We start from the raw sequence: 72089 nt of genomic DNA, 5'->3' as shown, positions 1-72089 counted from the left end.
TCCGCAAATTGATGGAATTTGGTTTGGTACTAGCATCAACCTCAACCCACCTTCATAACTTTGTTTTTGAATATAGAATTTGAATAATTGAACTTACTTTTGGAATACTACATTGCATTAAAGGATAAAGGATAATTAAAATGGGTTTGGAATGCCCTTGGTGGCCATGTTTTTTGAATTTAAATGGAATTTGGAAGTCTAATGGTTAATTGGATTGGTATGAAATAATCATATAAGCCTGCAAGCATATATGGTATTATAATACCATGTCGGTAAATGCCCTAATGAACAACTCTAAGGTTAACGGTTGGGTTTATGTATAAACTATTTTAATTTAGGCTAAAAAAGAGTAGTGTAGCTCACTGTGAAGGAGGAGGCACCGAGGGGACCAATATTGGAAACCATCTTTGATTGTATGGGAGTCTATATGATCGTGGCATGGTACACACCGTACATATATTTTGGAATAGCTATCGCCCTTTAGCCTTTCCTTTGAGTTTCCTCGGTTTATGTGGCTAACATGTAGTGGGACCTTTAGCAAAGGGAGATAAACCCATATACCCTATCATGGATATTACGTAGGGGAGAGCTACGTAATTTAGGTTAATTGTTTTTAACTCTCACGTTCATGACCCTTTACCCTATCCCAACATCCTATTGATATTGGGTGTATTTATGCATTCTAGCATTACTATTCTAAGATTTTTAGCCTTGTTTTAAGGATAATTCTTATGCTATATGTGTTGATAATAATATAAATGAGCATTCATGTGCCCAAGCATGTGCTTACAATGTTTAATGGTGTTTTCACATGAGTTTTGATTCAATTTGAGCATTTAAAGTTTAACCAAGAAAACTAGTGTGACTAGCTTGAGCTAGGTGTTTGTCCAGTCTATTGTGTTGGGTTCTAATGTGTTTTAATGAGTTGATAAGATTATTATTATATATTTATATGTGAAACAACTTATTTATAATGTTCAAAGGTCAATTGGATCAAGAAAACATTCAAAACAAAGAGCTGAAAATCAAAGTGAAATTAGCCTATGCTTAGCTCGTGTTTTGAGTTCACCGGCTTGGATGCTGTGTTGTTTTGAGCTCTAATTTGTGGTTTTTAATGATTTAGGATGCTTTTTTAATGTATCATTATGATATATGAAGGATATACAAGCTTCAAATCAAGTTGAAACAGCTCAATAAGGCTCAGAATGGCTCAATGAAACTGAAATGCAGAAATTGACTCCATTTGGAGTCCTGAAATATATTGAACCACGGAAGGCACGTGAGAAGTCCAGTGGACACATATAAAACATATATAGATTATTAAAAAGATGTATTTAAATACCCATTGGCGCGTCTAGAAATTTATGGAGTGTACGGAGGCTCCATGATGCGGTGAAATCGCAGTGAAATTCTGGAAATTAACTCACCGGTGGTCAAATTGGTGGACCACCAGTCTTACGATAGACCACCAGTTCGACCACCAAGTTAAAATAGAACTCAGGATTTCATGAAACTCAGTGAAGGTCCAAATGGTGAACCACCAGCTTCGCGACTAACCACCAAACTGACCACCAGATTCAAGATTTCAGAAAACTCACTGGTGGCCAAAATGGTGGACCACGGTCTTGCGACTAACCACCAAACTAACAACTAGACCTAAAACAAAAGTCCAAATTTCAACACGTCTAGTGAAGGTCAAAATGGTGGACCACCAGTTTTGCGGTGGACCACCAGCTTGACCACCAACTTGGACGAAATTTTTCTGAATGCAAATTTTAATTCTTTTTTACTTGGGAACATATAAATACTAGTTTTAGGTTTTATTAGATTATCATTATCATTATCATTATCTTTGTTTCATCTTTTATCATAGCCTCCATACTTGAAACTCTTTTTAAGGTAGTATTTTTTTGGAATTAAGCAAATCTTGTGGATCTAATTATTCTATCTCTATTGAAGATTCAAGAAAAAAATTCTTGCAACCTTTGTAAATAAATATTGAATTTATTTATGAAAAATACAAAGATGCTTTCTATTTCTTCTATGGATATGTGTTGCTAAGCTCCCATAACTAGCGTTATGGGAGCCTTGATGTGAAAAATAGATTTTGGATTGTGAATCCAATTGAGTTCTATGAGTAATAGACATTGTATAAATCTTTCTTCACTTCAATGACTTTTCTTGGTTCCAAACTTGAAGAGTGAGCACTTAAACATCACTTTTCCGAAAAGGAAAGTGTGTGTTGGCAAAAGAAAAGGTTTACATGAATTCTCAAGGCTCTAAACCTTAGATTAATGATGAATGCCTTAGTAGGACTGATCTACATGAGAAAATATTTGAATAAATAATATATCCTTTGAGTTTGAAAGAATTGAGGGATAAATTACACAATCAAGTTGAGAAACTAAAGGGTGAATAATAGGAATCAACTACTCTTACAATAGAAATTATTAATTGAAACTCATAAGTGATTCACAACCCTAATTGTTTAAGCATCTTGGTAACCATAACTCTAGATTGTTCAATATCATTGAATTACTACTTCCAAAATGAATCATTAGATGGAGTAACTCTATTACAATTAATTAGGACATAATTTACAAATTAAAAGCCCCTATTTAATCTTTTCGTATCATTTATTTGAATTCAAGTTGTAGCTATAGTTTCAAATTAGTTTAATCACCTCTCACATTGTTCCCTGTGGATTTAACCTAACCCCAAAGTTGGGAAAATATATTGACGATGATCGCCTTGCACTAAATTGACGTGTAAGTTGAGCGTTACCATAAAATGGCGCCGTTGCCGGGTAACAATTTGGCGTATTGAGTTGGTTTTGAATTTTATCTTACTTGATTGAATTCAAACTTGTAAATATTTGTTTACTTTAATTTCTTATTTTATTTTCTTTTATTTTTATTGTTCTTACACTTTTTTGAGATGTCAACCAAGATAGATGGTTTTTAGAGTGATGACGATTCGCGTAATAATGCTTGTAATTATTGTGGGCGACCACATTAGGAGGCTTACTATCCATATTTAGATGGAACTATAACTTGGTATTTTACTTGTGGTCAAAGTGATCATTCTAAATATCTGTGTGCTGCCACGATTCAAGCGGACAAATTGATAAAAAAAAATTTAGAGAATCAAGCATAGTCGTGGGAAGAGCTAAAGGAGTTACCACTCCCACCATGTTTATAGTGGATAAACAAAGAAGAATATGATGAGGACATTAGCCAATTTGAGGAGAAAACTCAAGAATCACAGTCACTCGATTGCCATCTTCATCTAGAGACTGACATTAAGAAGGTGAATAAAAGTTAGAATGTAGTAGATGATGTAAATTTTGAAGTAGAATTAGTTGGACCTCACTTGAAGCATTTTTCCACATTATGTATAGATAGTATCTTGTTTGTGGAATCATCTAAAATAGTGGAAGAATGAGAAGATGAGGAACAAGAATCCTATATTCTTTATTTTACACTTGATAAGTAATATAAAAATGCACCTCACTTTAAGACCTAGTTGTTTACCATGCATCATCCATTACTCGGCTTCTTAATCTTTGTACACACCCTTATAAGCGACGGAAGAAGATGGATGATAAGTTGGGGGTGAAATTTATATCCTCACGACGGAGGAAAAATTTGATTTGGGTCGAGCCGCGACACTAAATTAGGTTCTTTTTGGGAGGCAACCCAAGCTAAGGTATGCTTTTTTTTTCTGTTTTGTGTTAGTTTTTATTTCACATAGTTTTTGTTGTTGGTTGAGTCACAGGTTAATGGGAAGTCTGAGTGCCACAAACTTAAGCTAAGGAGCATGGCATCAAATAAGTGTGGAGTCACAAGGATCTTCTTGATGTGAAAATGCATCTAGATAGGCCTAGAGGCCTCAGGGAGTATTCCTATCGCTTCATTTAATAATTTACTTTGGGGACAAAGTAGGTTTTTAAGTGTGGGATGGGAAAATTCCTAAATTTTTGCTTAACTTACAAATTTTAGGTTAGGAATAAGTAAGATATTCTTGTTGGTGCTATTTTTGATTACATGTTGCAAGTGATTTTTTTTTGTAAAAACATGTTGAATTGTGTGAATTGCTATTTTTGAGACTCTTAAGCTCGTGATGTGACTCTTGTATTTGTTTGCTTAAAAATTGAATTCATGTTGTTGTTTGGTTGAGAGTCTATGATGATCCTATTGAGTTGAACATGTACCATGTGCGTGTAAGTTTTTTGTATATTTCTTGTTGCATATGAAGTCTAGAACTTTCCTGGTGTGTGTGTTAAGCGAAATAAAGAATGTGAGTTTAGGAGATGATTTAAGCAATTCTTTGATAGCCTTGTTGTGTACCTTCTTTTGCCTACACTCGTGTATTATCATAGTTAACCCCATTGAGACATTAGGCTTTTCTTTGGAAAATTTATATGTAGCCTAATCTCTTCTTTGATAGACCATAATTTGATCCAAAAAAAAGCTCCTAAGTGCATTAATTAAAAAAAAATAAAATTAGCAAGGAGTTTGTGAAATTAAAGAAGGAGGAAGGTGAAAGAGAAATTCTAAAGAAGTGTTCATTGTGTGTCCAAATTGTTATGGGTAGGACCTATAGAAAACATAAAGGCAATTTCAGTTTTTGGTTGCCCAATTTTTGCTGGAATGAACCTGTTTTGGCCCTAGTCCATTTAGGACAAACTACACCTCAACCAATGCAAATAGCTTTAGTTGAGGGCGGCTGCTATAGGGTTATGTAACAACAATTGGTGTGTGAAGAAGAGCTGGAAATTGATTTATGATATAAAAGGAATGTACTCCTACCATAGTTTTTGTTAATGCATTGAACAAAATTGAGGTGAAATGATTGATTTGTGAAAGTAATGAGTTGGGTTGATAAAAGGTGATTTTGAGAGGTTTGTCATGTATTAAAGTGCTTGGGAAAGTTAGTCACTATTCTTGGCCAAAATAGTTCCTTCTCATTCCATATCCTACATTACAACCCAAAAAAGACCTAATTGATCATAATCTTTACATTCGACTATTAGTAGAGCATTACACTAAGGTAAAGCCTAGGGTTTATTATGTGTAACTTGTGAATTTTTAGCGAAAGTGAGCATAATTTGATTCTTATACCCATTGTTATAAAATGCATTATTGTGGGTGTTTATAGGTACCTCTCTTTCTGTGAGGGGCACATGTTTGATGAATATGGGTGATTTGTAAGATATATTTGACTGAAAAATGAGCATGAGTTTGCCAATAAGGAGAGTAAATTCTTGAGGCTACGATGTTTTGAAAATAGGATTCATGAGCTTTCCATTATGTTTGTAACTTACGTAGTGTAGACACTTGCATTTTGTGTAGTTATTGTAGTACTAGCTAAATGTCTTGTATATAGTATAAGAGCATATTTCCCAGATTGTGATACTTAGAGTGAAGAGTTGTTCGAGGATGAACAAGGTTTTAACTGTAGGGTGTTGATTTTGGGTGTATTTATGCATTCTAGCATTACTATTCTAGCGTTTTTAGCTTTGTTTTAAGGATTATTTTTATGTTATATGTGTTGATAATAATATAAATGAGCAATCATTGTGTCCAAGTATGTGCTTACAATGTTTAGTGGTGTTTTCACATGAGTTTTAATTCAATTTTAGCATTTAGAGTTTAATCAAGAAAACTAGTGTGACTAGCTTGAGTTAGGTGTTTGTCTAGTCTATTGTATTGGGTTCTAATATGTTTTAATGAGTTAATAATTTTTTTATTATATATTTAAATGTTAAACAACTTATTTATAATGTTCAAGGGTCAATTGGATCAAGAAAACATTCAAAACAAAGAGCTGAAAATCAAAGTGAAATTAGCCTATGCTTAGCTCGTGTTTTGCGTTCACTGTTTTGGATATTATGTTGTTTTGAGATCTAATTTGTGGTTTTTAATGATTTAGGATGTTTTTTAATGGATCATTATGATATATTAAGGATATATAAGCTTTAAATCAAGTAGAAACAACTCAATAAGGCTCAGAATGGCTCAACGAAACCAAAATGCACAAATTGACTCCATTTGGATTCCTGAAATGTATTGGATCATGAAGGGCATGTGAGAAGTCCAATGGACTCATTTTAAACATCAATGGATTTGTAAAAGGATATAATTTAATACCCATTGGCATCTGTAGAAATTTATGGAGTGTACGAAGGCTGTATGATGCGGTGAAATAGTAGTGAAATTATGGATATTGACTCAATGGTGGTCAAAATAGTGGACCACTAGTCTTGTGACTAACCACCAGTTCGAGCACCAATTTAAAATAGAACTCAAGATTTCAAGAAACTCAGTAAAGTTCAAAATGGTGAACCACCGGCTTTGCGACTGACCACCGAACTGACCACCAGATTCAAGATTTCAGAAAACTCACTGGTGGCCAATATAGTGGACCACCAGTCTTGCGACTAACCACCAAACTAACCACCAGACCTAAAATAAAATTCCAGATTTCAGCACATCCTGTGAAGGTCAAAATGGTGGACTACCAGTTTTGCGGTGGATCACCAACTTGACCACCAACTTGGATGAAATTTTTCTGAATGCAAATTTTAATTCTTTTTTACTTGGGAACATATAAATACTAGTTTTAGTTTAATTAGATTATCATTATCATTATCATTATTATTATCTTTGCTTCATCTTTTATCATAGCCTCTATACTTGAAACTCTCTATAAGGTAGTATTTTTTGGAATTAAGAAAATCTTATGGATCAAATCATTCCATCTCTATTGAAGATTCAAGAACAAATTCTTGTAACCTTTGTAAGTAAATATTGAATTTATTTATTAATAATACCAAGATTCTTTATATTTCTTCTATGGATATGTGTGGCTAAGCTCCCATAACTAGGGTTATGGGAGCCTTGATGTGAAAAATGGATTTTGGGATGTGAATCCAATTGATTTCTATGAGTAATGGACATTTTATACACCTTTCTTCACTTTAATGACTTTTCTTAGTTGCAAACTTAAAGAGTGAGCCCTTAAACATCACTTATCCAAAAAGGAAAGTATGTGTTTGCAAAAGAAAAGGTTTACATGAATTCTCAAGGCTCTAAACCATAGATTAACGATGAATGCCTTAGCAGGATTGAGGGATAATATATCCTAGGCTATAAACCTTAGATTAACGATGAGAAAATAGTGGAATAAATAATATATCTTTTGAGTTGGAGAGAATTGAGGGATAAATTACCCAATAAAGTTGAGAAACTAATGGATAAATAATAGGAATCAACTACTCTTACAATGGAAATTGTAAATTAGAACTCATAAGTGATTCACAACCCTAATTGTTTCGGCATCTTGGGAACTATAACACTGGTTTGTTCAATATCATTGAATTACTACTTATAAAATCATTCATTAGATGGAATAACTCTGTTACAATTAATTAGCACATAATTCACAAATTTAAAATCCCCATTTAATCTTTTCTTATGATTTATTTGAATTCAACTTGTAGCTATAGTTTTAAATTAGTTTAATTGCCACTCACATTGTTCCCTGTGGATTCGACCCCGACTTCATAGTTGGGGAAATATATTGACGCCGACTGCCTAGCACTAAATTGATGTGTAAGTTGAGTGTTATCACCTATCTATATGTATATGTGAATGTGTGGATGTGGTTTTGACTAATTTTGGACTTGGCATTATTTTATCACTTTCCCTGAGTTACATGCCAGTGCTTATCCCACTGACTATCTCTGAATGCTACATCATATCATGATATAAGGTTCGAAGGGTTTTCTATTTCTTCTATGTAGAATTAAGTGACTTGGTATCCCTGTGGATCTACTGTGAAATGATAAGCCTTCATTCTTTTGGAAGGCCCTATCATTTCTTTGGATTCTTTATTCGCTTAGCATTTCCTTTTGGATTCTTCTTCTCATAGTCAGTGGCATGAGAGTTTATATTTGATTATATATCCTTCTTATGACTATTTTGTTGGCTTTTGTTGTATTATTTTATTGTCTTCTAGATGTTAGGCTAAGGGGGTGGTCCCCGGCTCATGGTGGGCTTGAGATACCCAGCACGACTAGGCCCTGATCGAATGGGAGGCCATCCCAAAATGGCTCTCTTCTTAAAAATAAAGAAGCTGATGTGGAATTATCGATCTCTAGGGGGTCCATAATGATTCAATTTGTGAATGAGACAATACGTCTCTACTCTAAGAATATGGTGTTGTTAAGAAAGACTAAAAATCAAGAAAGCATGATGCAAAGAGTGCAGAGACAATTGAATAGGCCATATGTAATTATTATGGACCCAATTGGACTAGCAGGAGGGCTATTCTTATTTTGGATTGATGAAATTCAGATATTTTAATCTTAATCTACTCTTTTTTACATTGAAACATATGTACACGATATAATTATGAATAGCAATTATTTGTATGTGTTTGTATACTTATGTACTAATAAAGCTATTTGCAGAAATCAATTAAAAGAACTTTGTGTCAAATGAAATAGTTAGGGACCAATGTTGGTTATTGTTGGCAATTTTAATGACATTAGGGATAAATCTAAAAAATCAAGATGTAGAGTTTGAGAGGATTCTTTCTTTACATACTTTAAAAATTTCTTATGGGAGATCGGAGCTATAGACTTAGGATTTAATGGGAAACCCTAGACTTGGTGGTGTTTTAGAGAAAATAATGGGATAATTCAAGAAAGACTTGATAGAGCTTTAAGTTTCCCTAACTTGAGACTTGGATTTAACCAAGCTAACATCACCCATTACGGAGGCCTTTGACCACTCGACATTGATTTTAAACCCTAAACCTAGCCCTACAAAAAATAAAATATTCTTTTATAAAAAAAGGTGGTGAAAAAAAAGTGAAGTGAGTATGAGTATAGCACAAATATGGAATAGAAATGTAGAAGGTACTGAATAATCTATAGTGAGCTTCAATTTTAAAAAATGTAGAATCACACTACTAGTTTGTCTTTGAGATGGTAAAGGAAACTCTAGGAAAAAAATTCAAGGGATGAAGGATAGAGTAGCTAAGCTTAAGAACGACACTAGACTTATTGATATAAATAAACTTATGGTGCTTAAGAGGGAATTAGGTCAGGCATATAACGATGAAGAAGTCTATTAGAAGAAAAAGTATGGAGCGTTATGGCTATTAGAGGGCGATAAAAATTCATGTTTTTTCCATATAAAATCTATCCAAAGATGTAAGTGTAATAATATTAACGGTTTTCAACTAAATGATGGCTAATGGATCTCCGAACAAAAAGAAATTGTGAAAGAAATAGAATGATTTTATAAGAACCTCTTTACTACCTTTAGACCTTTCAATTTTGATCCCATTTTGAGCTTAATTCATCCTTTAGTTGGTAACTCTATTGAATGATAGTCTTATTAGGGATGTTAGTAATGAGGAGATTAAGAATGTGACATTTGATATGAATCTCTTAAAATCACCAGGAGTTAATGGTATGACTTGATTTTTGTTTCAAAAGTATTGGAATACTTTATTAAGTGATATTTTTGAAGCGGTTAAAAGTTTCTTTCTTTCAGGCCATTTGACTTATTCATGGAACCAAACTATTATTAATTTGATACCAAAAATATAAAATCCAAGCGATATTAGTCAGTACAGACCCATTAGCTTATGCTCAATGGTTAATAAAATTATTGCCAATATTATAGCTGCAAGACTCAGAAGATTCCTTCCTACTATTATATCCCCTAATTAGTCAGCTTTTATTTGTAAAAGGCAAATTATAGATAATATTTTTCTTGCACATGAGTTCATTCATATGTTAAAAAATAAATACGAGGTAAGTAAAAGTATATGTCATTAAAGCTAGATATGGCCAAAGTGTATGATCGAGTAGAATCGATTTATATAAAAATAAAACAATTGATCAAAATGGGTATTCATGAAACATTTTTTAGCTGAATAATGTAATGTGTCACTACCCCTACTATCGTTAATATTAATGAAGAGGTAGTCGGGGAAGTAACACCTGCTAGGGGCTTAAGACAAGGAGATCCTTTATCACCATATTTATTCTTTATATGTGCAGAAGATTTTTCTAGAATATTAAATCAAGTGGAAGTTACTGAAAATATTCAAGGGTTAAATTTGGTAAAAAGTTGACCCACAGTTACCCATTTGTTTTTTCTGATGATTTCCTTATATTTTTTAATGATAATATTTAAAATTCCACTAATATTTCTGATATTCTTAAAATTTATGAAGAATGTTCGGGTCAAAAGGTAAATTTTTCTAAATAAGCTATATTCTTCACTAAAAATACTTTTGAAATTGATAAGGATGGGATCATTGAAACGATAGGACAACTAAAACCAAATAAGCTTGGGCTTGATTTAGGTTTATTGGCAGTAATGGGAAAATTATAAAAAGAATGTTGAAATTTATAAAAGGATAGAGTAAAAGCAAAGATCAAATGTTGGTAAAATAATTTCTTAAGTCCTTCTAAAAAATAAGTAATTCCTAAATCCATTATGTCTGCTATACTGCCATATGTTTTATCATATTTTTAATTCCCTGATAATTTATGTAAGGAGATCACTGCTATTTTTTTGAACTTTTGGTTAGGACAAGATGATAGTAGGATAAAAATACGTCTAAAAGATGAAAAAACCCTTGTATTTCAAAATCTAATGGTAGTATAGAATTTAGAGAGATAAAAACCTTCAATCAAGCTCTTTTTGGCGAAACTAGCTTGGAGGATTTTGACTCAAGAAGATGATCCTTTTCTCTTTAGAAAGCTTAAAAGTAAATATTTTCATAATACCTCTTTCCTTAAAGCAACTTCTTCTTCCACTAGTTCTTCAATATCGAAATACATCATTTGGGGTAGAAACCTCTTACAAAAAGGATTTAGATGGAGGGTGAGATCCGAAGAAAGTATAAAAGTGTGGAGTGACCCTTGGATCTCCAACTCATGGGAGTTCAAACCCAGGTATTATTAGTCTCAAATGGATATAGAACTATAAGTGAACAACTTTATTGATCATGGTAACCACACTTGGAAATTTCAAGAGCGTCAAAAGTTGTTTTCTATAGAGGATATCAGTGCTATTTTATCTATTCCAATCTCTAGCACCAGATCTCCATATAGGATTATTTGGCATCATACTAAGTCAGGAATTTATGAGGTGAAAATTAGGATATTATATGGTGAGGTAAATGGTGGAAAGTAGTGTATCCAATAGTGATAGACCTCAGTCAAGTTACCTGTCTTTCCCTAAAATGTTTTGAGATTAATTTTATGGTCTATGGATATTTAAAATAAGTATAACAATTTATTTTTTGCATAAACATAAAAAAAATTATTTTTTCGTAAATATGTCCTGAATGTGCTAGCTGTTAATGATATTATTACAAAAAGACTAAAAAATAGTAGTGATGTTTGTAAGATTTGTGATGTAGAAAGTGAAACCTTTGAACATATGATTTTTAGATGTCCGAAGGCTCAAATACTATGGAAAATTTGCCCCATAAAGTGTTTCAACATTGAGAATATTGGAGACTTTGCTAGATCGTGGAAAGAGCTCTTCGATAATATTAATCAATATCCTATTTCTATTGAGCTTATTAAATTAAGTATTTCTATATTGTGACAAATTTGGAAGGCAAGAAATGCTAGATACTTTAATGTTGTTATCTCTATAGCTACATTTATTGTAAACAAGGAATTATTTGACTTTCAAGAATATAAGAGTAATTCACTTACTATGTCTTCTCCCACATTGGTACCTACCTAATCAAACTACTAATAGTACAATTTTTGTAGCACAAGAAGTTGTGATTATGTTTGTAGATGCTAGATTACAAAGGGAGAAGAATATTAAAAGCATTGGAAAGGTATCTATGAATAGCTTTGGGAATTTACTTCAAGACGTTGGTACCCCAATTCATTTTATTTGAAAGGCGGCCATCATTGCAGAAGCACTAGCAATTTAGATTGCTTTGGAAAATGCTCAAAAAAATGGATGGACAAAGGTGCAACTCTTATCAGATGCAAAAAATGTACGGGATATGATTCTAAAGAAGAGTATAGCTTCATGGGAGATAGAAACCACATGTGAAGATATCAGGAAGCTTATGAGCTTGTTTGAAGAAGTTCAAATTACACATATTCCTAGATCTTGAAATATGATAGCACACAATATCACAAAAATTTCTCTTGCATTGTTAGATAAATTAGTGTGGATTTCCTATTTTTCTAGTTGGTTGTCAAACATGATTCTGCATCTTTTAACTCCTTAAATTCATTTTTGCATTAATAAAGTAAAGTTGTTGGTTGAAAAAAAAAGATATTATGGTTCTTCTTTTAATGTTGCTTTATTTTATAGCTTCAGTATTTAATTCAATTATTTGAATTTGATAATTATCTAATTTTTGTATTTAATATCTACTTTCTTTTAGGAGGATTAGAAGATAAATTTATAGACATTTAGATATTTTAATTTCTCTAATATTTTTTAAAATTTATTTCTTACAAATTTATATTTATGTATACATTTTTACAGAAATTTTCGGCATCCTTTACTTCTATAGTATAAAGGAATAAATAATACAAATCCAAATTTTGAATATAATAACTTAGAAAAATTAAAATACCATAGAAACAAATGTACAAATATAAGTTGCGGGACTGAAGTATAAGTTGAGAGAGAGAGGTTTTGTTTGTGTGTGTTTTGTCATGGTAGGTCGGTGAGTGGGTGTGGAGGGGGGGTAAAAAAAATTATGGAGGTTTGGGCTAGGGTGGGGTGAGGGTTCCGCACATCATTGAAAAATAATAATATGGTTGTTGAACTTCTTTTTAGGGTAATAAGATTTAACATGCTTGAATAAGACACATAAATAAGATAAATTAAAAATAATATTTTAGTATAGTCCGTGCATTGCACGATACACACATTAGTTATATATACCTAGGAAAAATTAACTTGAAAGATATTTTAACTGGACAGGAAATATTGTTGTTAATTTTATTATCCTTAATATTAGGATATCTAACATAAAATTTTAAATATGACACGAAAAATATTAATGAAAATTAAGAATTATAATTCTTAAAATATGGAAGAAAAACCTAATCAAAAGTATTACACTAATTCTCACTTAAACGGATTCTAATCGTTAAAATATGAAAGAAAAATAAAAAATACTAATCATTAACTGTGGAAGGAATATAAATTTCATTGACCTAATAAAGTTATATAATATATTTTAAAGAAAATAGTACAAGGATGATTTTATACATTGTAGAGTCTTTCTACTTCTTTAGAGGTAGAGGTATGGACTGCGTACATCTTACCCTCCCCAGACCTCATTATGTGGGAATACACTGGGTTTGTTATTGTTGTTGTTGTAGAGTCTTTTAATGAATGATAAAAGCTAAAATAAATTCAAACAACATTTATAATGCCCTTCATACTTTAATATAACATATAGATATAGATATAGATATATGTCAAAACTTAAATCATAATGTGATAAATAGGAATTTTTTTTGAAAGGGGACCAAATTACTTATCTATCACCTTCATCATGCAACCTATTATTTTTTTCAATAAGATAATCCATCTAACATCTTTTAATCATTAGCTCCGATAATAAGTAATCCATTATATCTTTTCACTAGTCCACATTGATTCTGCTACACACAATCTTGCGAAAATTCCAACATAACCAAATAGGAGTTGCAAAAATTGCAGCAAAAGAACTATGCTACCCTATTAAATTTGATGCTTCATACTCAATGGCGACATCAAATTTTCAATAAAACATCTTTTTCATTAAATTGACCCCAAAAACCCAATTTCATGACTTTTTAAACTAAGGGTCGAAATGAGATATAAAACCTGTAAAACCACACCAACCATGTTACCACCTTAAAATCAACATTTTGAATCTACTAGCATAGTTTATTTTTCCATACGATGCATAGATCAATAAATGTGGATCAAAGTCAACCATGAAGCCTTTTTAACCACCAAAAACCACAAACTCGCACAAACCATACCAAAATACATTAAAAACCTTTCCAATCATCCAAACACCCCAGAAATACCGCATAACTACCACATACCAACAACAGGGAGGGGATGATCAAATCATATAGAAATGAGTAATTCACAAAATTCATCAAAAATAAGGTCATTACATCATCCACCATTAAGAATCTAGATCATCCTCGAACTAAAGGCAAGGGAAATACCCGAGTAAGCAAAAAACTAGGGATAACTACCACACATATCGTACTCAACCTCCTAAGTAAACTTACCTATAGGTAGGTGTCTCAAATAGACCTTAACCACTGTCAGAGTAACATTCTTAGCTAGAATAGAGATGGGCTCCTTTACAAAAGATAAACTCTCATCTAACTGGATTGAATCCAAACGAATGATATGAGACTCGTTTGTAATGTAACAAAAAAACATGTAAACATGAAAAACTCGATGGAAAACTGACAAATTTGGGAGAAATGCTAACTCATAAGACACATCCCTAATAGTTTGAAGAATCTCAAAAGGTCTAATATACCTAGGGCTAAGATTTCCCCTCTTCCAAAACCTCATTATGCCCTTTATAGGCGACACATGAAGGAAGTCTTGATCACCAACATTAAATGTTAAGGCACAAAGCATACAATTTGTATAGCACTTCTGCCTACTCTAGGCGACTCTAAGTCAATCCTGAATGATCCAAACTCTATTTAAAGACTTGCAAAGCAAGTCCGTATGTCGAGATCTAATCTTAGCAACTTCAAACGAACTGATTGGAGAGCGACAATGCCTACCATAAAAAGCCTCAAAGAAATCCATCTCAATACTAGAATGGTAGCTATTATGATACCAAACTTTGCCAAAGCAAGATGCTACCTCCAAAGTTTATGACATAAGTGCAGAGCATATCCTCTTAAACCTGAATAGTCCTATCTGACTGACCATCAAAATAGGGGTGAAAATATATACTAAGATCAACTTGGATACCCAAATCCTCTTGAAGAGTTTTCCAAAAGTGAGATGTGATCACTGAACCTCGATCTGACATGATAGAAAATGGCATACTATAAAGATGACCTATCTTATAAATATTGGTACGGGCCAACCTCTCAGCACAGAAAGAAACCAAAATTAGGATGACATGAGAGGATTTGTTCAGTTGATCCATGATAACCCAAACATTATCAGAACCATGAAAAGTATGAGATAACCCAATTATAAAGTCCATAGTGATCTATTCCAATCTTCACTCGAGAGTGGGTAACCTCTGAAGCAAACCACTAGGCCTTAAATGCTTGGCCTTTATCTGCTAGAAACATAGGAAACAAGTATAAAATCCACTATATGATTCCTCATACAACCCTACCAGTAATGCTATTTTAAGTCATGATATATCTTGGTCAATTATGGAAGGAAATAATATCTAGAACAATGAGCTTCATCCAAAATTAATCTAATTCAATAACGCACTCTCGACCCACAAACTCAGCCTCTAATCATTAATACACCATCTAGATCAAGCGAGGCTTCCTTAGTCTCGCTACTAAGTACTATATCCTAAATCACAACCAACCCAACATCATCAATTTGATGAGCCTGAACCTACTCCATAAAGGAAGACCTAGCTTCTACGAATACCAAAATACATTTAGGTGTTAAAATATCAAGCCTAACCATCCGGTTAACCAAAACCTGAATCTCTAAAGACAAGGGCCACTCTTGGGTCAAAAGATGTGTCAAGATACTTATGTTATTCCACTTTTAGCTTAAGGCATCTGCAACCATATTAGCCTTTCCCGAATGATAAAGAATAGTCAAATCATAATCCTTAAGCAACCCAAGCCAATGGCACTGGGTTATATTAAGATCTCACTGGGTGAAGAAACACTAAAGGCTATGATGATCCGAGAAAATCTCAAAAAAGACAGCATACAAGTAGTTCCTTAAGAAATTCAAAGAAAAACAACCACGTACAACTCTAAATTATTGTTAGGGTAATTTCTCTCATACACCTTCAACTAACGAGAAACAGACGCAATCACCTTTCCTTCCTACATCAACAGAATACCTAACCCAACACCTGAAGCATTACAAAATATCAAAAAACCCATGCCCTCTTTGGACAATGTCAAAATAGGAGTTGATGACAATGAATCCTTGAGCTTTTAAAAGCACGCCTCACAAGAATCATACCACTGAAAGGAAATCTTTGTCTCAGTAAAATGGGTCAGTAGAGCTGCAATTGATGAAAACCCTTAACAGAATGCCGATAGTAACCTGCTAAACAAAAAAAACTTCAAATCTTAATAAGATAGGTTAGGCCTTGTCCAATCACGCACCACTATAATCATAGCTAGATTTACCATAATACCATCCTTTGTCACAACATGACCAATGAAAGAAATAGACTCCAACGAAAACTCAAACTTGGAGAACTTAGTTGTAATGCCCGAAAATCTGATTCTCAGGATGCCACATAGTGCTTCAAACTATAAGTAGTCCTGAGCTAACTCTGGCTGCCTCCTACTAAATTTGAATCTCAAAATAATGGGATATGAATCGAAAATCATAATAAATGCAGAAAAATTATCTGAATTATCTAAGTATATCTAAAAATACTAATCTCATTAGTCTGACAAGTCAAATACTGAAAATCTAAAAACTGCAAGTAAAATCTAAAACTGAATCTAGTAGTCTGACAAGACTCTACTAACTGAGTATAGAGAGTAGTCATTAGTATAAGCCCCAACTGACTCAAACTGTCTGAAATGAATACTGAATCATCTACTAATAAACTGGAAATCTGAATAGCTAAGTCCCCAAACTATGAGGACTCAACAACTGTAGATATATAGATGAGATGCTCAAAAATCACTCATACTACTGAGACTAAGAACCAGTACCTACATTATGAAACAATGTAGCACATAAAGGTATATGTGGACCAGTACCTTGGGAATGTACTAAGTATATGGGGGTGAATTCAATAAGTAAGCAATATCATCACAATTTATAAAATCATGCATGCTAAAGGTAAATGACTTATAAAAACTGGAGTAATCTAATAATTGAAGATCATAAATCATGAACAATAAAGCATATAGTATAAATCTTATGAGACATTACAGTTAGTTCTAAAATCTCTATTTCGTTCTTATTCTCAAATCATACAAGCTAAGTGAAATTTGTAAGTCTATATCTAAAGGCTTATGTAAAGCAATATTTTAAACTCAAGAACTTTAAGGGTATAGAAAAAACACTTTATCTAAAGGGTTTAGAAATATGAAAAATTATTCTGCATGGGAGATTTTTCTAACCAACATAAACGATGTAAGGATTCATGGAGTCGAATGTTCTTTTCCTCCAAAGGAAGAATCCTCACGTGGGGAGAGGAGTCATAGTCTTGGCAAGGAGTATAACCTATCTAAGTGATCACATAACTATCATCCATGTAGAACTGGGTACAATCTAAATTCTAAGTTGGAACGTACTTCTGGGGTATGGAACCATAGTAACGTACCCATCTCGGTGCTAAATACAACTCCAATTAAATCTGTATGCTCATTCTAATGGAAATGAACTTCTAAAAGAATATAATAGTTTATAATGAAAACCAACTGTATATCTGTAAAGTTAAATTTGTAATCTGAATATGTAAAGTGGATTTCATATCTATTCTTGAGACAAAAAGGTCAAATCTTTATCAATAATCTGAAAAGAAACTAATCATAAAGTGCTCATAGTAGAATCACCCTTGAAATAACAATCTTTAATTAGGGCTTAATGACCCATGCATCAAACTCATGTTAAAACATCATAATATTCATGCTTGGTAATGTAAACATTTGTATATAAACTTAAAATCTAGAAATTTCTACAAAACGAATGAAAATATGAACAGACATGCAATTCAACTTCTAAATCCCTTAAAATCTCATAATATCATAATTAGCCATATTGGGTGTATAATATCATAATTAGCCATATTGGGTGTAAATGCTAACTTTAATTTCATGGGAAATCACATAAAATTCAATAAATTTGTAATTAAAACAACTTTTCGCCACAAGAATGGAAGGATTATCCTTGTTAAGAAACCCCACATACCTCAATTAATGAACTAGATGCTAAGGCTTGAATCTTGGATCCCTATTAATTCTTTCAAAGTTGAATTTCTTTGAAGTTCTTGAGTTGGAAATTCTTAATCATGAATTGTCTTGGAGAATTAATGGGGGAATTAGATTTCTTGGGGAGTAAGCGTTGATGATCTACGGTTTTGTTTTAGAGTATTTTGGGGAAAAGTGGGTATAATATGCTTAGGATGAGTTAAATGATCTGTTATTCATGACTTAGGGATAGAGAAAAAGACCAAAGAAACTCTTCTATGATTTTACTCGAACTGGGAAAATTCCAAAAATTGGCCAACAATGCGACGCGCCATTATTGCGGTGGCCTATTGGAAACTTCTATCTGGGGTGTGGAAAATTTTTGCGATGCGGAGCTATCGCGGTACACTTCTGAATTACCATTTTGGACCTCTCCACGACATGGTACAATTGCGGAGTCTTGCTGGGAATTGACATTTGGGATTTAAACTGTCTCTAAGATGCACTAGTGACCAAAAATGACGGTTTTTTACGACTGGAACCTAAAATTGCCATAACTTCTCATCCGGTTATCGGATTAAGGAAAATTTTATATCGTTGGAAAGCTTATTCAATTTCCTAAACATTGGAGGGTTTAAATTTGGAAAATTCTATTGTATGGAAAGTCATTCTTTCTTGAAGCTAACGCTTGACATTCTAGATATCAAATTAAGCTAGGAATAGTATGAGGTGTTACAATATCTCCCTCGTAGAAACATTTGTCCCCAAATATGGCTAGTTAGACTAAGGACACAGAAGAATCTGAGGCTAGATGATAGGATACACAACTAAAGTAAATTGTATAACAGATTCTAAATTATACTGAGCTTCTGAAATGATCTGTGAGTACATGAGCTTTATTCCCCAACAGACTAATTTCGCCAAAGAACTTTGACCAAGGGAACTTCTTTGTTCCTCAGTCTATGATATGATGATCTAAAATCTCAACTAGAATCTCTTTGTATGAAAGGTTGTTCTGAATATCTGATCTTTCTAAAGAAACTACAACAGCGGAGTCACCGATGCACTTCTTGAGCATAGAGACGTGGAATATAGGATGAACGGACGACAAGTCTGCGGAAAAATCAAGCTTATAAGCTACTTTCCTAACATGACTCACAATTCTGTAAGGGCCAATATACCGGGGACTAAGCTTCCCCTTTTTGCCAAATATCTTCACCTCTTTCATGGATGGAATCTTTAGATACACTAAATCACCTACCCTAAACTCGAGGTCCCTTCTTCTCACATCGACATTTGATTTTTGATGACTTTGGGCAATTTTCAATATTTATCTAATTAACTGAACCTTCTCAATAACTTCAAACACTGCGTCAGGACCAAGCAAAGTGGCCTCACCCACTTCAAACCAACCTATGGGTGATCTACACTCCTTCTATAAAGAGCCTCAAATGGGTCATTTATATTCTAGAATGGTAACTGTTATTATAAGCCAACTCAATCAATGTCAAATGCTCATCCCAACAACCTTTGAAATCAAGAGCACATGCTTTCAACATATCTTATAGAGTTTGGATAGTCCTCTCTGCTTGACCATCTATCTGAGGGTGGAAAGATAAACTAAGATGGACTTGTGTACCAAGACCCTTCTGAAAGGCTCTCCAAAATAGGAAAGTGAACTGAGTACCCATATCTGAAATAAAAGACATGGGAACTCTATGCAGTTGGACTAGCTCTCTGATATACAACTTAGCATAATCTTCAGTGGTGTAAGAGGTGTGAACTGGAAAAAAATGCATTGACTTAGTCAATCTGTCTACAATAAACTAAATCAAATCATGCTGACGACGCAAATAGGGTTAACCAGTCAAAAAATCCATATTCACCTCTTCCCACTTCCAAATGGGGATACCAAGCTCTTGCAATGAACCACCAGGTCTTTGGTGCTCTACCTTAACCTGTTGATAAGTTGCACACTTGGCTACAAACTCTTCTATATCTTTCTTCATACCACTCAACTAATAGATTACCCGTAATTGCATTACTTCTTGGTGGCTCCTGGGTGTATCGAATAACCCACGCTATGTGCTTCAGCCATAATTCTCTGTCTCAACTCATCAACACATAGCACACATAATCTAATTTGTTCTCAACACACTATGTCCCCCTTCGGAGAAAACCTCTACCTTTTGGTCTTTAACTGACTTCTTCCATTTTCTCGGATGGTACAACACACTTATTTCATAATCTTTCAATAATTCTAACCATCTTATCTGATAGAGATTCAACTCTCTCTAGGTAAACATATACTACAAACTTTTGTGATCCGTGAATATATCAACATGTACCCCATACAAATAATGTCCCAATATTTTCAAAGAAAACACAACAACAGCTAATTCAAGATCATGGGTTGGGTACTTCTTTTCATGAGTCTTAAGTTGCCTAGAGGCATAGGCTATGACCTTACATCTCTGCATCAAAACACAATCCAAACCAACTCTAGTGGAATCACAATATACCACAAAACCATTTGTACCATTAGGTAGTGCTAAAATAGGAGCTAAAGTGAGTCGATTCTTCAACTCCTAAAAACTCTTCTCACAGGAATCTGACCATAGGAATTTAACTTTCTTTTGGGTCAATCTAGATATAGGAGACGCTATGGATGAGAAACCCTCAATAAAACATCCTTAATAACCAGTTAGACCCAAGAAACTCTTAATGTCTGACGGAGAGATAGGTCTAGGCCATTTTCTTACGGCTTCTATCTTTTAGGGATCAACTCTAATACCCTCACTGGAAATAATATGAACAAGGAAAGCTATTTACCTCAGCCCAAATTCATACTTACTAAATTTGGCTAACAATTAGTGTTCTCTAAGAGTCTGTAACACAATTCTACGATGTTCTATATGATCATACTCACTACAAGAGTAGACAAGGATATCATCTATAAAGACTATGACAAATATGTCCATATACTATTTGAACACTCTACTCATCAAGTCCATGAAGGCTACTGGGGAATTGGTTAGTCCGATGGACATACTAGAAACTTAAAATGACCCTAACGGGTGCTGAAAATTGTCTTTAGAATATCGCATTCCCTTACTTTAAGCTGATAATAGTCAAATCTTAGGTCTATCTTCGAGAAATGACTTGCACCTTGGATTTGATCAAATAAGTCATCAATTCTAGGAAGTAGATATTTGTTTTTTACTATGACTTTATTCAAATGACGATAGTCAATGTTCATATGCAAAGAACCATCTTTCTTTTGCACGAATAGGATGGGAGCGCCCTATGCAGATACACTAGGCCTTATGAAATCTTTATCTAATAGATCTTTGAGTTTTTCTTTTAACTCCATAATATCGGTGAGATCAATATGATATGTAGGGATAAAAATAGGCTGAGTATTAGGAAGACGGTTAATACCAAATTCTAACTCTTTATCGGAGGTACCCCTGAGAGATCTTCTGGAAAAAATTCAAGAAACTCATTGACCACTCTGACGGACTGAATTATTAGAGTCTCAGACTTTGTATCTTTGACTCAAAATAGGTGGTAAATGCAACCTTTGGATATCAACTTTCTATCTTTAAGATAAGACATGAAATGACTCTTGGGAGACACTGAATTACCTAACCACTCAAAGACTGGCTCTTTTGGGAACTGAAATTTCACTACTCGGGTGTGACAATCTATGGTTGCATAATAACAATGGAGCCAATCCATACCAAGAATAAGATCAAAATCAACCATATCTAACTCTATTAAGTCTGCTAACATGACCTCATGAAGGATAGTGATTGGACACTTTCTGTAAATGAGCTTGGCAACAACTAACTCACCTATTGGGGTAGAAACCAAGAAAGGCTCAGGGATCTTTTTAGACCTTACCTCAAAATTTACTTCAACTAATGGGGTCACATAAGAGAAACTTGACCCAGGGTCTAACAATACATAAATATCAAGCAAAAAGACACGAAGCATACTAGTAACAACATCTGAGGAACACTCTTGCTCCTAATGGGATGGCAAAGCATAGAACCGATTCTACAGCTAACCGCCACAGGTACTGGATGAAGCGTCCTGAGGAGCGGATGAGCGACATAGAAGAGTTGGTGCACTAGTAGACTAATTTTAGGGGCGAACATCCCTATTCCCTGTCTAGCATGCAGGAACTCTCTGATTCCATGACCCATTTAGCCATAACCATAATAACCTTTTTGACCCCACAGTCATTCACCCACATGATTCTTACCACACTTAGCAGATAGGGGTTAATTGGGATTCCCACTCATACTATTCTGAGATGTGGAAATAGACGACTTACCCCATTGCTCCTGTCTATTTCTGGGTGCAGGAGCACTGACTGAAGAAGGTGCGGGCATAGATGACCAATTCTAAAACTATAAATGATTTCCTCCTTTAGACCTATTCTAACCATAATTAAACCACCCTATCCTAGCCTTCTTATTTCGTCCCTCTCTACCATTCAACTTCTCTGCCTCTATCTGTTAGGCATGAATCATCAACCTAGAAAGATCTATATCCCTAATAAGCATAGAAGTCCTACAATCCTTAACTACTAACCCTAACATATCAGTCACAAACTTATTCATGCTTGACCTAGGGTAAGCCATCTAATCTGGGGCATACTTAGACAACTGGTTAAACTTGAGGCAATACTCCTTCACTGATATTAAGGCCTGCCTCAGGTTCATGAACTCTTCTATCTTGGCTTCCCCCATCTCATGTGGGAATTACTTATCTAGAAACGCATCCTACAACACCTTCCATAACATGGAAACTACATTATCCCCTCTACTTTTCTTCTATATCACTACCCAATCATAAGCAACATACTTCAACCTATAGGATGCCAACTTTTCACTCTCCTCTTCAGAAAAATGCATAATTAGGGTGATTTTCATCACCCCTCTAGATAAAACTATGGGCCCTGACCTGCCTTCAACCCAAAGAATTATGATTGGTTAATTCATATAAAATATCAAATTCTGGCTACAGCTAAGTCCTCATTTTGCTGAAGTGGGACTATATCCTGACGAATTTGCTGAACATTAGCTTTCACAGCTTGGGCTAGCACTTGAAAGGAAACTCGAAACTCTGCATGTGACATATTGTCATTCAAAGGATCTGCGGGCTGAGGAGGTTGGTTATCATTTCTACGTGTGTTAGATCAATGAGTAGGTATTTTTTGTCACATGAAAGCATGAGTTAGAACTAGATAAAGACACTGAGTGCATGATAGATTATGAAAGAAGAGATGATTTCCTAAAATGCTCCATATCCTCTTGCTCCCAGATGTGGCGTACTTTACACAGATGATCAATACTGTACATAACGCAACTGGTCTGACTCCCTAGGATTCTCTAAAACCTTAGGTTCTAATACCAAGTTTTTCATGCTCCGAAATCTAATTTCCAATACACCACACGGTGCTCCGAACTACAAGTAGTCTTGAGCTAACCCTGCATGCCTTCTACTAAATCTGAATCTCAAAATAAGGGGATATGAATATAAAATCATAATAAATGTTGAAAAAATATCTAAATTATTTGAGTATATCTAAAAATACTAATCTCATCAACCTGACAAGGAAAATACTAAATATTTGAATACTGCAACTAAAATCTATAACTGAATCTAGTAGTAGTCCAATAAGACTCTACTGACTGAATGTAAAGAGTCACTAGAATAGGGCCCAGCTGACTCAAACTGTCTGAAATGAATATTGAATCATCTACTAATAAACTATAAATCTGAATGGCTAAGTCCCCGAACTATGAGGACTCACCAACTGTAGAGATGTAGAGAGAAGCTCAAAAATCACTCACGCTACTGAGACTGAGCACCTAAACCTACATTATTAAACAATGTAGCACATAGACATATATGTGGATCAGTACTTTGGGAATGTACTAAGCATATAGGGTGAATGCAATAAGTAAGCAATATCATCATAATTTAAAAAACCATGCATGCTAAAGATAAATGACTCACAAAGGCTACAGTAATCTTAAAACTAAAGTTCATAAATCATGAACAATAAACCATATAGTATAAATCTTGTGAGCCATTACACTTAGTTCTAAAATAGGTATTTTCTTCTTATTCTCAAATCATACAGGCTAAGTGAATTCTGTAAGTCTGTATCTAAAGGCTTATGTAAAGCAATATTTTAGAGTCAAGAACTTTAAAGCTGTAGAGAAAATACTTTATCTTAAAAGTTTAGAAATCAAAAAACATATGCTACATGGGAGATTCTTCTAACCGATATAAACCATGTGAACATTCATGGAGTCCAACATTCTTATCCCTTTATGAAGGAATCCTCACATTGGGGAAAGGAGTCATACTTTTGCCAGGAAGTATAACCTATCTAAGTGATCACATATCTATCACCTACATAGAAGTGGAAACAATCAAAATCCTATGTTGGCACATAGTTCTGGGCTATGGAACCATAGTAACGTACCTATCTCAGTGCTAAATACTACTCCCATTAAATCTGTATGCTCATTCTAATGGAAATCCACTTCTAAAATAGTATAATGGTTTATAATGAAATCCAACTGTATATTTGTTAAGCTAAATTTGTAATATGAATTTGTAAAGTGGATTTCATATCTATTCTTGAGACCAATAGGTCAAATCTTTATCAATAATCTGAAAGAGTCTATTCATAAATTGCTCATAGCACAATCAACCTTGAAATAACAATCTTTAATTAGGGATTAGTGACCCATGAATCAAACTCATGTTAAAACATCATAATATTCATGCTTGATAATGTAAACATTTATAAATCAACTTAAAATCTTGAAATTTCTGTAATATGCATGAAAATATGAACATAGACATGTAATTCAACTTCTAAATTCCTTGAAATCTCATAATCTAATAAATAGCCATATTGGGTGTAAACCCTAACTTTAATATCATGCGAAATAGCATAAAATTCAGCAAATTTATAGTTAAAATAAGTTTTGGGCACAAGGATGAAAGGATTGTTCTTATTGAAAACCCCCACGTACTTCAATTGATGAACTAGATGCTAAGGCTTTAATTTTGGATCCCCATTGATGCTTTCAAAGTTAAATTTCTTTGAAGTTCTTTAGTTGGGAATCCTTAATCTTGTATTGCCTTGGAGAATTAATGGGGGAATTGGATTTCTTTGGGAGTAAGCTTTGATGATCTAGGGTTTTGGTTAAGATTATTTTGGTTAGAAGCGGGTATAATATGCTTAGGATGAGTTAAATGATCTGTTTTTCATGACTTGCAGCTAGAGAAAAAGAATAAAGAGCCCTTTCTATGATTTTACTCAGATTGGGAAAATTCCTAAAATCGGCCTACGGTGCTATGTGACATTATCGTGGTGGCCTACTGAAAACTGCCATTTGGGACCTGGTAAATTGTCGCAACATGGAGCAATCGTGGTACGCTTTTGAGTTGCCATTTTGGCCACTTATGCAATGCTCCATTATCACGGAAGCTCAATGGAAAGTAAAATTGTGAACTGGGACATCACCACGACATGGTGGAATCGCGAGTCTTATTTGAAATTGATTATTGGGATTTTGGACCTCTCCATAATGCGGTACAATCGTGGAGTCTTACTTGAAATTGACAATTGAGATTTAAACTATCTCTGTAATGCTAGTGACCAAAAATGATGGTGTTTTATGACTGGAACTTAAAATCACCATAACTTCATCGGATTAAGGAGAATCTTATATCGTTCGAAAGATGATTTAATTTCCTACACATTGGAGGGTTTAAATATGGAAAATTATATATGTATGGAAAGTTATTCTTTCTTGAAGCTAATGCTTGACATACTAGATGTAAAATTAAGCTAGGAAAAGTATGGGATGTTACATTAGTATAAAACTTCTAATTCCTTGATCTATGAACCATAATCTGCAATTGGTTCTCATGGTCAACCGCACTATTGGAGTAAACCAAGATATCATCTATAAATGCAACCATAAAAGAGTTGAGATACATTTGAAATACCCAATTTGTTTACTCTATGAATGCAATTAGGGCATTAGGTAACCTAAAGAACGTGACCATGAACTCATAATGGCTATATCGAGTACAAAATGTTTTCTTCAGAATAACCAAACCACTAATCCTCAACTAGTGGTACCAAAATCTCAAAACAATATTTGAAAACAATGAATTGCCCTGAACTTGATTGTACAAATCATTAATATGATATAGAAGATACTTATTCTTAATTATCACCTTATTCAACTACCGATAATCAATACACATACACATAGAACCATCTATTTTCTACACAAAAAAGATAGGCTCAACCCAAGATGATACACTAGGTCCGGTAAATCCGTTATCTAATATTCTTCAATTCCTTTAACTTTGCTAGGGCTATTCTATAAAGAGAAATAGAGATGGTCTTGGAGCCTAAATCAACATAAATAGTAAAGTCAATATCACAATCTGGAGGTATACCAAGCAAACCCATAGGGAAAATATCCATGAACTCGCAGACTACACAAACAAAATACAAAGGAGATGATAAAGCCACACTAGTATCACGAATGTGAGACAAATAACACTCTTAGGATCCGAATAAAGCACACCCTTCTAAGCTATCCTTATCACACCCAACAAAGCTAAGGTTAAAGTCTTATCATAATAGTCTTGGAAAGCACGATAGAGAGATAAATAATCCATTACTAAGATGACATCAAAATCTACCATATCTAGGATAATCAAATCTACCTAAGTCTTATTCCAAGTAAAGGTCACAACACAAGATCGGTACACTAGATCTACTACTAAAGAGTATCTTATAGGGGTAGATACATGGATATGCTTAACCAGAGGCTAAAAAAATCAAAACTCAAAGAAAAATATACAGATACACAGGTGAAAGTCGATTCAAGATCAAATAACACTGATGCATAACTGAAATAAATAGGGGTGATACCTGTGATGACAGCATCGGAAGCCTCTTCCTATGGTCTGGTAGGTATAGCATATCACTATTCATGACTACCACCTGACTAAGTAACCCTATTCCTGCCACTATGGGAACTACTACCTCTTGTAGAACCTCTACCTCTCACCGTTGATATAAGAGTAGGCCTGAAAACACAGCAGGGAAAGTCCTTAGACAAATGAATAACCTTATTACACAAAAAGCTACCTCTGTAGCCCGACAAATAAGAGGAGGTACAACTGAGCAAGAACGACCTACCAAAGTTTCTGAACAAGAAGACCCAATAATTGAACCCCGTAAGGCTACTTGCACTAGTCTATATTGATATCCCAAAAAACCTCTAAAATCTCAATCTCAAGGAGTGTGACCTCTAAACTCACCCTGATGGTGAACTCTTTTAGTGCTTTCCTAAGATGCTCAAGAATAGACTAAATTATCTTAGCATAATCCACTATATTCGAAAATGATTCCTATGACACTATCATCTGGGAAGTAGCAAGCTAAAGCAAAACTTATAACCTTTCACAAAATTCTAAATCTTTTCAGACTTGGTTGCAGTAATAGCATAAAAATATCTAGACAAGGCATAAAAAATGGCTTATACTCTATAACAGTCATGAATCCCTACTCCAGGTGATCAAACTTATCTCTCATCTGATCCCTCAAACTGTAAGGCACAAACCTATCTAGAAAGGCCTCAGCAAACTGATACCAAGTCATCTTGTTTTGCCTAAGGGTACACACAAGCGTACTTGGTCCATCAAGTAGTAAATTAGACTTATAAAATCTAAATATCGATCCCATGGGGACTTTGGTTATTCTAGTTCAACTATTAAGATTAAGTAAGTTCTATAGTAACCAAAAGAGTTTGAGAGTTATAAATAGAAAGTAAAGTAAACAATGCAGTAAACTAATGGTTCTAGAACAATAATAAGTAGAAACCCAGGGTTAAGGCACTATGAATAATCATACTAAGCTATATAATTGGTTAGGTTAATTATCTTGGTTGTTTGTCCACAAGGTTGATATTATGACTATAGCCTTTTGAACCTCTGATCAACTATCTAACTTAGTCCCACAATTGCATTGGTGAGAGGGTATGTCAGAACTAAGTTAAATGCATTCATATTTCATCCTGTAATTGAACTAAATAGGGAACTTAGGGCATATTACTTTCCTAAATACAAATCATAACAACATTCAATTTGGAGGTTACAATCCTATCACATCTACCCCACATTCTATCCTATCATTTTGTCATGACCTAATTTCATAAGTCATGATGGTGCCTACTATAGCCCACCAGTAGGAAAGCCAAACTTGTAGTCTCAAATGGCTAGTAACAGAATACCAAATATATAAAGAAAAGAATTGGAAATAGATGAAATAATAAAGCAATTGCATAATATAATTCCAAAACCTAGTGGTATTAGTACAAGAGCTTCTAACATAATATAAGAGTACAAAAGTGAAATATCAAAGAAATTACACTAATATAACTTATCTTTGAATACAAAATAGAGACTAGTCTAATGCATAAGAGAGAGATCAGTAATATTCCAAATATTAGGATCTCACTCTAGGTCTTCGAACCATGGCTGCTCCATATGACACACACATCAATAGAGATAACCCGTACTATGATCTGCAGGCTAAAAAAGTATAGTATAAGTACCAAACGAATTGTACTCAGTAGAAAACTGCCAACTAAGCTCAAAAGATAAAACATATTTGTACAACATATAAACGGAATGGAAACTACATCCAAGAGTCCTGAAATCATATAAAAAGTTTAATAAGGAACCTCTATCCTATTCATTTCCAAGAGTATAACGTAATAACACCATGGGAGTATCAAGGATGAACTATCCTATTTCATCCATAGTCATAAACATCAATACTATACCATATCTCTTGACTAATACATGAATAAAGAGATAAAGGAGAATATACAGAGGAGTATACAAGATCAAGAAATGAATATATTATATGAATAATTGAAGAAAGGTATACACGGTAGTACTATAGCTACATATAGCTTGGTATATATATATATATACATATAGATATAAGGTCAAGTCAAGGCATAGCCTAAACCATCTTGTTCTTATTTTAAGGTTTCACTATAATCCTAACAGGATTTATTACTATCATACTCAAGGTTTCTAATCCACATGGCTAGATATTAAATAATCATAAATAATGATGTTGTCGTAAGATAGGAGAGGCTAAAAACATACCTCAGATCTCGATACCAAATTAAGGAATATTTTTGTGAAAATAGCCATAATAATGATAATGACAATATCAATAAGATCGCGAGTAACCAACTATTTTGGACAACCAAATATGTCGCTAAGCCTAAGCATACAACCACTGCCCCAGTGTTAAAAGATTCAGTAAATATTCAACAACACAACGCATAGTCATTACCTTTATCTATACAATTGTCCTATACTGGTTGATAGACACATGTGCATACTGGTGATAGGCGATGCACATGCAAGAATTAATGCATGGTACATAATCAATATTATCATACTCTAGCCTTTTTGGGTATCAATATCATTATCAGAATATCCTCTGGCCTTGCTGGGCATCATCACGTCATCATAATATCCTTCACCTTGTCTAGAATCTTCACAACATCATAATACACTTCGTCCTTGTTTGGTATCATCACATCATCATAATATCCTCTTGCATTGATGGGAATCATCACATCATCATAATATCCTCCGTTCTTGTCGGGCATCATCACATCATCATTATAATATCCAAATCACTATCAATAATAGAGAGCGACCCCACGTGGGCTAAAGTAAAGTACAAGTCCTACGAGGATTAAAATGAATGATAAAGAACATAGAAGAAGGTAGAGTATGTTTCCATAATTCATTATTCATCATCGAAATAGCCTCATTAATAAGCATATATAATAGGTGCATGGACTAAAGTCATGGCTAAAAGAGTATAAATCTTTATGTTGGTTGCCGAAGTGAACTTTGGGTGAAAATCTCGATAAAAGCATAAAAAGGGTTGGAATATCTCACGATCAAAGTGAATAGTAGTGTCAAATCATGGAACGGAATAATCTCGGTCAAATCCTTAAATAATCATTAGTAACCTCTTTTATACATTCAAATTATTCAATAGGTTAGACAGTTATTATTATGAAGAAATCCATTTTAAGGTAAAAGGTGGGCTTTAGCGCTTAGTTAATGGCAATAATAGTAAGATTATAATATAATTGGAATTGAATCAATCATCGATGTAACAATCATGAATGTATCGAATCTATGCATTCCATCATTTGTATTAAAACATTAGAATTATAAACATCATACTGCATCTTTCTCTATCCCTTACTAGAGAGATGTGTATATAATATTTATAAAATCATAAACTATAACTATATCATTTATAAAGGTAATTACTTCCTGAATATCCAACCAATACCATAACACAACTGTTGGCCTAATAATGTGTCAAGAATAATCATAACATCATGGTCACAACCGTAGGCACACATACATATTCCGGTTACATATATCAATAAACATTGAAGCATATCCATGATTATCTCACCTAAAAGAGGCATCTCACTTATATAAGGAATATGAATCAATAAGCATAAGTCATAACTACAAGGCATAACACATCTAGAGGCATCTAATAGCTACAGGTCATGTATGATGAATATGAGGAATATCGTCTCTATAGGCCAATTTTCATATCTAAGAGGAGTAACATCTCTAAAGGCCCAGTATCATTTCTATAAGGAATATCTTGGTCATAATCCATTAGTCATTATTCGAGGGAAAATACCATCACTATTCATCAACCATAAAGTAACCTTACACTAAGGTTTATTAGTCTCAACTATGCCTAAAATCCGTAAATAAGTCCACAAAGGCTAATAGAAGTTTTGTCCTAAGGTGGGATGGCTGATCCTACTTCTAATCCTCAATTTCCATAATTAGGAAATCTACGCCCCAAACTAGGCTAAGGTATCTAGTTCAACTTCCAGGTGTCAAGGAAGCCATAAACAAGTATAAGATAGGGACTACGTCTAGGAACAAGGGCATTTAAGTCAACTTGACCTAAATTAATGTTTAAAGATCACAACAATAGCCCAAACAAGGTGAAGCATACTAAACATACTTCTAATGCTAAAACCATGTCTCAAACCCATCATGTTACATTCGTTCTATGAATTAGTTCACTTAAGGTAGGAGGAAATAGGATTATAAAAGGGTATAAAGATATCACCTAATAGGTCCAAAACCCTCATCTAATTCCCAAACACAAATAATCAATACTATGTTATTCTACTCATAATAAGGCCTAACATTCATATTCACATGCCATATATAACAAACATCATCTTCAAAGAAGAGTAGGTAGAAGCCTACCTCAATGATGAACCACAAACCTTACACCATTCACCACACGTCCATCTTAACTTCATAATATCCAAAATGCAATCACACTATAAAAATTGTAATCTACTTATCAATATGTGTCTAACGATACCCATATTACACTATTGTACTTTGAGTCGAAAAATGACACCAAAAACCCCAAGTGAATCCTAACTATGGACAACTCATTCCCGAGGTCAACCCAACATTCATACATGGACAAAGAATCATAACCCTCAAGAATTGGATGAAAACAAAGCTAATTTTGGGCTAAAACCAAGTCTTAAGCTATATTGGGGGTTTGGGTCAAAACTATGAAATTCAAGCATGAATTTGAAGGATTCTTACCTTGAATCCAAAGATATTTACGATAATAGATCATAATCAAGCTCCTAAGTAACCTACAATGATAAGTTTTTAGTTATCATACCCATTTTGGATTTTTGCCTCTCAAGGGTGAAGAGAAAATGCCTAATTTTGCGATATTGGGGTCAATTATATAAAACCCCCAAGAAACAAGAGGTTGAGATCGCCGTGAATGGGCCGTGATTGTGAAATGATGATCTTCATAGGGAACACCGTGATCTCACTTTCCTCTATCATCACAGATGATAGTCGAAACTTGATATTTTTAAAAGTTTCAACGAATTCCTTGGGACTCTTCTGAAATCTACTTTTTGCAAATGAACTATGTAACCATGGCATGTTTGACTTTATGGATGTGTTGTTGAAGTTAAATTTTTAATCTGAGGTCATTTCGACCAAATGTGGGTCCCACACCTACATTTTTGAATTTTTAACTTTCCAACAAATAGTTTGAAATAAGCTAGAGTGCATTCGGACCCGAACCAAAGGTCTACCTAGCCTATGGTTGATATTCTGGAGCTACTAACGTAGTCAGAATTTGCATAAGATATCATTTTATTGAATTTTTCTCCCTAAGGCCATATGGAACCAGTTAAAACTTCTAAATCAGGAATTGGTTCTAAAAAAAAAAATTGCCCAGTTACCGAATAGTCAGTCCCAACAAGTCATATATGACTTGTGGTACCTATAGAGAATCCCTAATGACAAAGATAAGCAGAAATATGGAAAATGACTAGAAGACTCATTGTAATATCAACTATGAAAAGTACATTTGTATCTAAAAGTCAATGAAAAGAAAGAATCTCAAAAGCTTGAAGGGATGAGATAAGGAGCACTATCCATCTATAAGAACCAAATTTTCCCCACTTCATCTTAGAGCACTGACCACCATCCCTACCATACTAATGATGGCCTCTACCCTAATCTTTCTACTGAAACTTCTTACTATGCTATCCCCCCACATCTACTTTCTTCCTCTTCTTCTCCTCAACCTGTTGCATAAATATTACAAGTCTAGAGATGTCCATATCCTTGTTCAACAAGGTAGCTTGTCTCTCCAAAATCAAATCACAAGACAACCCAGAAGCAAATTTTCTCATCCTAGCTTTATGCTAAATACTAGCTCAGGCGCATACCGTGACAACTAGTAGAATTTCAAGGCATACTTCTTCACTGTCATCATGCCTTGCTTCTAGTTCGCAAACTCTCTTTTTCCCTTCTTCAACTCCTAAGGAAAAAAAGGGTCAAGAAAAGAATTAGAGAAATCATCCCACAAAGCAAGCTGAATACCATCTCCCCTAAGATTATCCCACTCCTCATACAATTGGCATGAAACATCCTTCAACTAATAAGCAACAAACTGCATACCCTTTACCTCAGTAGCATGCATAACCTGAAAGATCTTTTCTATATCAACAATAAAGTTTTGAGAATCCTTCTATACTTTAATACCAGTGAAAGTGGGAGGACTCAACCTCATAAATTTGCGAACTCTAGTGGCCTCAAATGAACTCTCAACAATACTAGCAAAATCTGTCTGACGTGATTGAGATATTACTAACTGATTTAACCGATGAATGGAATAGCGAAACTCCGTATTAGTAATATCTCCCTAAGGTGGCCGAGTCTGAGCACCACTGGTTGAAGAAGGATCAATGGGAATAGGTGGAACTCCACGAAAGCAATCTAAAGTAACGATCCTAGATCGGGTTTGTACCCTAAGAGTAGAAAGGGTTCCATCCAAATTGTCCCCAGATGGGATATAAGAGTCTCTATTAACATTAGATCATCTATGAGGCAAGATCTGAAAGGTGAATAAATGGATATTAGAGGAAACTCAAGACCCCAGACTCTACAACCCAAAAAATAGGCAACAAGAAAAGAAAACATTCCTAAATGCCTCGTAGTCTTTTCCTTATAAGTGTGTCACACTACACACCCATAAAAGATACTCTATTTGACACGACTTATTTGACACCCTGTGACACTAAAACTTAGGCTCTGATACCAAATTTGTCATCACTTAAGCTAGGGCCTAGCTTGATGGGTATCTTGAGTTCCCCGATGACTGGAGACCACCCTCTTAGCCTATCCAATCAAAATATAACATATATATACACATATAAATAGAAGAGAGAATATCAATAGTCTAAGTCATATCAATATCCAACAACATCCACAATACCTATGTCCATAGTATCCACAAAGCATGTACCACAAACCAAGTATCAATAAAGCGTCGGGACATACACCTAACTATAGCCAAAATAAGACAGAAATATAGTCTAATACATAAGGACTAATACATTAAATGAAGTCTTTCAAATGGATGTAAGCTCACCAATTCAAGTTAACTCTTGATCTAAAAATGAACACCTAATCACTATGAAAGAAAGAAAGACTTTCCTTGAGACTCTGCATCCCATGGGGATACAATATCTGAAAACGGTTAGTGGGTTGAACACTAGCATGTAACTCATGGATAGGGGAATAAATAATTCTATAGATGATAATTAAAAACCATTCAAATCCTATGCATCCATCAAATGCAAATAGAAACAAATATATATATATCGCATGCTAAGAAAAGAAACAAGGCGTAGCATAAACATTAAAAAAATTAAGGCTTAGGATGAACATTTAAAACATTAACCTAGACTCTGTAACTCAACCGTCATATACATTCACCCACAGGCTATATGGGTTTAGCACCCCTATTGAAATGGCTTCGGTGTGTGTTATTCACACAAACCAGAAGTATCAATGAAGACCAAGGAATGCCCCGACCCCACATCAATCAAAGATACAATATATGTATCTCAATAGTGTTAACCATGCACATAGGTCATCAAGACCAAAGCTCATGTTGGAAAATACAAGTTTCTAGTATAAGTCATCCAAGATTGATACATTCATTGCTTTTATACATAACCTCCATAAAGCCAAAATTAAAACAAGTTTCACTTAACCCATTTGTAAATTAATGAATCAACCTTTAAAGCACACTTATGGGTATCGTGATACCCTTACACTTACAAGCTTATCTCTATTCCATAACAATCATGTTTAACTTGGGGGAATACCTTGGCCCCATTTTCGTTCATCAAATCAAATATGGGGGAATACCTCGATCCCTTTCTTGTTTATTAAATAAAAATATATCCAACAAGGACTTTAAAATCCATGTTCATTATTTCACCTCTTTATGCCATGCAAATACATAGGTGGGTAAGTCAAAACAAGTGACAAAATCATATTCATTAATAATTTCACAAACAAGTTGAGGGCAAAAAATTTCCAGAGCCATAAATCAAGTAAAAATCAATAAATTCCAACCATGACCCCTCCGTTTAATATCATTCTCATGCATCCTACATAGTTCAAAATCAAAACTAAGACATGAATGTTGCATAAATAACTAGGTAAGAAAATCAATTAACCAAACAAGTCAAAGGCCCTCAATAATGCAAAAACCCATACCAAGACCATGCATTTATAATCAATCAATGCCATTACAAAAATATAAATTCAAAGAAAAAAGTTACATTCCTTATTTACGAAGAAACTCAAAGAAGGCAACACCCTTAGGATACTAGATGACCACCTCATTGAGCCATAATCTTTACTTGAAAAAGGGGATTTGAGAGAGAGGATATTTAAGAGTGAAGTAATTGATGTTATGTCTTGAAAACTGATGAAAATAGGTTAATATAGTGTTTAGAGATCATTTATCGGTAAACGGACTTCAATAACCCTCTTCTCAAGTGAACAAAACTAAAAATTGCCGAATTTAAAGCAATAGCATATCTCAGAAGGTAATCTCTACGATAAGCTTTGTGCCGCATTGCTATTGCAGACCCTTACTGACTCTTTGTAAAAATGCTCATAACTCTTTGCTCAAGTATTAGATTAAATCAAAATAAGATGAGTTGGAAAGAGGACATATTTATCTATAATTTTGGGTTTTAAAAGTTATACACGTTCAAAGTTGACCCTTTTAGAATTGAATTCCAAAATTTGGTTGATAATGAATGTTCTTGGCTCCACTTCACTATAAGTGTTTGCTACGAACATTCTTCGCTGCAAAGGAACTTTTCACACTAGGATAATGATCATCCCATTTATATTTATATTGAAATAATTGGTTTCATGTTTATACACATAGAAACAACGTTTTGAATTCTACCCCAAAAATGCGGGGTGTTATAGAGGCATATCACATATACGAGGCATTTCATATCTATAGTTCATGTATCATGACTATGAGGAATATCATCTCTATAGGACAATTGTTATATCTAAGAGGAAAAATATCTCTAAAGGCCCAATATCATTTCTACAAGGTATATCTTGGCCATAAGCCATTAGTGATTATCTAGAGGAAAATACCATCACTATTCGTCAACCAAAAAGTAACTTTACACTAAGGTTTACAAGTCTCAACAATGCCTTACATCCATAAATAAGTCCATAAAGGCAAACACATGTATTTTCTTAAGAAGGGACGGAAGATCCCACTTCAAATCCTTAGTTTCCATACATAGGCAATCTACAACCAAAGTAGGCTAAGGTATTTAGTTCAACTTCTAGATGTCAAGAAATTCATAACCAAGTCTAAGATAGGGACTACGTGTAGAAACAAGAGAATTTAAGTCAACTTCACCTAAACTAAAGTTTTAAGATCACAATAATAACCCAAACAAGATGAAACATGCTAATATACTTCCAATGATAAAACCACATCCCAAACCAAGCATCATATCATAGTTGTTCTATGAATTATTTCAATATAGGTGGGACCCAATTGAGGGTTTGGCTGTGACGGGTATCTCAAGTTGTCGTTGATCTGAGATGACCCTTTTTTCCTAATCAAACAAAGCATACATGCTATCAGAGACTGAATCCTGGACACATAACGAGATAATAAGGGTAAACTCTAGACATGGATAATATGTCCATAACCTATCAACCAATACAAATAACTAATACCCAAGTCCATTGTTATCCATAAAGCCTCTAACAAAATCGAATACCAGTAAAGTGTAGGGACATGCACCCGACCATTGCAAAAAGAATTTTGAAACAAAGTCTAAGACATAGAAAGCCAAAACAAAAACTAAAGTCTTCTGGGGAATGGAAGATCACCACTTCAAGTTAACTCATCACCTATCCGCGAACACCTGATCACTGCGCAGGATACGTAGAAGAATTTTAGGCTTCTGCATCTCTTGGGGATACAACATTTAGAGATGGTTAATGGTTAGAGATCTAGTATGTAACATAGGGATTAAGGATAAAATAATGTCATGATCCATAATATAGGAACCATTAAAAACCAGTGCACAATATCATATGTAATACATACATATATATATGACATACCGGGAAAGGGAACATCACTTAGCATCAGTATTTAAAACCTTAACCATGATTATGTAGCATAATCGTTATAATCAAGGAACCTATGAGTATATGGTCTCATCTCTCCCCCAGCTTAAAGGGCCCCGGTGTATATAGCCATATGAATGAGAGGATAATCATATGTCATATGCCTAATGGGGGACTCAAACTTTCTGGTATAAATCAATGGTGACTTAAGCACCAATTTATATAACATAGGGGACTCGAACGTCCCAATCATATAATAATAATAAGGTGGACTCAAACCACCTGGTCATTAATACCCCCGCTTTGGCTAGTTCAGTTTCTGGTGTTAGTCCCTTGAGACCTCCACTTTAAGGGCCTAGGTACACAACCCATTTTTAAGCCTAATTAAAATATTTAACACATAATACCAATATTTTGAATTGATTATGCATTTAGGAATCCCGTTGGTATTGTCATACAAACCCTATTTGAAAGTTCATTATCATGCCATAATCCATTAACCATCAAACGAGGGAAATTCAGGACCCCTTATGTTCAATTAACATTCACACGGGGCATCTACATGCCCCAAAGAGAAATTAAATCATACCATGGATCATTGACCTTTAATGCCAATGTATTAGTATAAGTGAACAAGTCAAACCGTATGACAAAACCATATTCATCATCAATTTCACAATTTGGGTTGAGGGAACACAATTTCCAAAACCATATATCAAGGAAAAATTATCTAATTAGGGATAACCATGACCCCTTAGTTTATTTACCATTTCCATGCACCCAAATGAGTGTATAAATCAAGAATATAAAGCATAATAATTCAATAGTAATCATGAGAAAACATTCAAAGAATGTATATATCCAAAACCCTCAACCCATTGTTCAAAACCCAACATTAAAACCATGAATAATTAAGCAAATTTTCATGCCATTAAGACAATAAAAGTATAGGGAAAGAGGTACATACCTTAGAAACATGAGAATTGGGAAGTAAGTTGGAGCTTAAAATCTAAAAGATGAACATACGATGAAATCCTTAGGTTATCTTGGGGTTTTGAGTTTAAGAGTGGAATTTGAGATGTTTTATCTTTTAAAACTAAAAATAATAGGCTATATTATGCTTCAGTGTCGCACATTGATGAAAATACCCCAATACCCTTCATCACAAGTAAATAAAACAAAAATTGCACGTATTTTGACATAGCAACGTGGCACGGACCTTATCACGGAGGATAACCTATATGCTATATTTCTAAACATAGAGTATATCCTCCGTGTCACACTAGCTATCGCAGAGTGTAGCCTCTATGACACGATAATATCACGGAGGCTCACTGCCTCCGTGGTTCAAAACCACCTCGAACCCTTTTTGAAAAATCCAAAACTCTCCTAGGACACCCATTCAAATGTCTAAACACAATTTAAGTCAAAAATCGACAATTCAAATATAGGAGGGCCAAAAATAAATTGCTAGAAATTTAGAGGGTGTTACATTATCCCCATCTTAGGATTTTTCGTCCCTGAATGATGACCTAGGACACTTTTTGCATGAGACTCTCACTATTACACCGGAATCAAATAATAAACCTAGATAGTAACAAGGAAAAAATAGATTTCATACCTTAAGAATATTAGTCCGACACACAGAACAAGAATGGGCCCTTAGCCTTAATATCTTCTTCAGCTTGCCACGTGGCGTCTTCCACCTTTTGGTTCCTCAAATGAAATTTTACAAAAGCTGTATCTTTAGTGCTCAATCTCCAAACTTATCTATCCAAGTAGCATCTTCCACCTTTTGGTTTCTCAAAATGACTTTTAATAAAGCTATATCTTTAGTCCTCAATCTACGAACTTATTTATCCAAGATCTCCATCGGGACCTCCTCATATGACAGGGAATCCAAAATACCAACACTCTCAATAGGCACCACCAAGGAAGGATTACCCAATAATTTCTTCAACATAGACATATGAAACACAGAGTGAACAAAACCCAGGATTGTAGGTAATTCTAGCACATAGTAAACATTCCCCACTCTCTTCAAAACCAAATAGGGGACAACATAAAGGGGAATGATCTTCCCCTTCTTTCTAAATTGCATCACCCCCTTCATGGGAGATACCTTTAAGAACACCCAAATCACCCACATTGAACTCTAACTCTCTTTGCCTTACATACGCATAGGACTTTGGGAGACATTGGGAAGTCTTAAGCCTATCTCAAATCACCTTCAACTTCTTTATGCTTAATGAACTAAATTAGGATCGAACAACCTTGTCTCACCATCTTCGAACCACTTAATAGGAGATATACACCTTTTACCATATATGCCTCAAACAGAACAATACAAATACCAGAGTGATATCTATTATTATACGAAAACTCTATAAGAGGCAAATGGTCAACCCAACTACCACCTAAGTCAATTACATAAGCCCAAAGCATACATTTCAAAATCTAAATGGTCCGTTGCGCTCATTCATCTGTCTACGAATGAAAGCAGTACTAAGTTTCACATTTGTCCCCAAATGTAGCTACTAAGATAAGAACTAAGTACCATAATAAAACATGATGGAAACTGGAGAACCATGAAACTTCACGATCTCCTAAATAAACAACCTTGCATAGTCCCCAGTAGAATAAATAGTCCTCAGCATAAGAAATGAGCCGACTTAGTCTTCCTATCCACAAAGAAACAAATAGAATCCAATTGGTTTTGAGACCGCAATGACCAATAAAAAAATCCATATTAATCACTTCCCATTCCAAAATAGGCAACTAAATTTCTTAAGACAACCCATTATGCCTCAAGTGCTTCACCTTCACTTGTTGACACACCATGCACTTAGCCACAAAATTAGGCATATCACTTTTTATGTCATTCCACCAATAAATATCCTTCAAGTCATGATACATCTTTGTCGAACCAAGATAAATCGAATAACTCAACTTATGAGATTTTACTAAAATTCTACCTCACTGCAAATCCAATCAAGAACACATAAGCTCCCTTGGTACCTCAAGATACCATTACCACTAATATCAAAATCCACCACCTTCTGCCTACCTATACTATCCTTGATTTGCATAAAAATAGGATTCAACACCTACTTCTCCTTTACCTTAACACTAAGAGATGACATCACCACCTCTAGCAGAAACACACTACCATCCTTAGAATCTAAGAGACGAAATCCAAGATGACCCAAATGGTGAATATCCTTCACCAAATCCTATTGCTCTTTATCCATCCGAGATAAAGTCCGCATAGATAACCTGCTAAGAGAACCAATAACCACATTAAATTTACGTAAGTGATAGTGGAGACTCATGTCTTAGTCCTTAAGCAACTCAAGTTATCTTTTTTGCCTAAGGTTCAACACTTTCTATGTGAATAAATATTGCAGGCTCTTATGATCTGAATGAATGTCAACATGGACCCCATAAAGATAGTTGCCATATCATCAACGTGAGTACGACAACCAACAACTCTTAATCATAAGTTGGATAATTTCTCTCATAAACCTTTAACTTCCTAGAAGCATACGCTACCACCTTTCCATGCTGCATCAATACGCAACTAACTCCAAAGTGAGACATATCACAATAAACCAGGAAGCTATAAGTACCATCAGGTAGGGTTAAAACTGAAGTAGAAGTTAATAAACTGAAGCATTTGCACCTAGATCAACACTAAAAGGGTACAATAGGGGAGAATATGGTTCCCATGTACTCAGTAGGTATCATAGGCCGACTAAGAAAAGTATTAAATAAAACATATAAATTAAACACTATGGAAACATCACTTGTAGTCAGAAAATGTTCCAAATAGTATTCCACACTATATCTATTAATAGTTCTAGAATATACATATTTATAAAACTAAAAGTACAAGAAAGAAGTACAAATAGATAGATATCACATCAAGAATAAAAATACAACACAAAATATACACAATGTATGAAATATAATGTAGATGATGATAATGGTGATGATGATGATGATGTGTTGCACGTGGTTGTCGCATAGCCTATGTATAGACCTACCTAGCTATGCTCTTGTGGTAGGACGAATAGGAGGTTTGTCAACCCATATAAAATCTAATATCCAATAACAATCCAATATCCATAATTTTTCTATAGCACATACATCTTTAGAAGGTTTTCAAAAGTATCACATTTTTGTTAAAAAAAGCTTAGTGTTTTCATGATGATACCAAAGTTTCATGAATGTATATAATATAAGGATGTAATGCTCACAGACAACTAGAATAGGAATTTCCATCCAACCAATATATCAATTCACGTGAGCCAAAATCAACTCAATATACCCTTCATCCATGATCCAATATAATCTATATGCCAAAAGAGAAAAATACACAATAAGATGTCACTGATACTACATAAATTCCAATTTAGGATTTTCAACTGAAAAGATACAATAAAATATACATACACAAGGCCAACAACATCATAAAAGACCCAACATGTTTGTGCATATCAAATAAAGTCTCAAAACCATAAAAAAATATTAAACTCATTTTCATGATTAGTTCTCACACCCATAACATGATTTTATATCAATATTAACTACCCAGCCCAGTCTTAAGAAATTTAAGAGATAACCTGCTTTGATTAACAATAATCGGTCCAAAAGCTTTCAACAGGAATCTTTCTTCTAACGAATGGACCAAGAATCAACTAGAACATACAAATATGGAATCTTCCATCAAATAAAATCCAATGATACCCATATTACTAAATTCTAGCCCGAGCTCAAAATTGTCCCCTGAAAGCAATTTTTTAAAAAGAAGGGTAAAACCAGAATTTTAGTCTAAAAATATATTACCCAAGATTAAAGGAAGTCATAGAAAAAAACCCAAGTGAAAATGGGTAGAAACTGGTGTTTAAATAAAAAAATTACTAATTTAGGACTTTCGGGCCAAAATCCTCAAATTTCACTTTTGAAATCGAGTTTAAAATGATATAAATGGTAAGAGTAAAAGAAAAATAATTGAAGTAGGTATTCTGATCTTACCTAATCTTGAAAATGGAAGAAATCATTAGAAACCTTGAAAATCAAAGATCGAAGTCTCAAAAATGGTGAAAATTAGGAAAAAGTGTATAAGTACCCCCTAAGTATTGCTTAAGTGAACATCAGGTCTCTTAAGTAGCCATCACTTTAGCTACCAAGTGTCACTTTTGAGATACTCGCCTTGTCATCGAGTGTCACATGAGTGATTTAGCTATCGCTTAAGCAATAATTTCATAAGCAAACAGGTCATCTCTTAAGAGACATTTCAATTGTCAAATTAGGCTACTTAAGACCAAATTTTTGCTGAATTAGATGTACCAACTAAGTGGTTTATCAGTTGGAGACTTAGAGAATAATTTTTTTAGGTCCCTCAAGATTTATTTAAAATCTTTAGAATGCAAACAAACTATGCTACCTAATTAAATTTGTTACTCATGATTTAATGACAATGTCATATTTTCAAAAAGAATGTTATTTTCATAAAATTAACCCCCAAAACCCAATTTCAGAACTTTTGAATTGAGGGTCAAAATGAGCTACGAAATCCATAAAACCACACCAATCATGTTACCATCCTTAAATTGACATTTTGAATATACTGGTGGAGTCCATTTTATCATCTGAAGCATAAATCAATAAATGTTGACCAAAATCAATTATAAAACTTTTTCAACCACCAAAAATCACAAATTTGCACAAACCATACTTAAATGTATTAGGAACTATGGCAATTATTCCTACACCAAAGAAATACAACAAAGCAATCATAGGGAGAGGTAAATTGGTCAAATCATATAGAATTAAATAATTCACAAAAAGTATAAAAAATTAGGTCATTACAAATATTAAAAGGAGGTTAAATCCTCTAATGAAAGAATTAGTTAAGAAAAAGATCATAATAAGGTTTGATGTAGGTGTTGTATTCCCAATCTTGAAGAGTAAGTAGGTAAGCCTAGTCCAGTATATGCCTAGAAAGAGAGGAATCTCCATTGTTCCTAATGATAAGAATGAACTTATTCCATTAAGTCTGGCAAGGAATGGCGTATGTGTATGGATTATAGGAAGTTGAATTCTTAGATTGAGAAATATCTTTTCCCCATGTTTTTTGTGGACCAACTATTTGGTTAATTAGAGGGTAGATGATGGTATTTCCTTCTTGATGGTTATTCTAGTTATAATCAACTATATATTTCCACCAAAGATCAAGTAATGACAACATTCACTTATCTCTATGGCACCTTTGAATTCAAATATATGTCTTTTCAGTTGTGCAATGATCTTGCTGCATCCCAAAGTAGTATGTTACCAATTTTATTATATATGGTTGAATATATAATGAAGGTGTTTATGGATGACTTTTTAGTTATTAGAGACCCTTTTAAGGTTTGTCTTGATCTTTTGAGAAAGGTACCCAAAAATTGTGTGGAGAAAAACCTTGCTATTAATTGGAAAAAATGTCATTTTATTGTTAAAGAAGGAATTGTGTCCGGCACGACATCAGGGGCAATGACTTCAAATAGACCAAGCCAAAGTAAATGTGATATACATATTGCCTCCACCAGTCTTCGTGAAAGGTATATGAAGTTTCTTAGGACCCATGGGCATTTATTAATGTTTCATTAAGGACTTTTCAAAGATTTCTTATTTGCTATGCAATATTATTGAAGAATAGGTGAATTTTGAATTCACTAGAAATATTTTGAGGGTATTTAATCACCTAAAAGAGAAGCTGGTGTCGGCTCCTTCATTGTAACAAAAAATTGGTCCCTACCGTTTGAACTTATATGTGATGCTAGTAGGGTGAAATTAGATGTAGTTCTTGGTCAAATAAAGAAAATTTGTTCGAGCCAATTTATCATTCTATAAAAACCTTGAATAAGGTTCAAAATAACTATATAATAATAGAACAAGAATTGCTGGTCATGGTTTATGCTTTTGAAAAGTTTTAAGCATACTTGCTGGGGAACTAAGTTATTATAAATACCAATGATATTGTAATTTGTTACCTATGGAAAAGAAAAAATCAAAGACAAAGTTGATACAATGGAGTTTATTACTTCAAGAATTTAATTTTGCGGTGAATGATATGGAAGATTTTAAGAACTATATGGCAGATAATTTTCCCAAATTAAATTAAATGATGAAACGTTAAGGGAGATAGATATTGATGAGTGCTTACCTGATGAGTATGTATACCTATTTTAGAGATGAGATGCCTCAATATGTAGATTTCAACAATTATCTTGGATGTGGCATTCTTCTTAAAGAACTAAATTCCTATCTATAAAAAAAGATCTTTGTGATGTGAAAATATTCTATTAGGATAAGCCCTATCTCTTTAGATAGGATGCTAATAATATTATTCGTCATATTGTTCTAGAGGTAACATCAAGGTACATTGTAGAATAATTCCATTCCTCGCATGTTGGAAGTCATTATTGCACCATGAGTACAACCTCCAACATTCTAAAAAGTAATATTATTCGCCTACACTTTATTGAGAACGTCAAAAATTCTTCAAGTAACATAAAAAGCTCCAAAGGCAAGGTGGGGTGTCTAAATGACATAAAATTCCATTAGAGCCAATCTTTGAGATTAAAAAATTTGATGCTTGGGGCATTGATATTATGGGCCTATTTATGAGTTCTTATGGAAAAAATACATACCTGTGGTTGTGGACTACATGTTAAAGTGAATTAAAGCCATAGCACTTCAACACAATGAAAGCTAGAGTATGGTAAATTTCTTGAGGAAACATGTTTTCACATTTTAATGAAACTAAGATCTAGTCTTAGGAACAATGGCTCTCTATTTTGCAACAATAATTTTGAATCATTGCTTGTAAAGTATGGCATCAAATACAAAGTGACCACAAGTTTTCATCTGCCACTAGTATGGTGTTAAATATAAAGTGAACACTCCTTATCATCCACATTTAGTGGACATGTGGATGTTTTCAATTGTGAGATCGAAGGAATTTTGGTAAATTTAGTTATTGCGAAACAACTAGTACGATATTATTCCAGTCGCAGAGTTATAGTGAGTCCTCATCCATTCTAGGACGATATTATTTATTTCATTTATTATTTCAGTTCAGTTTTGCTAGATGGAGTTAGTTGGAGACATGTTCTTTCAACTCCTTACTCAGACAGTATTTTGAGGCTTTCAGATTTAGCTCAGATTTGACTTAGATTTCAGTTGTTTTGGGTATTCATTACCCCATATGGATGTTATGATTTGTCAGATATTCTATGCAGTTGAACCTTATGCCCTATCATTCATGTTTTTAGCATTATTACTTTATACATTGCAGTATATAGGTACAAATATCAGTCATGGGTTAGCTTGTGAACCGTTGGGATCATGGGTATCGTGTGGCATTCAGGTTCAAAATAATGGGGTGTTACAAACTTGGTATCAGAGGCTAAGGTTCAATAGAGTCCTAGAAAGTCTGAAAGCCGCATCTAGTAGAGTCTTGTGCATGGGTGTGTTGCACGCCAAATTTATGTGCAAGAGGCTATAAAATGTTTTAGGAACAATTTCCCTTCTTTTGGTATTCATATCGTGCTAGTGAGCATAATCTCAAGTTATCTCCAAAGAGAAGAACCAGCTAGCTCCTCAGCTCGAAGATTCTTTCGGTGAACATGTTTCTCATGCTGAGTTGAGGGCTGCATTCACCACGCTTGCTCAGTCTGTGGATGCTAAAAATAAATGACCACCAGTTGTTGCAGCCAATCCAGTGGCCAAGTCTGCCGCAGCTAGGATTTGGGACTTCACCTAAATGAACCTTCATATTTCCTTGGGTCTAATTCTGATGAAGACCCTCTAGAATTCATTGACCATGTCCAGAAGATCATAGACATCATGGGAGTTACTTTTTGTCAGAGTGTTGAGTTAGTCGTATACTAGTTATAGGTTGTTGCTCACACTTGGTACAAACAGTGGAAGTCTGAGAGGTTAGAATATACAGGTCCTATAAAGTGGGAGGAATTTGTCATGACTCTCTTAGATAGATTATTTCCCCAAGAGCTGAGGGAGGGATAATTTCTTGAGTTCATCAAACTCAGGAAGGGAAATATGACGATTAAGGAGCATTTTCTTAGATTTACTCAGCTAGCCAGATATGCCCCTCATGTGGTAGCAAACAATAGGGATAAGATAAGCAATTTCATGTTAGGGGTGAATGATAGCGTAGTAAATGAGTGTAGGTCTCCGATGCTGAACATTGATATAAATTTATCCAGGCTCATGACTCATGCTCAAAAAATAGAGGAGCAGAAAATTAGGACTAGGGACAGGCAGAACAAGAGAGCAAGGTCAGGAAGTTTTAGTTTTGCTCGACCAAAATCAAAAGGAGGAAATCGTTTGCAGTTTCATCCTAAGCCAGCAACTCCAGCTCCTTCCTCTGCCAGTACCCCATTGACAAAATTCAGAGATGCCAACAAAGATCGAGCACCAGGATCTAAGCCTCAGGCAATGTTTGCAGTGCCTGAACTAATCCCCTATGTCAGACCTATGGTAAGAACAACAAGGGTACCTGTAGAGCTGATAGCGATGTATGTTTTAGTTTGGCAAGATAGGCCAAAGGATTAGAGAGTGTCCATAGTCAGGTCTATAGGGTCAGTAGAATTGCTCCACAACCCAGTCTTGTCACAAAAATCAGTAGAGTGCCTCTTCCAGTGCTACTAGTGGGAAACACCTAACAGACAGTATGCTCTTTAGACCTGATAAGATCAGGAAAATTCTCCTGATTTCATTTCTTGTATGTTACATATTTTCTATTTTGCCATACAGAATGGCATCAGCAAAACTCAAATAACTAAAAGATTAGTTGAACGATCTCTTATGTAAGGGATTCATCAAGCACAGTGTATCCCCATAGGATACACCAGTCTTATTCATGCACAAGAAAGATGATTCTCTTAGGATGTGTATTGATTACCTTCAGCTTAACAAAGTTACGATCAAGAACAAGTATCTTCTGCCCAAACTAGATGACTTATTTAACCAACTTCAGGGTGCTAGTTATTTCTCCAAAATAGACCTTAGATTAGGCTACCATCAACTTAGAATTAAAGAATGTGACATCCCAAAGATATCTTTCCATACTCAGTATGGTTACTTCGAGTTTCTAGTTATATCCTTTGGTCATACCAATGCCCTAGTTATTTTCATGGACTTGATGAATCGTGTGTTCAAGAAGTACTTGGACATGTTCGTCATTGTCTCTCTATTTCCATATAGAGCGTGATCATTCAAACCATCTCTGGATTGTACTTCAAACTCACAGAGATTACCAGCTATTCGCCAAATTTAGTAAGTGCAAGTTTTGGATAAGATCAGTAGCATTCCTTGGTCATATTATTTCTAGTGATGGAATTAGAGTAGATCCTCAGAAGACTGAAGCGGTAAGAAACTGCCCTCGCCCCATATCTCCATTAGATATCAGGAGTTTCTTAGGATTGGTTGGCTATTATAGATAGTTTGTCGAGGGATTTTCATTTATTGCATCCCCCATGTCCAGATTGACTCAGAAGAAGGTCAAGTTTTAGTGGTGAGATCCTTCTGAGAAGAGTTTTCAAGTGTTGAAGACACGACCCACCTCAGCTGCAGTTCTAGGTCTTCCAGATGGTTCAGATGGTTTTGTAGTCTATTATGATGAATCCAGAGTGGGTTTTGGTTGTGTTCTCATGCAGTATGGTAAGGTCATACCCTAGACCTCCAGACAGTTAAAGCCCCATGAGAAGAATTATCCTACTCAGGATCTTGAGCTAGCAGCCGTAATATTTGCCTTGAAGATTTGGAGGACCATAAGAGTCTCCAATATGTTTTTTCTTAGAAAGATCTCAATCTTCATCAGAGAAGGTGGTTAGAGCATTTGAAAGATTATGACATGAGTGTCCTTTACCATCCAGGCAAGGCCAACATTGTGGCTGACACTCTCAGTAGACTCTCCATGGGTAGTGTTTCTCATGTCAAGGACAACAAGAAGAAGATATCTTAGGAAATCCATCAGCTCGCTAGACTAGGTGTTCGCTTAGTCGATTATTTGGAGGGTGGTGTATGTGTTCAGAGTAGTTAGAGTCATCTCTAGTTTTCCAGATAAAATAAAAGCAAGATAGGGATCCTAGCCTTGTCAAGCTCAAAGACTCAGTTAAGAATCAGAGAGTAGAAGTTTTTCTCCGAAAGGGGAGATGGGGTTGTTCGTTGTCAGGTTCGTCTGTGCGTTCCAGTTGTAGATGACTTAAAGCAGCAGATTCTTATAAAAGCGCATGGTGCGTGATACTCTATTTATCCAGGGGCCACTAAGATGTACTGCAACTGCAGGAAATCTATTGGTGGAGTGGGATGAAGAGATATGTTGCAGAGTTTGTGGCTAAATGCTCTACATGTCAGTAGGTTAGGATAGAGTATCAGAAGCCTAGTAGACCTATGAAGAAGTTCACCATTCCTACTTAGAAGTGGGAAAAAGGGAACATGGACTTCGTGACGAGTTTGCCTCGAACTCTTTATTAGCATAATTCATTTTGGGTTATTGTAGACAGGATGACCAAGTCAGGTCATTTCCTTTTAGTTCATACCTCTTATTTAGCTGAGGATTATGCCAAACTCTACATCAGGGAGTAGGTCAAATTACATGGTGTTCCAGTATCTATTATTTCAGATAGGGTACCCAGTTCACCTCTCACTTCTGGAAAGCATTCTAAAAAGGTCTTGGTACCCAAGTACATCTCAGTACAGTAATCTTGAAGATATGCTAAGGGTGTGTGCAATTTATTTTAGGGGAAGTTGGGATGAGCACTTGCCTTTGATTGAATTTAAACACAACCATAGCTATCATTCCAGTATTATAATGGCTCCATTTGAAGCTATCTAGGGCAGGAGGTGTAGATCTCCAATTGGTTGGTTTGAAGTTAGTGAGGCCTCGTCATAGGTTCTCACTTTGTTTTCAATGCCTTAGAGAAAGTTCAATTTTTTAGAGAGAGACTCTGGGCTGCTCAGAGCTGAAAAAAGTCTTATGCTGATGTTCGTAGAAATGATCTCGAGTTTGAGGTCGATGACTATGTCTATCTCAAGATCTCTCCCATGAAGGAAGTAAAGAGGTTCGTCAAGAAAGGGAAACTCAGCCCCCGCTATGTCGGTCCCTTTAGGATTCTAAGTCATTTAGGCAAGGTAGCTTATGAGCTTGAATTGCCTTTGGATTTAGCCTCAGTTCATCCGGTCTTCCATGTATCCTTACTCAAGAAGTGCATAGGTGACCTAGCAGTTGCAGTCCCTATTCATAGCATTGATGTTCAGAACAGTCTCTTTTATGAAGATATTCCAGATGAAACCTTAGACTATCAGACTCATCGATTGAGGAAAAAAGAGGTCTCTCTAGTTATATTTCTTTGGCAAAATCAATCCATCAGGAGAGCTACTTGAGAAGCAGAATCAGATATGCGAACCAAGTATCCTTACATCTTCTCCGCCATTAAGATCAGGCTCAAGGTAATAGTTCGCCCTAAGCTTTTTCAGTTTCATATTCATATTCCCATTATAAACGTGGTATCCACTACTATTTCATACTTTATCATGCATTCATGTATCAGTTCAATTATTAAATCATGCATCAGTTATGCATTCTCATCTTGAGAAACTCAGTTTATCAGAACACACAGTCACTCATTCATCTACCAGTTAGCCATGCATCAGATGTGCATGAGTTTAGTATATTTAGCATATCATTCATGAATTCATGTCTCAATCACTCATGTTCAGTTCATATCAATTTATTATTTTCCCTTTTAGTCTCATTCGAGGATGAATGTTCTCAAGGGGGAGATATTATAATACCCGAGCTTATTCCTAACTAGAAATCATATTAAGGATGCTACTAATTTCTTTAAAATACAAATCTATTTCAAACATGGGAAATTGAGTTAGCTTTCTCACGATACCAATTTTGTCAAAATCTGACACCAGACGAGAAAGTTATAGATGTTTTACTCAGAACTGATCGAAAGACCCAGGTGCAACATCCAAGTCAACGGACCTCCAAACAAGTGAAGGACTGCCACTTTGATCATCACAACCAAGGCAATAGGTCCATATTCTAGATAAAGATTGATGGACGAGTTGACGGACCATTAGATTTTCTACAAACCGTTAGCCAGGCCATCAACTCTTATCCAGTGAACCCCATTTTAGGTCCACGTATGATGGTCAAAATGACAGACCGTTAGTCAGGTTTTCACATGCCACATTTAGTTTACTTCCAGGCCATTTTAATAGGGGTATTTTGGTCACTTACCACTTACCTAAATATACATAGATGGGTTTGAATTTAGCCATTTTGCTCATTATTATTTTACAAACAAAAACTAGGGTTTCTCTCTAAATTTAATCTCCAAGAACAAGACACAATCTTCTTAAAAAATCAAATGATTTCAAATTCTTCAAGTTCAATAACATCAAGAACCTTGAGTCAGGTATGCGTAGTGTTTATTTATGGATCTATTTCATTCATAGAGCTCAAGAACCATGTTTTACATATTTTGTGATTGTCTTGTTATGATATGAGCATGTATATGTTGATGATTGTTGTTGAAGTTTCAAGATGATATCTAAAGGTATTTTCATGAAGTATATGTGTTTGTTTATTGAAACCCATGATCCTTATGTGGCTTAATATGATGAAATTCATGAACACACTTAAGCTAAAATAATACATGCAAAGTGTTTGATAATATGCCTAGATGATAGAATTCATGTCCCATGATTTAATAGTGCTTAAATGAAAAGTCCATGCTCTATGCTTTACGATTTCCCATGAATTCCATATGTGTGATATGTGTTGTTGTTGTGATATGGATTGACCATGATATTAAAACTTTGCAAGTATGTACACGTTGTATGAATTTCCCTTCCATGTATAAGATTATAAGAACTATGCTTAGTGTGAAATCCCCTACTCATGATATGGTAAATTGTGGACTCTACTCATATGATCAAGTCAGTCATGTGGGTCAGTTTCCTTCCATCGAGTCCTGGGGGTACTTGTACCCAAAAATATAGTTTTGTGGCTAAAGCCATGTCATGTTATCATGATAATCTCAGTCAAGCCATGATCCATAGAACTCAGTTAGGCATGTGACTTAGGAAACCTCAGAAATCTCATGATCTCAGTTAATTCTCAGATAGTTGCACTAATCCATCAGTCAATGGAAGTCAGTTACTCTATCTATGTACCATCGGTTAAACGGTTAAATCATGTTCAGTCTCTTCAGATGGGAGTAGAAGTTACTACTGAGTGAACCCAATGATAGGAACTCACCTTCAAGTTTATGGTGTGATTCTTACTAATCATCTTTGTGTTCCTAAACTACGTAGCCAGTGTAGGTTAATACATCTTAACCTTTCATATTAGGGTTGATGAAGTGGATTAATCCATCAGTTTATGGTTCCTACTATTCTCATTTTGAGTACCTGCCAGCTAAGGGTCACTTATAGCTATCCTTACCAGGGGCGCGGTATTGACACCCTTCCAGTTGGGGCAGAGATTTAACCCCAACTTAGTTATATGTGTTGTTGGGGAATGTCGGTCAAAAAACTACCTCCCATACTTTCAGTCCTAGTCTTAGTAAAAGAATTCAGATAGTTCTTCAGATTTCAGTATATTAGGACTGTCAGATACAGTCAATTCAATTACAAAATGGAACACAGATAGTTCCATTAGATTCAGGACTGTCAGACACAGTCATCTATGTTATCATACTTTTAGTAATTTTAATACTAGATATTAGTAGATCAGGTATTAGTGTCCAGATCTAGATATCATGTAATCATGCTCTCAATTACTACATATGCTTGTTTGCACTCTTACATTTATATCAATCAGTCAGTTAGCATCATACATGCTTGTAAACCCTTTTTCATATAGCCTACCTCACTCGTATACTTAGTACTCCCAGTTGTACTAACACATTTGCGCTATGGTGCTTCTTTCACCTTACACCATAAGTTCACAGATAACAGCTCTAGATCAGTAATAGCAGTAGTATTCCAGTTGCAGAGTTACAGCGAATCCTTATCCATTCTAGGACGATATTATTTATTTCATTTATTATTTCAGTTTAGTTTTGCTAGACGGAGTTAGTTGGAGACATGTTCCTTCAACTCCTTACTTAGACAGTATTTAGAAGCTTTCAGATTTAGCTCATATTTGATTCAGAATTCAGTTGTTTTGGGTATTCGTTATATTATATGGATGTTATGATTTGTTAGATATTCTATGCAGTTGAACCTTATGGCCTATCATTCATGTTTTTCATATTATTACATCATATATTGCAATATGAAGGTATAGATATCATTCATGGGTTAGCTTATTGTCCCTCGGGATCATGGGCACTGTGCAGCTTTTCGGTTTAGAAAACTAGGGCGTTACAATTAAGCCTATGCTAAGTTTTTGCCTCCCATAAGAAAGAAAGGCTATCCTCAATAAATGGTGCATAGTATGATTACTAGAGTGGTTGAAGTGAAATGTAAATATATAGTAACTAATATTCTGTGTTGCATAAAAATTACGTCTTACTACCTTATTAAGAGGTTGAAGATTCCCCTTGATGTCTACAAAGGGTGGTAAGCTCTATTACCAAGTGATACTTCACCTTTGGGGATAGTGTCAGGGGTAGATATTGAGGAAAAAAACTTCAACATTTTTTCCAAGTTTTGGTTAGGTTTAGTATGTAGCGATCTCATGCCATCTTTGAATTAATCATTTATCTAGTATTTAAAGTGTATCTTAGTAGGGTCGATTATCAAGTAGGAGATGCTGAACCTTGGCATGATTTTTTTCACCATAGATAGCCTTGAGAGCCTAGACAGTCACAGTTTACTCCTTTTTCCTTACCTCATAGCTAAGTTTGTTGGAGGGAAAATATGCCTTGGAAACCCAAGAACAATATAGAGATTACTCCAACGTCTACACATGACATCAAAAGAATAGAACTATACTACATTCATGATTATTTTGAGAAGAAGAATGATTCTGTAAATATATCCCAAGTCACTAATGTTGAAACTTTAAAGAGTGGGATGGCACAACCTATCTCTATTGCCACTGTTCCTCCTCCCATAATAACTTTATCTAAGACACTATCACTCTATCAATCTAGTGCTCCTTGGTCCAATACCATAATAGCTATATCTCTATCTCGACTCTCATTAACGCTAGTTGTAGTAATCTAAATATATAATCTAACATAGTCTATAGAAATTAGTTCTACTAGGCTAGAGACTTAAATGCCTCAAATAATTTAAGAGGTCATTCAAGCTGCCCTATCGCCTCTATAAGATGATACAAGAGGAGGGATATCTTTAGGTTTTATGATAAGAAATTGAATAATATAAATACAAAAGTTAATGTGAATGTGAAACAGTAAAGAGCGGGAAAGCATGATATTTATTGGCTAGTACTTCAGGAAAAGGCAACATTATCGAGGGATGATGTAGACCAGCTGAAGTGCACATATCTTAAACCATTTTTGGAGGAGCTACCCCAAGTTTTTATTAAGAGTGTTCACATAATATTTCTACAATTTTGTCTATAAGTTATCATAGAGATAACTCCAACTCAGATCAAAGATGATAATAAGGATACCTTAGAGGCTGATAAGAGACCTACGAATTCAAATAATACAAAGCATACTTAATGAGCTACAGGATATAAGGATTTTTAGTAGGTGTTTACATTCATGATTTGGATAATTCTTTATAGGAAACCACCATGGTCAGGTCTAGAAGTTTAAAACTAGCTAAGAAGACATTAAATTTTGCTGGTACTTTAGGTGCAACTTTTGAGGTACCTGATTTGTAATACCCCATGTTTTTAGGCTCAAGACACATCAAATGATAAGCTATTAAAATAAATTCCCATGCCATGAGTCTCTCCTTAATCCGATATCATGGAAAAAGTTATGGAAAATTTTCAAAGGACCTATCTAACTAACAATGTCAATGACTCAAGTAATAACTCGTTACTGGATATAATGAGCCATTGTGTAATAGTCATTGCCACTCTAGTGAGGGTCTCAAATTTTTTACCTAGAGCCAATAAGTACAGATTACAAATTTTTATGAAGCATAATGAGTCATTGCATGGACCCTTTGCCACACTAGTAAGAAATCCAAAAAAGTTGAGTCTCAGATCATAATTTCTCCTAATGACTCAAGATTAGATCTAATGAGTTATTAAGGGGGAGTTATTTCCTTAAAGGTGAGGGCTTAAAATTCAAAACCTCAGGTCATGACTCAGACCACAACTCTTGACTAGTCATAATGAGTCATGATGATTGGAACAAAAAATCTCTACACGATTGTAAAAATCAGATTTTGGTAAAGTCCCATCATTTTAACCCCAAATCTATATCTTTTGGGAACTCCAAAATTAATTATTAAGGGATTAAATTACTCTAACACATCATAAATCACAAAATCATTACATTTAGCTACAAGAAAATGATTCTCTTCTTCTTCGAAGAAAACTAGGGTTATCCAAGTTCAAGCACAAGTTCCAAGAAACCTCAAGGAATCCATTGTAGTTTTATGGGATTCCATCAGTGGGTCCCTTCAACCCATTGAGTCCCAATAATTATCTCATTTAAGAAATATTTCTTTCCTCTTGAATTGGGTTCTAGGTCAAATCTGAGTTTCTCCCAAATTATTTCGTTTACTTTGTAGAAAATCCATGAATTCTAGTTGTACCATAAGATTAATGTTCTCCGATTTTTAAAATCATAAATTTTCCGATCGTGATAAGTTTTTGAGTTTATGGGTTTTAAACGGTGAAATATATGTATTATGTTCTGTAAATGCTATCATGCTCAAATTACATTAGTCGAAACTGGTGGGTTATGAACATCCAATATCCAGGAGTTAAACATATATCAGCTCATATCTTCTTAAGCATTGCAAATCAAACATGCAATGTTTTTTGTAGAAAAACATGACTTGAGCATACTCATTATCAGTTCATGTTCTAGTTTATATTTTAGTGTCATTTAGTTGGGATTAATGCTTAGGAATGAGTGAACGCAGGGATGAAAACTTTATCGTTAGTTAGGCAAAGGCCATTATTAGCAATCTCTAAGTTCTAGAAATTTGGCGCCATTATAGGTTATAAGGGGTCCCCCAACAGTTGAGGCATGACACCCTAGTCCAAGAGGTATGACACCCTAGTCCTTCACAAGAGTATCTACACTTGAGTCATGACACCATAGTCCTTTGGGACATCGATTTAGTTGATCCACACTAGTAAGTGTTGGTACTCTTGTCAAGGTGCTGACACCCTTCCAACTAGGGTTATAGGTTGTACCCTTATTTTTTTATGTTGGGGTATGTTAGTTGGGGACCTTTCCCAATAACTTATCATATTTAGAGTCTTTTATACAAATGTTTATCTTTTCAATTTTTATTGAGTATTTCAGATAGTATTAACATTAAATTTATTACTATTTGTCATTAGTTTATCTCCATTGTCTTTTGTGTAGTGTTTGTTAATTTTTTTTGTTTTTATTGCTTATGCTAGGCCATGGGGTAGTTTGGAGTCACTTGTCACACTAAGCACCATTTTACGATTAGAGGTAGTCTCAGGTTGTGACAAACTTGGTATCAGAGCACAGGGTTTAAGGTATGATAAGGTATCTAAAAGACATATTAAGTAGAGTTGCATTAATGGGTATGAAACACTCCACACTTGTGCACAAGAGGCTACAAAATATTTAAGGAAAATCTCTCTTCATTAAACATTCACGTCATGGGATTGAGCATACGCTCTATTTAAACTCTTCGTCTAACTCTTTATCTACCCATCTACTAAAAATGCCTCCAAGAAGGGCTAATGGAAGGAGGAATGAGGACTAGCCCATACCACCTCCTATTCTAAATAACCCTTTGAATAAGAAGGTATCTTATGCTAAATTCAGGGCTACTTTTATAGCATTGGAACAATCTATGGTTGCTCAGAATAACCAAAAAGTTGTTGCCCAACAAACCCAATAGTGAATATGGTAGTAACTCGGATCCAAGAGTTCAGTCGGATGAATCCCCAAGTGTTCTATGGATCTAAGATTGGGGAGGATACCTAGGAATTATTGGATAGTGTGTAAAATATGACTGAGATAATAGGTGTCAGCTTATCTAAAAGTGATGACTTAGTTGCTTACCAATTATAAGATGTGGCTCATACCTATTTCAAGCAGTGGAAAGAAGATAGAGTTATCGATGTCGGGCTTGTGGAATGGGATAAGTTTGTTACTGCTTTTCTAGGTAGGTTCTTCATACTTTTGTTGAGGGTATCAAGGGTGCAAGAGTTTATCAACTTAATCCAGGGCAACATAAGTGTTAAGGAGCATTCACTTAAGTTTAATGATTGGTGAGGTATGATCCAAATATGTTGGCTGATATTAGGGCCTAAATGAGCAAGTTTGGATTTGGTGTTTCTGACGATGTGGTTAAGGAGTGTAGGAAGAATATTTTGATTAAGGAAATAAAACTCTCTAGATTGATGGTTCATGCTAAATAGATTTAGGAAGAGAAGATCAAAGAGAAGAAAAGGGAAAATAAGAGTGGCAGGATTTGCAGTTTCAATTTCACTCAGTAGAGGTCTGATGGTGGAAAATGTTCTCAATTCTATTAAAATATTCAGCTCTATCCCCACATGTATGGCAGTGATGCATGCTTTGGACATGGAAAATTAGGCCACATAATAAGAGATTCTCTAACAAGTATGTAGGGAGAGGGGTAGAAATGATCATCAACAGGTCCGGACTAACTCCCCATCATCTCCAGCTGGTCGTTCAACTTAGTAGGATACATCTTTTAGTGTAACTACTGTACATCATCAGAATTGACTTTATGTGCTTTATACTCAACAAGATCTAGAGGGTTTTCCTAATATGGTTACAAGTACATTATAGGTTTTTCATATTCATGTGTATTTATTATTAGATTACAAAGCCACACTTTCTTTCATGACTCATTACATAGCAGTAGACTTTTGTGTCAGTCCTAAAATTCTGGTAAAATCATTCTCAGTTTTACTCTAGTCGGTGGTTCAGTCATAGCCAGGCAGGTATAAAAAAATTGCCAAGTCATAGTATCCTAAAAAGTCACTTTAGTCTATCTTGTAGAGTTAGAGATGACCAACTTTCATATTATTATTGGCATAGATTTGATCCACTTTTGCTATGCCAAAATTTTCTATAGAAACAAAATAATCTAATTTTAGTTTCCTAGTGAGCCAGTCCTAGAATGGAAGTGTAGTACCTCATTGCCTAAAGGTCAGTTTGTTTATTTCCTTATGGGACAAAAATAACTTCCGAAAGATGTATCTATCATCTTGTTTGAGTTAAGGAATCAATTTTCAAAATCTCATGTCTCAAGTTGGTTCTAGTAGTGAATATGTTTCTTGGGGTATTTTCTGAAGATCTGCCTGGTGTTCTTCTCGAGAGGGAAAACGACTTCAAAATAGATCTCCTTCTAGATAAACAAACTATTTAAATTCCACCTTGCAAAATAAATCTAGCCGAGCTCAATAAACTGAAGGAGTAATTAAAATATCTCCTAGATAAGGTTTATGTTAGTCCTAGCATCTCTTCATGGGGTACTCCAATTCTCTTCATGCACAAAAAATAGTTTTTTCTCTAAATGTGTATAGACTATCGTTAGTTGAACAAAGTTAGAATCAAGAACAAGTTTCTTATCCCCAGGATTGATGACTTATTAGACCAACTTTAAGTTGCAAATTTTTTTCCTCGAATAGACCTCGAATCCGACTATAATTAGCTTAGAGTTAGATAATGTGACATTTCGAAGACAACCTTTAAAATTTGGTATGGTCACTTTGAATTCGTAGTTATGTCTTTTAGTCTAACAAATGTTCCTGCTACTTTTATGGACTTGATTAATAGGGTGTTCAAGCAGTACTCTGACAAATTTGTCATACTCTTCACTGATGATATTCTCGTCTGTTCCCATAGTGAGAGTGAGCAGGTAGACCACTTAAAGATTATTTTATAGACTCTCAAAGATAAATATCTAAGTTTAATAAGTATGAATTCTAGTTGAAATCAATAGGCTTCCTCAGTCATATTATTTTTGGTGAAGGCATTTGAGTCAATCCTCAAAAGACCAAAGTAGTAAAAAAACAAGCCTAGACCTTTTTCTCCATCAAACATCAGTAGTTTCTAGGGTTTAGCTTATTAATACAGATATTTTGTTGAAGGATTTTCCTCTATTAGTTCTCCCATGTCTAAACTAACTCTGATGAAGGCCAAATTTTGGTGGTCCAATTCTTGCAAGAATAAGTTTTCAAGAGTTGAAGACTCAACTCTCCTTTGCTCTAATTTTGACACTACCAAATGGTTTAGATGGTTTCCTAGTGTAATATGATGCTTATAGAGTTTGTTTTTATTGTGTGTTAACACAAAGGGGCAAGGTTATAGAATATGCCTCTCAATATATCAAACCTCAGGAGAAGAACTACCTAACTCATGATCTTGTGTTACCAGTAGGTTAAGGCTGAGCTTTGAGGCCTAGCAGCACGCTGTAGGAATTCAGCATCCCTATATAGAAGGGGAAAGTGGTGAATATTGACACTATTACAAAGTTGCCTAATGGTTGTCATTAGTATGATGCTATTTGGTTTTTTGTGGATTAAATAACTGATTCAGCTTATTTCTTTCCAGTTAATACTTTAGATTCCACTGAGGATTATGCTAGACTCTATCTTAGGGAGTTGGTAAATGGCATGGAGTCTGTTTGACCATTATTTGAAATAGAGGTACACAGTTTACCACTCATTTTTGGAAGACATTTAAGAAGGGTCTTGTTACCTAAGTTCATCTTAGTATAACTTCTAACTCGCAAACAAATTTACAAGTATAGAGAACCATTAAAAATTTAGAAGACATATTAAGAGCTTGTGTAATCAATTTCAAAGGTAGTTAGGATCATCACTTATAATTGATAGATTTTGATTAAAGAACAACTATCACCCTAATATTAAGAAGGCCCTGTTTGAGGCATATTAAGGTAGGAAGTGAAGATCTTCTATTGGTTAGTTTGAGCTTGGCAAAGTCGCATTGAGAAGGCTAGATTTATTACATGAGGTGATAGGGAAGGTTCAGTTGATTAGAGAATGGTTAAAAATGAGCCACAGACTCCATAAATCCTATGTAGATGTAAGGAAGAGGGATCTTGAATTTGATGTTGGTTATTTTATTACTTGAAAATTTTGCTCGTGAAAGGGGTGAAGAGATTTGGTAAGAATGGGAAGATCAGTGCCTAATGTGTTGTTCGCTATAAGATTTTTAGATGGTATGAGAGGGTAGCCTATGAGTATGAATTTCATGCAGAGTGGGAATTAATACATACAGTCTTTCATGTCTCTTTATTGAAGAAATGCATTGGTTTTTCAGTCTCAGTTATCCCTCTAGAAAGGATTGTCCTGAAAAATATCCTCTTTTATGAAGATTGTTGTATCTTGTTTTGATGATGAGCAACTGACTTCAAGGGACAAGGTCCCAGAATGTTCAATGCTATAGTATAATAGCTCTTATGTAACAAACTGCACATGTGATTCTTTTACTATTTAGGATACCTAAACCAATGGCATTTCAACCCTAATCATCACTTATCTATAAAAGAAAAAGGATGTTTCTTCATTAAACAGTTTTTTGCAAAATTTAGAATTGAAGAAATTGAAAGAGGAAAAAACTCAATCTAGCTTCATTGCTCAGGTATATCTTAAGTTCTTATTTATTATACATAAAAGAGTGAGTGTTCTTTAGTTGTGTCCTTAATTGTAATTGAATTACTTATGTTATAAGAGTAATGTTATTTTCTTCTTATTTTGAGAGTGCTTAGGTAGAGTTACCTAAGGTGGATATTTGTTAGAGTTAATCTACATCAAGGTGTATTCTGGGCGGAGTTATCAAGATAGGCTTGTGGTAGAGTTATTACAATAAAGAGGAACCTAGAGTTAGGTACAATGAAGTCTGTTATGAAGAGTTTAATTATGTTAGAGTTTTTAGTTCTTGTAAAGGCAAGCTGTCGTTTTTCCTTCCTTGCGCAAGGGGGTTTCAACATTAAATCTTATGTTCTTTATATTTCCTGCACTGTGGTGAGTTCCTAGTTCATTTACTGTGTTTTTTTATATGACTAATTTTGAGGGACCTAGTCCCTCACTGTATGGTGCAACACTCAAGGTTTCAATAAATTGGTCCCAGTTGAGATCATTGATAGTCAAGTTCATAGGTTCAGGAATAAAGAGGTATCTTTATTAAAGGTTCTATGGAGAAACGAGTTAGTTAAAGGAGCTATTCGTGAAGCAAAAGCAGATATGATGACAAAGTACCCTTATCTCTTCCCTTAGAACCCAGTTCCATCTTGAGGTAATAGTATCCCTTAATTAATTAATTCTTTTATTTCTATCTCAGCCATCTAACAACCTTCATGTTATAGCGTTCATTCATGAATCAAGTTCATCTCATGTATCAGTCATAAATACAAATATCGGTTCATGATTCAACTTATAAGTATTCAGTGTAAAATTTTAGCTATCCCCTAGCCTCTAAACGTAATCAGTTTTATTCAAGAATGAGTGATTCCAAGGGGGAGATATTGTAATACCCCAACTTTCAGGCTCTAGACCCATCAAAAAATAGGCCATTAAATTATATTTCTAATGGCACAAGTCTCACCTTAATATGATATTATGGCACAAGTTGGGGAAAATTTCCTAAGGACCTATTTAACTGACAGTGAAAAAAACTCTAGCAATGAGTAATCACTAGACTTTACAAGTCATTATGTACGTGTCGTTTCCACCCCAAAGAGGGTATCAAACTATTTCATGACTCATTATGAGACATAACAAGTCATTGCATGGACTCATTTCCACACCAGTAAGAAATCTAGAAAAATTGAGTCTCAGACCATGACTAATCCTAACAACTCGTGATCATCCCTAATGAGTTGTTAGGAGAGGGAGTTGTTGCCTTAATAGTGGGGGCTCAAAACTTAGGACCTTAGGTCATGACTTATACCACTACTCTTGACCAATCGGAATAATTTATTGGGTGAGTCGTGACAATTGGAACCAGAAATCTCTGCATAATTTTAGAAATGGGATTTTGGTAAATTCCCATCCTTTAAACCCCAAACCCACATCATTTGGGAAATTAAACATAAGTTATTGAGGAATTAACTTTCCCTAACACCTTATAAATCCCAAAATCATTACACTTATAAAAAAATGATTCTCTTTTTCTTCGTCAAAGCAAACTAGGGTTCTCTAAGTTCAAGCAAAAGTTCCAAGCAATTCCCCAAGGAATTCACTTCAGATACGTGGGATGCCATTAGTGGGTCCCTTCTACCCATTGAGTCCCAAGAAATCCTTACTTCTCAAGTATTATTTCTTTCCCCTTGAATTATTCAAGGTCAAATAAGAGTTTCCCTCAAATTCTTTAGTTTACTTTCTAAAAAGCCATGAATACCTATTATCACATAAGATTAACATTCTCCCATGTTTAAAATCATGAATTTCTCCATCATGACAAGTTTTTGAGTTTGTGGGTTTTAAATAGTGAAATTTTTATTTCATTTTCCATTAATGTTATTAGTTTCGAATTGCATTAAAGCTGGTGGATTATTAACGCCCGATACCTAGGAGTTTAAAGATATATCATTTTACATGATCTTGAGCATTCCATATTATTCATACAGTGTTATTTTCAGAAAATCATGACTTCATCACATAAGTTATCATCTCATGTCCAGCTTATATTTTAGTGTAATTCAGTTGGGAGTAATACATAGCACCGAGTGAACGCAGGGATGACGGCTCCCTTGCTAGTTAGGTAGAGAGCATTAGTAGCAGTCCCTAAGTTCCAGAACTATCACACCATAATGGGTTATATGGGGTTCCCCATTAGTTTAGGCAAAAACCTTAGTCCTTCAGGACATAAGTTGTATTCTTAGCAAAAGAAATGTGCTTAAGTTGGGATTAGCATGGCTTCACCTGTAGTCCATGGGGAATTCTGGGGTAGATTTTTTTGTTTCGAGAGTTTGTACTTTATACTCCTGAATATTGGTTTCTAGGGTCCTTCGAACTTGTTATAGCATTGGCAGGAGATTGCATGCTTTGGCCATATATATTTGAGTAACCAAGTATACTTTATGTAACACCCTAAAATTTTGTCTTTTAAAAATTTCTTAACTTTGAGCTTACTGCCCAGACTACGACTCACCTTATGAGTCATAAGATTTTATTACAGGTTGTAGGACCCTAATCATAAGGTGACTAGTGTGTTACCCAATGTTTTTGACCTGAGTACAATTAAGATATAATGAGTCATGGTGATACATTACAACTTATAATATGGGAATCATATTCTCATTAGTGTAGTGCCCAAATATTTCTACCCTTACTATTACTGGACCATACGATTAATAAGGTCTGACTATGAGTGTAGGGTGTGACTTATAGGGTCAACATTGAAAGGTGCCCTATTTATTGCCCAAACTATGAGTTAGGCAATGACTCATAGACAATCATCACATATTATAAGGTAACCTGTAGTGACTAGGCAACATATCTTTAGAGTTCCATTAATGGTACTTTGGATGTTTCCCCTCTTCCCCAATTATGACCCATTACTTAAAACCCCTTTTGGGTTTTATTATCACATCATAACAAATAATAGTACACTTCTCAAATCTATAAATCAAGAACAACTAGTGCACTCAAGGTTGATCAATTAGAGCTTCCCAGGGTGATTCCTCTCTGTAATTATGATACTTTTAGGAATGTACCTTTCCGTTTTAACTTGTTTTACTTAAAGTATGTGTTGAAATGGTATCTTATGTGGATTCGAATATGGAGTTTTATATGGGTGATTTTATATGAATTATTTATGCTTTATCAATGCTTTTTGCACTAATTGGGTGAATATTTATGGGAATTGGAAAGAGAGTCAAGGCATTCCACAAAGTTGATGATTTTGTTGTTTTTTTGAAAATTGTTTTCCCTTAACCCACTTGCATAATTGGTTTGAAATTATTATTTGTCACACGGTTTGACTTACTCACCTAGACTATTATACCTCATAAATAGATAAATGAGTGAAAAAGGTTTTAAAGGCCTTGGTGGCCAGGTTGTTGATTTTAAACATAATTTAATTAACCAAAGGGTCGTAGAATCCTCGTAAATAATCTAATAAATAAAGGGGGTCATGGGATTCTCTTAGATTATTTAATGAACAAATGGGGTTGAGGTATAACCCTGGGATAGTGAAATTGGATTGGCATAGTCTCAATCTTGCAAGAAAAAATTGGTATGACTATACCAATAGTATGTGCCTTAAAGGATGGTCCTTGGTTTAATGAATGGGAAAGTGTAACTATTTTAATTGGGCTTAAGGGGGTTGTGTAGCTAGACCCTGAAAATGGAGTTCCCGAAGAGATCGATATTGAAAACTCACATTTGTTTTTGTAAGGCTTGTTCTTTATAAATCTGTGCTTGTGTCACATACTACATATATGTGTATCATAGATTGAAGTGGGGTCGGGGTATTCCTTGGTCATCCTTGGATATCTCTGGTGCGGGCAGCTAACACACGCTGAGGCCTTTTAATTAGGAGGAGATAGACCCATATATCCTATTTATGTTTTTATGAAGGTTAATCTACGTAGTCGAGGATAGTGTTTTACTTTTATGCTAAGCCTTGTTACCTATCCTGGCATCTTATATGTATGTATGTATGTATGTAAGAGAACTCATACATTGTGTTTGGACTGAATTTTAAAACTTGCATTATTTTACCCTTATCCTTAGTTATATGCTAATGCTCAACCGACTAAATATCTACAAATTCTATATAACAGTGCGATGCAGGAAACAAAGACACTTCTTCTTTTCCTACACAGAAATAGGTGGTTCTTCTAGAAGGCCTATTACTTCTTGGTTTAGTTTACGTCATAGATTATTTCTTTGGTTTTCTTTTGTCTATTAGAAATTAATCTAATAATTTCAACTAACTCATAGTTTCTAAGTTAGCTGAGTTACCTATCTTATTATGTGTTCAGAACTCAGCTTCATCTTGTTATATGTTTGGAATCACCATCCTCTAGTTGTATTATATTTCAATAGCTATGCAAAGGGGGTAGGGTCTAATCCTCAATCGACCAGAGATGTCTATCATGGAAAGGCCCTAGTTTAGGTGGTGACAACCTTGGTATTAGAGCCAGGTTCATGGTCATTAGATGTCCATAAAGCTATGTCAAGTGGATTCTCTTTTCTAGATGTTTAAGAGGACATACTTATAAGGGAGAGGTTATGGGAAATTTATGAATATTTTCCTTTCTTGTGATCGATTTCTTGAGCTATAAAGTTTGAGGTTTTGAAATCTCCTCTAATTAAATTTGTTTACATTTCAGATCATGCCTCCCCGAAGATCTAATGCTTGTGGAAACTCCTTTGACCAACTTAAGGATAATGTTGATGGAACTTTTCTATTTATGTAGTACAGACCCGGTCTGTGGTCCCAACTCATAATTGTATTCCCCTTTGGTCCCTACCAGTCCCTCTCAAGCTTTCTAGGCTGATGATGTTTATGACCCACCACCCCAAGACGATATTGCTAATTCCAAATATCATTGATCTATTCATCTGCTGACTTAGTTGGTGACTTCTCTCATATGTTAATTTGACCATTTTTGGTTTGTTTCATAATTTTCTGAGGTCACTATAGTTTACTAGTTCATGAGGTTTAATTCTCCAACCTTTTTAGATTCAGAGGTTGAGGAAGATACTTAAGGGTTTGTTTATGAGATAGAAAAGATTTTTTAGGGTGATGCATACTACTAATACAAAGTGTGTAGAGTTTGCTACATATTAGTGGTATGAGGAGTGGGAGCAGTAAAGGGGTGCTGATGTTTGGTAGGCTATGTGGGAGAAATTTCCTAGTGTTTTCCTTGATTATTTCTTTTCCTAGGAGTTAAGGGAGGCTAAAGTTGAGGAGTTTGTGAACTTAAGGAATGAAATGATAACTGTGAAGAAGTATGCCTTTATGTTCTAGTAGTTGTCTTCTTATGATCCAGAGTTGGTGTCTAGCATAAGGGATAGGATGAGGAAGTTTGATTTGAGTTTTTCTCGAGACTTGGTGCTAGAGTGTAAGGTAACAGTATTGAATAATGACTTGGATATCTATAGGTTGGTGGTTCATATGATGCAGGTTGATAATGAGAAGTAGAAGTAAGCAAAAATAGGGGAAGGTAGGGTAAGAAGTTCAGATATTTAGAGCTTGGTGAAGGCTAGCAAAATAGTGTAGAGATGGTACATCATGGGGCAAGAAAAAGTGTTGGAAAATTTTAGTTCCTATTCTACGGCTAGTGCTCTGTATCCTAAGTTGTTTGGCAATCGTCGTTTTCAGGATTTCAGTGGGTTTAAGGCATAATGTTCCCAATATTATGGTAGTGAAGCTCAGCCATCTCCATCATACCCTCGTTGAATATTTTATGGGTAGATGCATTATGGATTTTATGATAAGGCAAGGAATTAATGTTTTAGATATGGCCAGCCTAGTCATAGTTAGAAAAACTGCCTATCACCTAATATTGGCATTGGAGCTAATAAGGTTTTGGTTTTACCTTTTTAGCTTTGACACCAAAGGCTGCTATATCTAGTATTACACAAGTTAGAACCATCTTTATGCTCTTGTAACCCTCAAGAATCTGAGGCATCTCCTGTTGTTGTCACTGGTATGCTACTACTTTTCTCTCGTGATGTGTATTATTTACTTAATCCAGGGTCTACCATTTATCATGTGACCCCTTATCTAGTTGGTCCTTTGGGTTTTAATCCTTAATGTATTTTCATTACTTTCTTTGTGTCTACCTAATGGGTGATTCTACTATGGCTATAAAGGTCTATAAGGGTTTTATGGTATGTATCTGCGGTCGGGAGTCATTGGTAGATCTAATAGAGATTTATCTGTTAGATTTTGATGTGATATTAGGGATGGATTGTCTTAACTCATGCTACGCTTTTCTAGATTGTCAGACCCGAAGGGTCAATTTTTTATTCCTAAATAAATCGATACTTGAGTGGGAATGGAGTTCTATAGTACCTAAGGAAAGGTTTATTTCTTATCTTAGGACCTTGAAGTTGATTTCAAAATGTTATCTGTACCATTTATTTTGGGTTAAAGATTTTAGTTCTGAGGTTCTCTTATTATAATCTGTCTCTATGGTTAATGAGTTTGTTGAATTATTTCCTAATGATGTTCCTGTTATTCTTCCTTCTAGGGAAATATACTTAGGTATTAATCTTCTATCGAATACCTATATTATCTATATTTCTCTCTATAGAATGACTCTGGCCAAGTTGAAAGAACATGAAGAGAAGCTAAAGGATCTTCTTGATAAGGGTTTTCTCCATCCTAATGTTTCTCTGTGGGTTGCCCCTGTGCTCTTAGTGTGTAAAAAAGATGGTTCCATTAGGATGTGTAAAGATTATCTGTAGTTGAATAAGGTGATGGTGAAGAATAAGTATCCTCTCCCCAGGATAAATGGTCTCTTTGACCATCTTTAGGTTGCTAAGTTTTTTTCTAAGACTGGTCTTCAATTGGGTTATCATCAGTTGAAGATTAGGGAGGTGGATATCCCTAAGACTGCCTTTAGAACCTGATATAGTCATTATGATTTTATGGTAATGTAATTCGGGTTGACTAATACCCAAACTATGTTTATAGACTTGATGAATCAGGTATTCAGACAGTTCGTGGATTTTATTATGATCATGTTTATTTATGACATCTTGGTATATTCTAAGAGTGAGGGGGATCATAATAGTCAGCTTTGTACAGTGTCACAAACTCTTAACGATCAACTTTAGTATGCCAAGTTTTTGAAGTGTGAATTTTTGTTGAATACTGTGACCATCCTTGCTCACGTTGTTTCTAGTGAAGGGATCACAGTGGATCCATAGAAAGTTAAGGCGATAATGAAGTGGCCTAGACCCATGAATCCAACTGACATTCAGAGCTTTTTAGGTTTAGCAAGGCATTATAGGAGGTTTATGGAATGCTTTTCATCTATTGCTGCACCGTTGACTAAGTTAACTCAGAAAAAGGTAAAGTTTATGTGGTTTGATACTTGCGATGTTAGTTTTGAGAAGATGAAGGACAAGTTGACTTTAGTGCCAGTTTTGATCATGCCCGAGGGTACAGATGGTTTGGTTGTGTACTGTGATGCATCACTTGTGGGACTAGGTTATGCGTTGATGCAACATGACAAGGTAGAGGCTTATGCTTTTAGGCAGCTAAAATTTCTCGAAAGGAATGTTTTGACTCATGATTTGGAGTTTATGATTGTGTTTTCTTTAAAGATTTTCCCTATTATTTATATGGGGTTCATATAGATATCTTCTCGAATCATAACAGCTTACAGTATGTGTTCACCCAGAAGGAGTTAAATCTCAGTTAAAGAAGATGGCTTAAGTTGCTTAAGGAATACAATTGAGTCTTTATTACCCTCTAGTTAAGGCTAACATTGTAGTAGATGCTCTAAGCAGGTTATCCATGGAAATCCTATCTCATGTGAATGAGGAGAAGTGAAGATTGGTGAAGGACATTCACTAGTTGTCTAATCTTTGAGTTTGTCTTTTGGATTTTAAGAATGAAGGTGTGATTGTACAAGAGGAAATAAAGTCATCTTGTGGTGCAAAGGTGAAGGATAAGTAGGTTCTAGATCCTATCTTGATATAGATTAAGGGTGATATGGATCATGGCATTTGAGATTTGTGGATATCATATCTTGCGGTACCACAGTAGATTCTGTGTTCCTAATGTTGATTGGCTATAAGAAAGAGTTTGACTGAGGCTCGTGAGTCAAGGTGTACAGTTCATCTGTGTTTGATAAAGATGTATCATGATTTGAAAGAGATCTATTAGTAGAACAACATGAAGAAGGATGTGGCCAATTTTGTGACTAAGTGCATGGTTTATCATCATGTGAAGGTGGATCACTTAAGGCACAGTAATATGTCTAGTAAGGTTAGGTTGCCCATGTGAAAGTGGGAAATGATCAATATGGACTTTGTCACTGCTCTTCTATGGTCTAGACATCAATTTGATTCAATTTGGGTCATCGTAGATAGAATGAATACATCGGCTCACTTCTTGCATATGAGGATTACATACATTAGAGAGGATTATGCAAAGCAGTTTATTCAGGAGATACTTAAACTGCATGCTACTCGAGTTTCAATACTTTTGTATCGAGGTACACAGTTCTCTTCTAACTTTGGGCTCTAATTTCAGTAAGTTTTGGGCATATGGGTTAACCTTAGTACCGCATTCCGCCCTCAAATTGATGGACAAGCAGAAAGGACCATGCATACTTTGGAAGATATACAAAGGTTCTGTGTGATTCATTTTGGTGGTAATTGGTTGGATTATTTTACTCTCGTTGAGTTTTCTTATCATAATAGTTATCACTCGAGTATTGGGATGGCTCTTTTTGAGGCTCTTTACGGTAGGAGGTGTAGATCTCCTATTTTTTGGTTTGAAGATAGCCAGACTAGTTTGTTCGGTTTGGACCTTGTTCACTATGAGATGGAGATGGTGAACGAGATTCAGGATAGGCTTAAGACTTCTCAGAGTTTCCAAAAGTCCTATTTGGATGTAAGGCAAAGGAAGTTAGAGTTTTATGTGGTAATTGGTTATTTTTAAAGGTGTCTCCCATAAAGGGAGTGATGAGATTTAGGTAGAAGGGCAAGCTCAACCCTTATTATGTTCATCCATACTTGACCTTAAGGAGATTGGGGGAGGCTATTTATGAGTTTTATTTTCCATCAAATTTGGGTTTCATTCACCGAATTTTCCATGTTTTGATGTTGTAAAAGTGCATGGGCGATCCATCCTTGGTTATGCCTATTAAGAGTGTTGGTATTTCGTATTTCTTATCTTATAATAAAGTATCGGTCGAGATGATGGATAGGAAATTCCATTGATTAAGGACTAAGGATGTGGCTTTGGTAAAAGGCTTATAGAGGAATCAATAGGTATATTAAGTTACTTGGGAAGATGAAGAGGACATTACGTCCAAGTTTCCATTCTTTTTCTTCAGATTAGATAATCGTGCGTAAGGTATGTGTTTTCCTTATTCTCTTTGTTTTTTGACTTAGTTAAAGAAAATTATGGTTGTATTCTTTCTTATAATCATGATAATGGATACCTTGACACATCATTCTGGGATTAATCATCCAAGGGGGAGAATGATCCTAGGAGAGTCTATAAGGTTATGTGGTGTTTGTTAGTAGTAGAGAAACTTTGGTGAAATTGTTTGAGTTAGACATACTAGAATTTGATGTCATTCTAGGGATGGATTGGTTGTACTCGTGCTATGCCTCCTTAGACTATAAGACCCATAAGGTCATCTTTAAATTTCCTAAGGAGTTGGTTATTTAATAGGATGGGAGTTCCCTAGTGCCTACAGGAAAATTCAAATCGTATCTTAGATCCCGGAATTTGATTTCCAAGGGGTGTGTTTATCATTTGGTCCAAGTTAGTATTTTAACTCGAAGGGTCCACCTTTACAATACATTCTTTTGGTTAGGGAGTTTCCCAAGGTTTTCCTTGATTATCTTCCTGCTACCCCTCCCGATGGGAAAATTGATTGGGATTGATCTTATTCCAAACACTTTTCATATCTCTATCCCTACTTATAGAATGGAATCGACTGAGTGGAAGGAGCTTAAGGAGAAGTTGAAAGATGTTCTTGAAAAGGGATTTATCCGATCGAGTGTATTTTCGTGGGGTTCTCCCATTCTCTTTATGCATAAGAAGGATGGTTCTCTTTGGATATGTATTGATTACCGTTAGTTGAATAAGGTGTGGGTGATAAATAAGTACCCTCTTCCTAGGACTGATGATTTATTTGACCAGCTTCAGGGTGCTAAGTATTTCTTTATGATTGACCTTTATTCGGGTTATCATCAGTTAAAGATTTGGGAGGAGGATATCCCTAAGACTACCTTCCATACTCGATATGGAAATTTTAACTTATTGGACAGGTATTTTGGGTTGACCATTGCCCTGACGACATTTATGGACCTCATAAACCAGATATTCCATTAGTTTTTGGACTTGTTCTTGATTTTGTTTATAGATGATATTTTGGTATATTCAAATAGTGAGGTAGATCATGTCATTCACCTTTGTGTTATGTTGCAAACCCTAAAGAATTAGCAATTATATGTTATGTTTTCTAAGTATTAATTTTTGTTGATTGTTGTTACTTTTTGGGATTATGTTGTTTCTAGTGAAGGGATAATGGTGGACCCACATAAGGTTGTGGCTGTTAAGAAGTGTCCATGACCCATGACTCTAACTGATATTTAGAGATTCTTGGGCTTAGTAGGTTATCACATGAGCTTTATGGAGAGCTTTTATCAATTGTTGCACCTTTGACTAGGTTGACTGATAAGAAGGTAAAGTTTCTGTGGTCTGATTCTTGTGCGAAGAGTTTTGAGAATCTGAAAGTTAAGTTGACTTCTTCTCAAATTTTGACCCTACTCAATGGTAGTGATGGTTTCTAGTTTATTAGGATGTGTCTCGTGTGGGACTTGGTTGTGTTTGGATGCAGCATGGCAAGGTAGTAGCATATGCTTCTAGGTAGTTGAAAGTTTATGAGAGTAATTATCCGACCCATGATTTGGAGTTGTTAGTTTTGCTTTCGCCATGAAAATTTTGCGGTATTATTTATATGGGGCTCATGTTGACATCTTTTCAGATCATAAGAGCCTGCAGTATATTTTTACCCAATAGGATTTAAATCTCAGGCAGAGGAGGTGGCTTTAGTTACTCAGGGACTACGACATGAGTTTCCATTACTCTCCACGTAAGGTTAATGTGGTTGTTGATGCTCTTAGCTGGATATCCAAGGTGATCTTGTTTCACGTGGAAGAGGAGAAGTGGGGTTTGGGGAAGTATATTCACCGTTTGGATAATCTTAGAGTTCGTCTCTTAGATTCTGAGGATGGTGGTGTTTTTGTGTTATATAAGGTGGTTTTACACACCTTAGTGTTGCTATCTTAGCTTGTTTAGCCTTGTTTTGAGGACTTCTCGTGTTCTTAATGTGTTCAAAATGATATAATTGAGTATCTAAGTGTATAATTATGTGATTACAATGTTTATGATGTCTTTCAAAAAAGTTCGTACATAATTAGATTACTTAGAGTTCAAACGAGAAAACTAGTGTTACAAGCTTGAGCTAGGTGTTGTTCTAGTTGATTGCGATGGATTCTAGTGTTTGCAATGATTTATTAATAGTATTATTGTGTAATTATGTGTGGAACAACTTTTTTTATAATGTTTAAGGTTCATTCCAATCAAGCCAAGAGTCAAAACAATAAGCTAAAGATTTAAAGGACGACACTAGTTCTTAACTTGAGTTTCTAGTTCACCGTTTTTGATGTTGTATTGTTTTGTGCTCTTGTACGTGGTTTTTAATTCTATAGTATTCTTGCTGATCTGATTATCATTATATATGGATGAATAACAAGATCAAAATAAAGTGTAACTAACAACACAAGGCTCGGAATTTAAGGAAAAAGGTACAAGACGAGTTTAGGATCTAAGATGGACTTTTCAGTGAAGCCGTACGATAGCAGAGCACCACG

This window comes from Capsicum annuum, chromosome 11, assembly GCF_002878395.1.
Source record: "Capsicum annuum cultivar UCD-10X-F1 chromosome 11, UCD10Xv1.1, whole genome shotgun sequence".
NCBI classification, from domain to species: Eukaryota; Viridiplantae; Streptophyta; class Magnoliopsida; order Solanales; family Solanaceae; genus Capsicum; species Capsicum annuum.
This window is presented reverse-complemented; position numbering follows the sequence as displayed.